The sequence below is a fragment of the Astatotilapia calliptera genome, chromosome 4 (genome assembly GCF_964374335.1).
Source record: "Astatotilapia calliptera chromosome 4, fAstCal68.1, whole genome shotgun sequence".
Taxonomy (NCBI): domain Eukaryota; kingdom Metazoa; phylum Chordata; class Actinopteri; order Cichliformes; family Cichlidae; genus Astatotilapia; species Astatotilapia calliptera.
The window spans coordinates 18,595,765-18,667,634 of NC_137425.1; the positions used below are offsets into that span (position 1 = coordinate 18,595,765).

Below are 71,870 nucleotides of genomic sequence, written 5' to 3' on the forward strand. Positions count from 1 at the left end.
TCAGGCTGATCCTGCCACAATTTGTTCCCCCTGTGTAAATCACGGACAAACAGTATCCCACATTGCTGATTTTTCGTTCACAAACACTTCTTATTATGAGGCATTACTCCTGAAACTTTGGAGGATTTAGCTCTTTATATAGTAAAGTTACAGGAGAATAAAAATAGTTATCAGCCAAAATGTTAATGGTTTATTAAAATAATCCCATCTGATACCCTGTGAGCAATAAATATATAATTTTCTGTTGTAACCCTCAAACTGAATGGTAATTTTTCACTTTTTCACAAAATGAAAACATCAGTACTTCCTGCGTGCTCCCAGCGCAAATTCTGTCGGGGATACCTACTTTGGCACGACGCCGGCTCGTAATCAGCGCCGTCAAGGGGGATTATTGGTTAATGGTCATCATGTGACTGATGCAAGCCAGGTCCTTTTATTTAGTAAAATGTGATTAATAGTAAAATATTATTGTGGAGGGGAACAGACAGGACTCCTCAAACACACACACATTAAAAAACAACATTTAAAAAGAAAAAAAAATTGCCTCAACAAAATGGCACTTTGGGCACCCACCAGGAAAGGGGCGGGTGCTCAAACCCCTCCCGTTTTGAAGAAAGACTGGGTTTGTGCTGCTGGATTATCTTTAGGTTGGTGTTTAAGTGGATCAGAAAGTGTGGAACAACCTTTAAGACTTCAGTGAGAGAATTTTGTTTTTAAAGCACAAAAAAACAACAAATGTTCAAGTTACATCAACCCAACAAAACCATTCTCTGGCATTAACATCAGCACAATAACTGTTTGCTGCGAGCTTCATGCCTCCAGTAGGTGTAAAGTGTGGGTGGCTCATTTTAGTCCACTAGTAATCTTAGCTGTAAGGGAAAACAGTTTGTGTGGAGAACAAAGGAGTGGTATCCTTTGTTCTATTGGTACTATATGAAGTATAAAGTAACCCCTGAATATCACCAGAAGTCCCCAAAATACTGACCATTTCCAGGTTTGCAAATTGCAAATCCAAACAATGCAAAATTGTTCATTATCACAAAATATACAAAGTGTAAAGTACAAAAACTATGCAGTACAAATCTGTGAAGCAGAACTGTCGGCTTGCACACTTTTCCTCAGTTCAAAACCGCTTATATACTGTGTTTAATACTGTATGAACTGCATAACGCTGTTTGATGGTCCCAGCCAGCATGAAAAGCATTAGCATCTCTTTAGGTCTGAACCTGGTGGCTTTCCTGGTGATTGTATTCTCCTACTCCAGTATGTTCTGCTCCATCTTTAAAACCGGCATCAATGCCACCGACTGGAGGAGCAGACTGCACAGAGATGTAGCTGTGGCCAGCAGGTTTTTCTTCATCGTGTTCTCTGATGCCCTCTGCTGGATTCCTATATTTTTGGTGAAAGTCCTCCCGCTGCTGGAGGTGGAGATACCTGGTAAGAAGTGAAACAGCTGCCTTATAGTATCTTAGAGGTTTTACATGGATTTTTAATATAGGTCACTGTGTTACTTTATAGAATAGTTTGCTGAAAAGCATCAGCAGTTATATTTCTCTAAATGTCAATCGCTTGTGAAATGTTTCCTTCCTCAGGATACCATCTCCTGCTGGGTTGTCATCTTCATCCTCCCCATCAACAGTGCCTTCAACCCCATCCTGTACACCTTGACCACCAGAGAGCAGGTGGAAGTTTTACTCTGTCACTGGCAGAGGAGACATACATTAAAGAAAGACGGCAAAAGCCTTACCTCGTCCAGATCTTTATGGAGACGTCACAGGGTCTGTGCTACCAGCCACCCGTTTACCTCCAGCAGGTGTCACTTATAAGCACAGAATCTCACTATGCCTGATGATGTATTTGTAGAGATACAGCATTTTGTAAGCTACTTTTTATTGTTTTACTCCATCTTTAAGAACAAAGTGTGCTTCAACAAGACTTTAACAGACGTTTGCTTGGAAATAATTAGCAGTCACTGTGCCGTCTCATCGCGCTCTGACATTTATAAAATGTGATGACAACCCCAAAAACAAACACCAACCACCCTCAGCAGATGACTGTCTCATCATACCGTTCAAGCTACGTGTTGACTTTATATTTGCAATGAAATTTGAAATGAAACCATTTCCATTTATTCACTTACGTTCCTCCTTCTTCATAAGGTGATACAGGTACATCCTGGAGAGTCATGTAGAGGCAGACATCCACCACTGTTCACATTCACACTCACATCCAGGGTAGAATCACCAAATATCCTAAAATCAATATATTTGGTCCCAGATAGTGGTTTTACAGCTTTTTTTCTACTGATAAAGACCTCCCCCCCCCCCTAATTTCCAGTGAAAACATAACTTTTCTTGGAAATTAACAAAAACCATCTTTTTTAATGTGGGCAATGACCTACCTAAGCTTTTTATGTAATTTTACACATTTATTTCTTACTATCGAAGCCCCAAAAGTCATTCTGTCAGATTTATTTTATTTATTAGCATTTCTTTATCACGTAGAAAGAGATGCACAATTTAAATTGCACTTCATAGTAATCTGTTATATAGGAGGGAATAAATGTGCAGTTAACTTCTTTAAACCGATAGAAAACGGAGTTTCAGTTAAGATGAAAGTGAGCTATATGTGGCCCATGATGTAAAATGTGTTTTTCATCCCTGCCTTAAAATTCCTTAAGTCAATCAAGAAAAGTGTTTAGATGACTCTTGTAAAATGCACACATAGATCCTAACCCATCACTGTGGTGAACTTTTTATGAAATTTAGAAGCTGTGGGACAAACACAGAGGGACTGGCAAATACCAGTGACACAATATTAATGAATCACATATTTTTATATACAGATAAGCTTTCCAATTAATCTCTCCCCACCTACTGGTTTCTTTGTCTTCTTGCCCTTTAATTCCTCCATCCCCATCACTTTTTGGGTGTTTATCAGCTTGTTTAACTGTCCTCATTATTCTTGCTTTCATGTCATATTCTTCCATTTACATGTACTGTATCTGCTTTGACTAGACTAATGTTGAAACTGAACCAATATGCTGCAGACTCTTTGTGCTATAGTCATGCTGAGAACTGCTCTGAACTCCTCATTTGACTGACTGCAACTGGATGAAAGCATTTTGTAATTAACTAACTGACCAATGAGGAGACTGAATTGTGACACTCAAGACGTTGCAGCTGGACTTTTGCAGCTTTCTTTCATGTTTTGATGACTCTGATTTTTTCTATACCAGTCCACCAATGTACCTTTAAACAGCTGCTTTAACTTAGTGACAATCATTAAAGGTGGAGGAGTTTACACACTGAGGACATGAAAAAGGAAAGCTGCACAGATAAATAAAAATGGTTGTTTAATGTTTGCATACATTTCTCATTAATATGCCAAGCAATGGAATCCCAACAAGGCCCTTTTTTCCTGTTATGCTGTTTTGATGTGCATATGTTTACGTTTAGTGTATAAAATTCGGCACGGATCCTCCCGGTGTGAGTTGTGTGCTTTTATCAAGAATCCCTATTACCTGAATACTGCAGCAGCTTTATTCCTGGGGTCACAAATCTTTACGTTTTGATGGTTTGCTGTAAAATACACACACACACACACACACACACACACACACACACACACACACACACACGCACACACACACACACACACACACACACACACACACACACACACACACACACACACACACATCAAAAAACAGCTCCTCAAAGCACAAATTATGACTCATATAACTTTTGCAGATCCAGGCTCACGTTAACAGTTTCTAACCGCATTCAAAAGTGTTTCTCTCTATCTGCAGTGACACCAAATTCTATTCCTTAATAGCGCCATATAAAAGACTTCTTATAACTACATTGGTTCTCACTATGGGTAATACAAATTGTCCTCCTTGCAGATTTTTTTTTGTATTAAAAAATATTAATAAAAAGTATACGTGTTTAATACAAAATATTATAAAAAATATTTAAAATAAATTGATTAGAAAAAAATTTGTAATCAATTTAAATGAAGAATGAAGTAATACATTTATTCAATTTAAAAGCATAATAAGTAATGTTTTTTGTGTCGTATGTTGAGGACTTTGTATTTTTTGTATTTCTAGCTTCATTTTTGTTTTAGATGTTTTAGGTTGTATGGTTGATAGTATAGCAAGATTACTTTTGTAAAAGACACTCTGTTATCAATGGGAGTTCTTGGTGAAAAAAAAAAGGGTAATAATAATCATGATCCAAAAATGAAGGTGTTTCACCTCCATATTACAGGGAGTGCAATATTATTAGGCAAATGAGTATTTTGTCCACATCATCCTCTTCATGCATGTTGTCCTACTCCAAGCTGTATAGGCTCGAAAGCCTACTACCAATTAAGCATATTAGGTGATGTGCATCTCTGTAATGAGAAGGGGTGTGGTCTAATGACATCAACACCCTATATCAGGTGTGCATAATTATTAGGCAACGTCCTTTCCTTTGGCAAAATGGGTCAAAAGAAGGACTTGACAGGCTCAGAAAAGTCAAAAATAGTGAGATATCTTGCAGAGGGATGCAGCAGTCTCAAAATTGCAAAGCTTCTGAAGCGTGATCATCGAACAATCAAGCGTTTCATTCAAAATGGTCAACAGGGTCGCAAGAAGCGTGTGGAAAAACCAAGGCGCAAAATAACTGCCCATGAACTGAGAAAAGTCAAGCGTGCAGCTGCCAAGATGCCACTTGCCACCAGTTTGGCCATATTTCAGAGCTGCAACATCACTGGAGTGCCCAAAAGCACAAGGTGTGCAATACTCAGAGACATGGCCAAGGTAAGAAAGGCTGAAAGACGACCACCACTGAACAAGACACACAAGCTGAAACGTCAAGACTGGGCCAAGAAATATCTCAAGACTGGTTTTTCTAAGGTTTTATGGACTGATGAAATGAGAGTGAGTCTTGATGGGCCAGATGGATGGGCCCGTGGCTGGATTGGTAAAGGGCAGAGAGCTCCAGTCCGACTCAGACGCCAGCAAGGTGGAGGTGGAGTACTGGTTTGGGCTGGTATCATCAAAGATGAGCTTGTGGGGCCTTTTCGGGTTGAGGATGGAGTCAAGCTCAACTCCCAGTCCTACTGCCAGTTTCTGGAAGACACCTTCTTCAAGCAGTGGTACAGGAAGAAGTCTGCATCCTTCAAGAAAAACATGATTTTCATGCAGGACAATGCTCCATCACACGCGTCCAAGTACTCCACAGCGTGGCTGGCAAGAAAGGGTATAAAAGAAGAAAAACTAATGACATGGCCTCCTTGTTCACCTGATCTGAACCCCATTGAGAACCTGTGGGCCATCATCAAATGTGAGATTTACAAGGAGGGAAAACAGTACACCTCTCTGAACAGTGTCTGGGAGGCTGTGGTTGCTGCTGCACGCAATGTTGATGGTGGACAGATCAAAACACTGACAGAATCCATGGATGGCAGGCTTTTGAGTGTCCTTGCAAAGAAAGGTGGCTATATTGGTCGCTGATTTGTTTTTGTTTTGTTTTTGAATATCAGAAATGTATATTTGTGAATGGGTATGGGTATATATTTGTTTTTTGTTAAGTTGCCTAATAATTATGCACAGTAATAGTCACCTGCACTCACAGATATCCCCCTAAAATAGCTAAAACTAAAAACAAACTAAAAACTACTTCCAAAAACATTCAGCTTTGATATTAATGAGTTTTTTGGGTTCATTGAGAACATGGTTGTTGTTCAATAATAAAATTATTCCTCAAAAATACAACTTGCCTAATAATTCTGCACTCCCTGTAAAATCACACTTCGTGCACAGCTCTCTCTCTGTACTTCAACAACAGTTTCCCGTCTAAAAATCTGTTTTCTTCATTATTCGCTTGCTTGTTACGCACAAGTCTACCGTTGTTTACAGCGCTGTCGGCCACTGGTTTTTTTCCCTTTTACTTACTTCCAAAAAGAAAACCTAATTTCTGCCGTTCAATAGGCTTCTGAACAAATTTAAACTTTTTAAAATTATGCAAAATGCAAAAAGCTTAACTGTGTCTCTAATAAAACCGCTGTAACTTCAGAGATGATGTTCATATGTTGATTAATGGTTTTCTTTCGTTTTTGATGTACTGCAGAATATCTTTTATAAAATCCCAGGCCAGGAAAACCTTCATGTTTTTCTGTGTTTTATCTTCAGCTACTTTGACACAAAGGCATCTGCTGTGATGCTCACACCTTTGATAAAGTCTTGCGAGTGTCAGCTTCCTTTTTATAGATACAAAAATATGTTAATGTACTGATCTGAATTATAATATTTCTGACTGTCTGACGCAAAATTTCCCAGATTCAAATCAAATTGAATCGAATCAAATCAAATTGAATCAAATCGTGGATCAAATCGATTCGAGACCTTGTGAAATCGATTCGAGAAATCAGTGACGATACCCAGCCCTAATTTAAATAACCTTTATCAGATTTGATGGTTTTGTTACAGACTTCTCAAAAAAGTGTTTTGCTTTTCTTTCACAAATGTGGGGATTCAATTGTGTTAAAATGTACAAAACAGTGATGTCATGTTCTGTGACGAGGACCCAGGCACAGAGAGACTTGATGCATTTAAGAATCTTATGATTTAATAAAGAAATTTGCAGACTTGCACAGAGATGGTAAAATTATGATGACTGATAACGGAGACGAAGACAACAGACGATGAGGACAGGGAGGAACAGGGGTTTAAATGCACCAAAGTGACAGTCAGAGAGAACTCGGGACAACATTTAAGGATGCAGGGACTGACAGAGACAGGTTTATCTTGCCTGGCTGGGCAGCTCTCTGGGTGCTCAGCACCCCCAAAGCTCTGATCCAAGAATCGCCCCTGAATTTCAGTACCGTCCCGGTGCTGGTAATTTTTCTTATACAGTTGAGGGCTTTTCTCTGTACCATTAGTTAATTCCAGAGGTCTTCAAGTTATTTTTTTTTTGCCCTTTAAGCAAACAGTATTATTAAAGTACTTCATGACTGGGCCAAGTGTCCTCTTTTTGGAAATCAAAATATGGTCATCCTAGTATAATATGAAAGCAGTATAGTTTTCTTACACAATTACATGTCTGTTCAAAGGTTGATAGATACAAGAGCAAAACACAAAAACTGAAAGCCAAGTCTACAAAGCAGGGTAAATGCTTTAGCCAAGGAAATGAGAATCAGCATGCAAAGAATTACTCTGACATTCTTGTTCAGACCCAAAAGTCATTTTAACACAACAATAAACAAGGTTCAGCAGGTCTGCAGTTTGTTAACGTAGTCCTCTCCAAAGTCGATCATCTGCTTCAGAGCAGCCAGTATCAGTGTGTCGATGTCATCATCTGTTTGGATCTCAGAGTGGTAGTTCTTGACAGGAAAGATGCAGTACAGTGGAATACCTGATTTCACACTCACTATCTCCATCTAAATTTCAACAGTTTAACATTTGTTAGCATTTATTTTACTTAAAATTTACTTGAATTAAACTGTTGGTAAAAAATAAATAAATATTCCAGCTAAATACTGAAAATTACCGCTAGAAAAGTACCTGTTCCTTCAACCAGGTGCTCTTATACACATTTCGTATATTTTTTTTGACTTCTGGACAGGCTTCATCAATTTTGGTGAGAATTGCCATTTGGGGAATTCCTGTCAATACACAGAATATTAAAGAATATCAGAGTTGGTGATGTTTGTCAGCTTATTTAATTCATTTTGGGTTTATCCTATAACCACGCTTGGCTCTTACCCATGTCCCTGGCTGCAAGTCTGACAGTCCTCATCTGTTTTATTATATCATCACTCATGAGTTTTATTTTGTTGGCATCGAGCACAGACACTAAAACATGAACTTTGTCATTTAGAGTGGGCTCCTTGTTGTACTTATGATCATGTTCGGATAATGAAGATTGAGGATTGAACTGGAAAACAATGAAGTTAATTAAACTAAACAAGTATACGCAAATGTTTCACACACACATATACACATATGTATGTATATACATATGTGTATGTATGTATATATATATATATATATCTATATACACACACGTGTTTTTGGAAATCTAACTTTTAAATACACCGTATGTGTTATTTAAAGGCATAATTAAATCGTGTCATTGGATACACCATCAAATAGTGTCTGCAAAAATGCCTTAAACTTCATGATACCGTGTAACCATCCTTCACGTGCCCATTCATGGCCAGTATGATGTCTTCCACCATAACTCCTGTGTCCTTCTCAAGGCCCATGATGTCAGTGAAGGCAAAAGGATAAAAAGTTCCTGGTCCTCCTTTTTGGATTTTGAAAGTTTCATACTGTAAAACAAAAGGTTTTAACGGTTCTGATAACAAGGTCACCTAATCACTGAAGACTACAAAGCTGGTTTCTGGTTTAGTATAAGGCTGATATCTGTGAGAACAACTATGGAGAAAAGTAAAGTGAAACTAAACTTCAGACAAAGATTCAAGAAGCAAAAAATAAAAAAACCCCATCTGTCACGCAAGAGCAGACCACATCCTAAGACCTCTAAGTGCTAATCTTTACTGTGCTGTAGTGGAAAAACAAGTGAGCTTGGTTCTACGTGCAGCTTTATAGCTGTTTAGTTTCAGTCCCCTAGTTTTGTTACAAATTGCATGACTTTTGTTTAACAAATTGCACAAAATACATGAGCTTGACTAAACCATACTAGGATTAAAACATACTTTTTTAGTGAAGCTCTTTCCAGAAATTCCATCTGCCAAAGCATTTGCGGCCATTCTGCCTTGTAAAAGAGCATCAACTGAGTTGATGAAGCTGGACTTGCCGGCACCAACGGGTCCATGAAGAAGAATTCTGAGGTGCTGGAGCTCAGAGTTATAAGGCTGGTAATTATTTATGCTCTGGAGATCACTGGTTTTGCCACTGTTCAAAGAAGAATATTTATGAAGTTAAAGTCAAGAAAGTGAAACTGATAGTGGTGCAGATACAGTGGTGAGACTATGCTATGAACACCAATGAGAATGGGAAATTCAGCTGACAGCAACCGATTTTTGCAAGTAGATGATTTAAGACGTTTACGTGGCAACAAAAGCACATTAAGAGTCAAATACTCACGTCCACCCCATTTTCCTCCATTCTTCACTTAAAGCTGAAAACATGCACAGAATTGACAAAAAAACTGAAAATACATTTTAAAGAAAGCAATGACTGATAATACGTAATTCTTTCTGATCTGTTTGACTTTATTGTGTTATGTATTATCTTACTCGGAGTGTTTACAGGTCGAGACTTTTGTCCTCCCATTGCTGTAAAACATTATAGCACAATAATACATCCATACATATGCATTGAAACATTTAGAACATAACACTCTTTGCCCAAAATCATTTGTGTCGTATTGTACTGTGTTGTGCTGCTCTACTCCCATGTTCTGGACCAGAAAACAGGGTTTGATCTTTCGTTTCACTCTATAATACTGAAGTCATTTTTGTACGAAGGTTTGAACTTTGAGAGCGTTTAAACAAGAGAGAAACGTGAAAATGTTGATGCCTGTCTGATAAAAGTGTATAAAGCATGGACTGAGGGATTTTACAGCCTTAAAACATCTATAATAATTGTAAAAAATAAAGTTCGCTACTTCGCGGATTTCACCTATCGTGGGTTATTATTAGAACGTAACACCTGCGATAAACGAGGGAACACTGTAATTTCATAAAATCATTACTCACCTACAAAGAAAGTCTAATATTGTTTTCTTTTGTCTTTAAAATTTCACTGGAAAATAGAAAATAGAAATAAAAGGTTGAGAGAGAAAGAAAGGAAGCAATTTTAGGTAGCACCACCAAATATAACTAAATAACAATAATAAATTACACTGTTGTGAAAAAATTACAAATACGACAGAGGTGCTCATCACTGTTATATGTTCAAGTGCATAGTGTGGAGCATGTCATAAGGCCTTGAGGCAATTAGATGTAAAACACAATATTTATGAATTTTTTAATTTGTAAATTGGTCATATTTGACCCGAATAGGACAGAATATTTGGTATACATATTCAGTAATGCGCATACATTCTTACATATATTTATTCTTATAATTCTCATATTCCTATTCTTATATTTTGCCTTGTTCTTGTGTTTCTTGTATTTTGCACACGTCTGTTGCTGTTGAAAAATGAAACATTTTTAGGTAGCACCACCAATTGTAACTGAATAACAATAATCAATTACATTGTTATGAAAAAAAATACAAATGTATAAAAAGGAATAGAAAGACTAGAAAGAAAATGTAACTTCATTGAAATGCAAAGAATAATGTCAAAGTTATTCTGAAAGTCATTACCTTCTCCTGTGTGGCTCTGGACTGTCTGACTGCAGTGGGGGCAGACAGAGCTCATTTATACTGTTCTTGCTACTTTCACCTTTCTTATCATAATTTTACTTTTACTTTCTTTTTTATTGATGTTGACTCAGTTTACTGTATACCACATTACTTGACTTCACATCACTGGAACTTTCACTACTTTTCACTTAAGATAAGATAACATGAGATGAGATGAGATAAGATAAGATTAGATTAGATTAGATTAGATTAGATTAGACTTTGATTCCACAACGCTGAAATTGCGTTACCCCAGCTCAGGTACAGATGGCAGATGATAAATACAAAAATACAAATAAAATACAAACAAATACAAAATAAGTAAGATAATAAACTATATACAACGGTAGCATACACAGAATGTGATTATTGATAGAGGGTTGTGGAAATATGCAAGACATAAATAAAAGTATTCTACCACTGCTATTACTATGTAAGTAATAGATGTCTACAAATATCTATAAGTATAGACATGTGCATGCACACAAGACGTCCATACTAAATATACATATGCATACATACACATACACATATATCTATACCTGCACACGTCCATACATATAAAAGGTGCATGTGCATGAAGTATCACCATGGATATGCAAGGGAGCGGTCTCTTCGCTGTAACTTCCTTTTGCACGTTTAGAAACCACAAGTTTCTGCTCTTCTGCTCTTTTGCACCTATAGAGCAACTTGAGAAGAGGTTGCGCCATGTATGGTGTGACAGGAGATGACACACACACAGACACACTTGCTCACATACGCTTGCCTTGTCACGTATTTAGCTGAACTGTGTGTAAGCCAGTGGTTTGGACGTGCTTGACAGGCTGTCATACGTGGTTTACCAACCTGTTCTCACTCCCGACGCATAAAATACTGACGATTTGTCACGTCCCTTAACTTCTCAACAGGGTGCTCGCCTGGTACCCTATCAACCCATCCGGGGAGCCGTCACGGTCCCAGCTCCAAACCCAGGCCCCGACTTGGTCTCGGAGACGGCTGGGGGACCCGTAACACATATTTGACGACAGTGTCGCCTTCTCCAACGCCTCATAGGCCTTGTTATGGACACACAGGTTGCTGAGGAAAGCTAACCACTCAGGTGGGGGCTGTGCGGCATGTTGGGAGCGGCTAGTTGTCTCCCATCATGTCTTGGGAGCACGTGTTGCCAGTTAAGATGTAAAACTGTGTATCTGCCAGAGGTGGGTCGAGTATTCAAAAATTGTACTCAAGTAAGAGTAGCATTACTGTAAAATATTATTACTCAAGTAAAAGTGAAAAGTAGTCATCAAAAAAGTCACTCAAGTAAGAGTAAAAAAGTAGTTGCTGAAAAGACTACTCAAGTAGTGAGTAACTAATGTCCAATTTTTTTTTTAAATAAATGCTATCAGACAAACAAAAATAAAAAAATATACACATTTTAGTATTTTCAAATAGAATATGTGTAAAAACATCAACAAAATAAGGCACAACAATTCTAATTTCAGTTTTTCACAACATAAAGCCTTTTTAACCAATATCTACAGTCAATAATATAAATATAAACAGTGCAAACCATTTCCAGTGACAAGATATGCTGTAAACTTTATATTCATTTTTGCTCCAAATGGCACAGCAGCCTTAGAAAAAACATTAGAACAAGGCAATTTCAACATATGTAAATACAAGGCAGCTCAGTTTACCATAAATTGTATGGGTGTGCGTCTATTTCTGCATATTTAGCAAAAATGTGCCATTTCTTCACTCAGTGAAGTGATGGTTAAGCTTCAGCAGCAGTTTGCTCTCAAGGTTCTTTCTGTGAAGCTGTAACTATTTACTGTTTAACTGTTTGTGCAAAACACATTGCTAGTATTAACTGAACTCCAAAAACAGAGCTACCCAAATCACTTAAATTACACAGTTGAAAGCACATGTTTATTGTTTGTGTATTTATACACAACTACTCATATATATTCAAATAATCAAAAAATAAAAAAAGTTCATTTTCCTTTTACTACCACACACCAAATCCGGTCCGTGGTACTTCCTGGCTTGTTCAGCCACTAGATAACAAAAGCTCAACACTGCCAATAGCATCCTGGAGCACTTCCGTTGTGTTTTGGAGTTTGTACATGTTTTTGTTAGGATGCCTGGGTCGTTGACCCAGGGTATTTGAGTTTCTTATATTATTTATACTTTCTAGTCTTTGGTTTCTTTGAGTTCTGTCTTATGGTTTATGTCTCTGTCTTCTTTAGTTGCTCTGTCTCCCCTATCACCTGTATCCCCTTGTCTAGTTCACGTCTCTGTGTATCCTTAGTTCCTATATCCCCGTGTTCAGTCAGTGTTTGTGTCTGCCCTGGTCCCACGTCTCTGTTCCCTCTGTGGTGCCTGCCTGGGAGTCTGTGTTATGTTTCCTGTTTTACTTTGAAAGTCCATGTCTGATGTTAATGTGTCTGGTTTTGCTTCCCCTTGTCTCGTTAGGCCTGATTTGCCCCAGCTGTGTTTCCCTCCTGTTACCCATTCCCTGATTGCTCCTTCTGTGTATTTAAGCCCTGTGTTTCTCTGTGTCCGTGTCGTGATCTACTGTTTACGTTGCTGTGTGTTTTGTCAATCCGCCAGTGTTAGTTTATTTTTGACCTTTTTCCCAGTTATGTTATGTTTGAGTTCAGCATTAAAGCTGTTTTGGTTTAAGTTCTGTCTCCGGAGTCTGCACCTTGGGTCCTATTCCTGCCTGCACACAGCCACACCTAACAGTTTTGGAGGTTTCACGTGCTTCTGTATTTGTACGTGCTTCTGTATTTGTACGTGCTTTGTCTCTAGGGGCCACTGTAAATATACTTTTATTTATTCACTCCAGATAAAATGTAATAAACAAATTATATAATACAAAAAAACAACTATTCACATTTCAACTTTTAACTATTTAAATTTTAAGCTTTTTCCTTTTAAGCAAATTTAAAGTGAAACAACACAAAACACTGCAAACCACAACACAATTAAATATAAATTAAAATATGAAAACAAAAAGAACATGCATATTCTCTGTCATATGGGCCTGCATGAATAAACTTTCTGAATCCTTTATCATCTGCAACTGATAATAGTTGTGGATGATTACTATACCTTTCTAATGTGACGTTGTTGTCCCTGGCTCTCTTTCTCTCTGCTCTGTTCCTGTGCTACTGCCAGTGTAACTACCGCCCCTCCCCCCGCTGCTCGCTCATGTGCGAAGTGAAGCCAAAATAAGTGTCATAGAGAGGGTGAGAGAGTAAAAAAAAAAATACATGGCTCCCAATAAGGAGTCGGCTCGCGTCGTTCACTTCAAAGATTCGGCTCTAAGAGCCGATTCGTTCGCGACCGACACATCACTAGTTGATAACTTTTTCATTAAGTTAAGACCTGATTTGTTTGAAATTCATAGCCGGTGCTCTGACACAGAGCCATCAACCTCCGAACGCAGAAAGAGCATAGAGTATCCAGAAAACACATATGCTGCGATAAATGCACTGCTCTAGTGTCCCCTCTCAGTGCCTTTCAGCGGCACGCAGCAGCAAACAGGTTGTCAGAGGCCGAGATGATGATTAAGTTTAACATTGTCTACAATATTGCCAAAGAGTGCCACTTTAAGCACTGTAAGCCCACGCACTTTTCCAGTAACTCACCTTTCTTGTAGAGCTGTGCTTTAAATACAGAACTTTGTGTTGATAAGATTGTTAGTTAATCGTTTACAAATAAATATTGTCTGTATGGACAGCAATTAAAAAAAAGTGAACATGTAAAACTTTTGTGCTGGTGCAGCTAAGAAAAAAAGCGCACCAGTGTAACCCTGGCAAAAAGTTAGTCTAGAGCCCTGGCATTTGTAACCCTTTTCTGGAAAATTTCTCTCCATAGTACTTTGCATGGTATGTCACTCATCTTTTATGTGTATGTAGAAACGTATATAGGCAGACCTATGTTTTTTATTTTACTAATGCACAGCTGGGGAATTACCCAGAATCTTATAATATATTTATTTACTTTTCACTATCTAAATAGTTGCACACAAATCACTTTGCACATTTTTTAAACCTCAGTTATTTTTAATCATATTATTTAGAAAACTTTCGAGACGACTTTTTCTCCATAAAACTGCCAACAATTTTACGCCGGTAGCATGATGTGACGTCATCACGTGATATGTCTGGTCAACAACTCAGCTGTTGGATAGTTGCTTCACGTACTATGAGAATTGTTGGAATTACAAGTTGTATTGGACGAAATAAAATGCCTGGATTTGTTTGTCTCCTTCCATGTTCAAGATAAACGTGTCATTATCGTGCAGTGTAACAATACGTCTACATTTCTAAATTCAATCAGCTACAGGAAAAAAACATTTTGTTGTTTACATTTAATGTGAAAAAATACAGTGTTGTGTGTCTATATAATATTGTTTGTGCTATATTTTCAAAAGATAAACAGTATCTTTCGCTACTTCTGGGTCTTCAAGGGCTGGAAACTGATCCTTGTGGTTTTGTTCTCATGGTGATTGAGGAATTTGGGAGCTTCGGGGGAGCATTTGAACGCAGCACGGGACAGGCGAGGAAAAAATAGGAAGAAATCCACGTAGCCTGTCTTGCATCGTAATAGTACATTCGTACGCTGTTCTCAATGTGTCCGTTTGATTAAAGAAAAGCTGTCTTTATTTAAGGAACACGGGCGTTCATAGTGGCGGGGTAAGGCGGAGAAAAAACTGGTCCTGTTAGTTGAAAGGAAGAGGACTAAAAATGGAGCTGGAAGACGGAGTTGTGTACCAGGACGACCCGGGGACATCAGCGATGATGTCTGAGCGGGTGTCGGGCCTGGCCAACTCAATTTACCGCGAGTTCGAGAGGCTTATCGGTAAATACGACGAGGACGTGGTGAAAGAGCTGATGCCGCTTGTGGTGGCCGTGCTGGAGAACCTGGACTCCGTGTTCGCGGAGAACCAGGAGCACGAAGTGGAGCTGGAGCTGCTGAAGGAGGACAACGAGCAGCTCATCACCCAGTACGAGCGGGAGAAAGCGCTGAGGAAACACGCAGAGGAGGTGAGCTGAATGGATCTAAGAGAGGGGGAAGGAAAATATCAACATTCAGCATCCTTTTTTTTTCTTAAAGGAGGGCAATGAAGCCTGCCTCAGGTGCTTTCTCCTCCCAGCATCCCTGAGCGATGAATTAACCTATACACGTGGCCTGGCAGCATCCATGGTGTTCAGTGGGGATGTAAACAAGGCAGAGTCATGCTAACGGCTCACTGAAATGGCCCTGTCTCCTTGTTGGCTCTGTTTTCTTGCGGGATGATCTGTCATATAACTGTGTCTATCTATGAAACAACGCATCAAAGCCACATCCCTGGCAAATGCACATATGATGTCCTATTGCATCAGATAGTGAAGTCAGAAACAGCAGGTGAAGTGACTCAGCGTTTTGGGCCATCACTGTAACTGTAAAATACATATATGACGTTTATAAAACACATCAGTGTGAAGAGGATGGAGCTTGTGGAATAACAGTGAGGCATAAAATGTCACAGAAAATCCCACCACGGCTTTAACCAAACTACTCTTAGTAATGTTTACATCACTAAACAGCATAATTTCCATCATTCATGCATGTGCAAAGCCAAACATCCTGCACAACAGTGTTACTTCTTTAAGCTCTTATCTTCATATGCAGAAAATACTGTGTGCACAGATAGATGACCACAGTTCAGATATCTAACACCTGGAAAATATCAGAAATATACATTTATATTTACTTAAAGGAGATTTCCAGTAATTTAGCTATAAACATACTTTTGGGTAAGTTTGGGTAATTTGTAAGAGACAAAAAATAAAGTCTAAATTGACATTACAGTCCTTCCGAACTTAAAAGTTTTTATTTAGAGCTGGAAAACACCTGCAACCTACATTTCCTGTAATGCTCTCGGATCTCATTATTTACAACAGACTCTCACAGCTGGGGAATGTTCACATCTTCCAAAGCGGTCAGGTTATAACACTGTTGTTGTGCAATAATTACTTACTTTGTAGGCCCATGCCTATGAAGACACAGCTTCTAAAGTTTAGGATGTGATATCTGAGTGGGTGCACATTGGCAGCAAAAGTGGAGCCCTGGATTTCGTGTTTCTGGCAGGGTTTGTGTGTTTGTGTGTGGTCAATCTGCCCTGAGCCCTCAATATGAAGGGTGAAGCGATGTGACTCGGACCTTCTGTCACAGCTGGCCTCTGTGGCTCAGGGGCAGTGGAAAAGCAGCCCGGTATGCTGTGGAACCTCCATCCAGTGGGTGATGCTGCACCTTGGTCACAGCAGCCACAAACACTCGTATACACAGTGACAATACTGCTGTATCCTGCATTGTTTTGCAGTATAATGTGTTTTAAATAGACACAGAAACAATAAGCCGGTTTCCTGGGTAGGACTCTTTATCTAAAGCCCCGAGGAGGAGTGAGCAGGGGTACGCTGAGCCTCCTGGGAAGGCACAGTGTTACTTCCAGGTCATGTGATCCTTTGTGAGAAGAGGGGAACATCCTTCAGCTTTCATTTCTGCTTTTCTTTTGTTTTTGTCTTGGGTTTCAGTGTCAACAGACTGCCCTCCTTCCCACCCATTTTATCAGACCGATGAAGGGTGTGACATTTCTGTTTTTGGAAGTCGTTTTTAATGACACCTTTTACCCGCTCCTTCATTGTTTCATAACAGGTAAAAAAGGATAGCAGCACATTCCTGTCTGCTGTGATGTGTTTGCGAGCCTGTTTCCACTAAACTCGGATTTAAATTGAAGATAATCTTGAAAAATGAAGCAGAATAAAGCAGACGGCTGTGAGAATATCTTTAACTTTAATTACATCTAAGGCAGCAGTTCAGCCCATTAAAACTTATTTGCATCATCTTTAAATTTCTTGGGTGTGTCTGATCTGCACTGTTGATGTTGTTTGCTGCGGGAATACTTTCTATCATATCTTCACAAACAGGAAGCTGGTGTTTTAATTGTCTCACACATAGTTACTGCTTTATCTTAGGTCCAGCGTGACTGATTATTTCTATTATTCCTTATTAGTTACTAGCTAATTTCCTTCTGCCATCCCTGGGCAGTATTAACTAAACTAATTTTATTGGTTGTTTCTGGAGTTCTGGTGTTGATGTAATGTAAAGACTGGACAATAATACAGAGTAAACCCTGACAATGAAATTAATGCCTTTTGAGCAAGCACTTGGCGACAGTGGGAAGGAAAAACTTCCTTTATACAGGAATAATCCTGGAAGAAACAGGCCTTCTATGGTACTACTGTACTGCTAATATGGAAGACTGAGAATGTCAGCAAATGTTCATGCTTGAAACTTTTCATGATTCCTCATATTTCTACCACTTTCTTTTACTTTTATTTTATTTTAATTTACTAGTAGATTTCCAGTTTAAGATCCATAGTAATTACCTTAAATTTCACTTCTATGTAATTCATACCTTCAAAAACACAGTAGCGACTCCCTTAAAACCACGGCAAGCAGGCTGCTACTGATGAAAAAGAGTGTCATTTGGGTCGATCACTGAGTATAAGCTAAATTATGTCTTTGCAAGGAAGTTTCCTGCATCTGCTTGTACATCAAAGTAGGGTAAGATTCCTGTGCCCACAGGAAGGAAGAGAGCCACGTCAGGGCCTTGGCTTGCTAAGCTGGACAGGATGTGGACGTTGATACACACACATAAACAAAAGTGCATTTTCAGAGGCCGGCCTATAAGGAAACTGGGAGGAAGCGGCACTGCAGATCAGACTCAAGACACATTTGATAATCTGTCACAGTCGTAGGACCATTAATACTTTTAGGGATCCAGAGATATGTCCTTCATTTTCAGAAGCCACAGTTATATTTGTACGCGTCACATCAGTTTTCCTAAATGTTAATACTGTAAAACAGCGGTCCCCAACCTTTTTTGCGCCACAGACCGGTTTATGCCCGACAATATTTTCACGGACCGGCCTTTAAGGTGTCGCGGATAAATACAACAAAATAAAACAAGTACCGGTACCGAAAAAAAGAAGATTTATTCATAACACACGTGAAAAGACCAAGGAAAACCGAGTAAACGATAAAAACGACAACAAAATAACGCTGAAAACCGATAAAAACCCTGAAAACCATACATTTCACACCTGAGCCTCAACTCTCGCGGCCCGGTACCAAACGACTCACGGACCGGTACCGGTCCGAGGCGGTTGGGGACCGCTGCTGTAAAACAACTAAATTGTATTTATAATAGAGTTTTTATTCTAAATACAGTGACCAAATTACTATTTCAAACATGCATTTTGCAGTGGGGCAGAATTCCTCATTTGGTTTCATTACTGTCATGTAAAAATAGAACGCCCAAATTTAGGAACGGCGTCTTTTTTTTTCGTATTGCAAAACAAGCATCAAACAAGATCAGACTGCTGACAAACCAGCTTTGTTATGTTTTGCATTAAGTGTCAGTGAGTCCAACAAAACTGTGTTTGTGTGTGTGTGTAGAAGTTCATCGAATTTGAAGACACTCATGAGCAGGAGAAGAAGGACCTGCAGAGCCATGTGGACCGGATGGAGTCCCACTCCCGCCAACTGGAGCTCAAAATCAAGAACTATGCAGACCAGAGTGAGCAAAAACACACATTCATGCACATGCGCTTATATTATTGTGTACGTGCTTTCAAAAAAAACTTCCATGTCTGTCAGCATCCATGCACTGAGATGAAATCTCATCGCTATTATAAATAATTCTGTCTGTTTCAGTTCCTGCAGTTAGTCTATTTTTCACTCCCTTACTATCTCCTTCCTCTCATGGCTTGATATGTATGCACACATTAACTATGCAGACTCTCACGCTCTCTTTCTTCATCTTTGCGGGGGTAACAGTAATGGGATTAAAGGATTTCTGTTATTCCCATCCTCCTAATGCGGCAGTACATTACCCGCCCATCTTATGGGTGGATTAAGAGGTAGAGGGGAAGCGATTGGTTCATACATTCTGTCTTGTCAGAAAAAAAGAGGGGATTCACACAATGACTGGTCCAGTATCTGGTGACTAAGTAGCTGGCTGGTTAAAGCAAATCATTCATTCACACAAAGCTGCGAGTGGGAAGAAAACAGGAATTTCTTTCCGAATCTGACTTACAGCAGAAGCTTTAACAAGGCAAACATAAGTATCCCAGTGGCTGGTTTGATGTGGAAAATCAAAAGTGAATTATTTATCGGTTATTGCTTTGTTGTGATTGCTGTTTGAGAGAATGATTCCTGCTCAGTAGGTTCAGCTAATTTGCTGCCACTCCCAGTAAATGGTAAATCATTCATTCATTGAGGTGCTTTAAATCCGAGTCCACTGAGTTAAACGGCCGCAGTTGCAGCAAGAAGTTAGGCAACAGCAGTATAGCTTAGATAATGTTAGTGCTTTAGTTTCACTGGCCTGACACGGAAAAGATCAATAATTAAGAGATTGGAGCTGAGTTTGGGGAATTCAGATTTAATTGATTAATAAAGCATCCAGCAGAGTAACAGCCTGATGAGGAAGTTTTAAACAAGTCATGCTTTATACTTAAAAAAAGATTTTTAACTTTCAGTCAACATGAAGCAATATTTTGAATAAAAGCAGCTGAAACAAATAAAATCAAAGGTTTACCTATTCAAATAATTCAACATTAATATGGAATCACTAAGAAGAATGTGCTTGGTATAAACTGAATGTTTACCAATCAAGCAAATTTAATCAGACCAGATTTGTTAAATTTAACCTTTTAAATTGTTCATATGTAACAAAATTAAGTTAGTTAAAATGAGCATTTCGGCCAAAACGTTTTTTGAGTGTAGAGTTTCACAGTGGATGATGCTGTTTGCTTTTTGACATGTAAACTGTTCATTTGGTATGCATTTCAGGATTTTAGGCTAAATGACTCATAAATCCAGTCAGGCTTATGGCCTTACATTCAGCTTCTTCTCCACCCAGTGATTACTTTATAAAACAACACACACACACACACACACACACACACACACACACACACACACACACACACACACACACACACACACACACACACACACACACACACACACACACACTCATCAAGGATTGCGAGAAGCTTCAGCTGTCCCCCTGCACAGCTTTTCTTTCTTCATTTTATTACTGGGATCTAGGAATGTGATGACTCATGACTGCAGAATAAAATTGCTCGATAGTGTCAAAGTACACACTGGCAAGGCATCATCGCACAACACACAGAAGCTTTAGCTGTTGTAATTGATAGTATCCGATAGCTTTAAACCCGTCTGTTGCAGCAGCTCGCTGCGTGGCTTAGGCTAAACCTGATGTGCTAATAAGGGATTAGATGTTTTTGTCACTTCGTAAGGCGCCCAGTGCTGAAAACTATTTGGGTGCGATTACCCCCCCACCCCCAGCCCCCCTATACTGCATAGCAGAGAAAAACTGCACGCCTTTTTACGTACGACTGTCATACACATGCAAAAACCTAATGATCACGGAGAAGAATTACAGTAATGTGACAGTGAGGTTCTGAAGTATTTAACAAGTGATTTAAAGTCTATAAGCTGGTTGTAAAGTAGCTGAGACTGATGAGGGCCTTCCTTTGTTTCAGTTGGCAGGTTAGAAGAACGAGAGCTGGACCTGAAGAAGGAATACAACTCCCTCCATCAGCGGCACACAGAGGTAGGTTAGAGAGAAAGGGAGGAGCGGAGCGTAACTCTGAACAGTGGTCATGACTAACTAGCTCCCTTTTGGGTGTTTTTGCTTTGAATTCTGCAGATGATCCATAATTACATGGAGCACGTGGAGAGGATCAAAATGCAACAGATCAGCGAGACCTCCGAGTCGAGCGCAGTCGGCCGAGTCAGGTGAGAGCGCATAAGTTTGTTTGCCAAGCCACTTTCATATCACACGTCATCGACAGGCAGCGTTTGTGGTCTGTTCTCCAATAAAAAGGGACGTTTTATAATTTTTTTTTAATCTCCCAAGGAGAGAGCGACCTCTTTCTTTGGGAATCTTCCCATCATCTGGCGGAGCGTCTCTGCTCATCCCAGATCCTCAGGCCAGAGCAGAGACACTGGGCACAGAGAGCTGGAGGTTCACTGACTCATCGCAGCCTCGCTCCAACACAAGTCTCAAGGTGGGTGTGTGGGTCGTACCCACCTTGTGATCTATCCTTAGAGAATAAACCTGTGTCTGGTTCAGGCCACGTTATGTCAGCCAGAAAACCGATGTGTAGAAGACACATTCATGCCTCGTCTATGAAGTCTGGATGTAAAAGGCCAACATATCTAATTTCTGCTTCTTAAAGCATCTTTTCCATAAATAAGCTGAAGGCTGTCGTCCAGGTCATGTTAAATAAAAGAAAAGCAAGTGAAATGAAAAATCTTAAATAATGACATCACTTGATTCAAATTGAAAATTAATAATTGATTATTTAATTAGTGCTTTTGCTGTATTATTAAAAAACACTGGCATTATGGAGAATGATATGATCGCTCTAATTGGATTTCCTGTTTGTGGTGGTTTTGCCAGAGGTCGAAAATAGAAGATAGAATAGGGTTTTTAAGCTTCGAGTCCATTTATAAATAGAGAGCCTTTGATAAGGCTCGGGTGTGCTTATGTGTTTTTTATGCAGGCATCTAACAAGGCGCCCTCTGTTTCTAGACTCTTCTTTAGCCATTGATGAATATGCAGACTTCCCCTGGTGTAGCAATCAGAGGAGATCATTAAATGTGTCACATGAATATTTATAAACGTTTTCTGCAGGTACAAATAACACATTTTTATGTGTTATTTTATTCAGTATTTACAGTTCATTTAATTCGTGTTTTAAGTGGGGAAACAAAAATATATTTTTTATATATATCCACAATATAATGGTGTTGATGCTCCTTAAAGTCACTTGGGTACTTGATGGGCATGTCAGCGGTGTTTGTATCTGTGGCAGTCAGAACCTGCAGGGTGACAATGTTATTACATTGCACTGCTGCGTTTTTGTTAAAACTGGGACACCAGCTCTGCGGCACAGTGCATTCTGGGAATGATGCCGCTGTATGGCGTGCAGCCAGTCACTGAGAGAGGGAGGAAAAAAGAGGCTGGCTGGATTGTGATGGGGCCTTATGTAATCAGAGCTACAGGGCGGTTATTGTTAAGCCACCGCCTTTTGAACATGGGTGTCTTTGATATGCAAACATGGCGTCAGAGTTCAGGAGCGATGTCATGTTTATTTATGGGAGCGCGAGGTGCTGCAGAGGTGAGCGAAAAGCAAACGACAGGTTAATGACCTGCATGTGCTGGCCATGATCTAGTTTCCACATTAGTCATTTAAGTAAAACCATTTCATCTTAGCTCTGAAACTGGCATAATTATGTTTCTGCGTCATTGCATTTTACTTCATTCAAGGGGAGCGCTTAAATAAACAAAAGAATTAAAATGATTCATATGTAATATTACTGTAATGTAATATGTAAGTGCTGAAATTATAAAATACAAAAACTGAAAAAAATTGAATCAATATAAATATATTTGTGTACTTTTCATAACTAAACAATTGTTTTACTATTACTATTTCTGACTTCCTGCACAAATAGTTTTAGCTTTGCAACATGTCATTAGTCAAAACCTATTTTGATTCTATACAGAAAGTACAGTGGCTCTGAGAGGTCAAATGCACTGCACTTCAAGAACTCTAACACTGAAAATGACAAAAGCACACATAACACAACGGAAGAACAAAAGCTCACAAAAGTGACAAGCTAACAGTTAGCGGTTAATAGTGAACATGTATCTGCAGCATTATAAGAATCACACAATTACGTTATTGTGTCCCCAGAAACACTTCAGTTTTGTTTCATTTAACTTCTGTTGTGTTTTTTGTCCTTCTGCAACATTTTTTCTATTGGACGATATTTGCTTAAGTGCATTTGACCTCTCAGGGCCACCGTAGGAAAGAGATTTACAAAACAATAAACGCTGATTTGACTTGACTAAAGACTCATCTGTTGCTTGTTGATGATCTATAAACTATAATCACACATGCACTCACACACACATGCTTATTTGTATGTATGAACTGTCCCATTCACTTCACAGACATGCACACTATGAGGTGTTTGCATTTCTGTTGAACTGCTTCTGCACTTGTGAGCTGCATTCTTACTCTTCCCCCTCCCCCAAGCAGTTGGACTATGGTGACCCCCCAAAGGAAAGGGAGGGTAAGAGTGCGCAGGACTCTACTTGGGGGAATTCACTGGCAGATGACTGCAAGGTAGTTGGATGAGTGGCGGCTGGTACGAGCAGCAGCGCTCCTGCACTGGCCGTGCGCAGCACAGTTTATGTTTGCGTGTGTGTGGGCTTCTGTAGTTTGCTCCACTATGCTGTTTCATCTTTTCAAACACGTTGCTTTGTGCATTTGTAGACTCTCACGTCACAGACCAGCTGTGCTATATGCAACCATGTCTGAAGGCCTCATTGGGATCTTTCAAAATAAAAGTGCACATATGGAGCTGGTTAATTATTAATGTGCAAAAGTCAATAGCAGCTTGGTTGCATCTGGCCTCCAGTTTGTTTTTGATTTTGGGTAAAATGCATGAGTTGTATATATTTGACTTTATTTTTGCTGTATTTATGTAGCTCTTCAAACATTACTAATCACTCATTTTACATTAGCGTACATTTCATCTGTCACTTACTGCTGTAGTTATGTATTATTAGTTTTTGGATTTTCGTGGGATTTGTGTAGTTTACTAGAGTTTAGTAAACTAGCAGTAGCTCCTGTTGTTGTCCTTACTTATGTTCAGTAAATGTTGTTTGAAGCCTTCTGCAGTCTGTGTCGTGTTTTTTGGACGTTGTGTTTGCGTGCCACTTTCTGTGTTGCTCATATTGTCTCTTTGCATCCAGCCAGAAAGCTCTCCTCAGTCCATTCGCAACGTTTAGTGTTTCCAGTATATTTCATTTATATGTGATTATCTGTGTTTTGTTGTGCTCCAATTTCACTAATATAATCTCATATAGGATAGTGTGTCAGATCTTTGTGGTGTAAGTGTGATTTTTTTCTTTCACCTTATAAGAAGTTGGTAAAAAAAAAAGCTCGATAGTTGAGGATTTTTACTTTGTGAAAAGTGCCCTCTACATAATGTAAGAGCGGAGAGAAATTGGACTCTTGCTGCTTCTGTTTCTGTGTCAGCTCTATCTTTGGTTTATTTTCTATTTTGGTACAGCTTCAGTTAAGGCATCGCTTTGTTGTTGTAAATGAATCACTTTTCATTACAGGATGAGCTATCAGACTTCACCGGCTCCAAGTCGGCCACACCGATGTCAACCACTGCCTCGGACATGGAGAGGGAAGATGGGAACAGTAAGAGCACAGAGGTGCAAGCTGCTCCAGGGACCAGAAGCATATCAGTAGGTAGGGTCACATATTCTAATACTCTTATGTTCAGGTTTACAAAACAACACCACAAAAACATTATGATGTTTACTTGCATATCCTTCCTTCTGATCTATATCATCTATGCTTGTGTGCTTTGCAGGTCAGCCTGAAAATGAAGACAGCTCAGATGTGAAGGACATCATTGAGTCCACCCCTGAGCTGGACATGGATCTCATTGGGTACAGACCCTGCAGGTAATACAAAGAGGACCTTTTGGGGGTGTTTTTCTTTTTTAAATGAAAGATCCATCAGGCAAAAAACACGACCTCCTATTGTTCTTTCTTTTGTCAGCACTCCTACTAAAGGCATTGAAAACATGGCATTTGACCGCAATACAGACTCCCTGTTTGAGGAGCTGTCCTCTGCAGGCACCGGGCTCATCGGGGACGTGGACGAAGGAGCTGATCTTTTAGGTGAGTGAAAACTTTACAAAAAAGTGACTGAAAAAACGTGGATTGGTTAGTCTGAGAGTATTATGTAGAAAAGGTCACATAAAAGCTACATTTTTGATGTTTTTCAGATGTTTGACAGATATACTATGTAAAGGTGTACATTTCAATGTCAGATATGTAAAGAAAAAATACTGAAATCTTAAAAGCCAGAGGTGAAATACATGCTGAATGATTCTGTAAGAAGCCTGAATACTTCTTTATAATCACTGCTTATTTTCTTTCTAGAAGGTCTTAAAGGTGATCTGCTGAATTCCCACTTTGATACTTTACTAGCAGATGTTGTTCTACTTTCTTTAAATTCATTGTAACTTCAACACCAGCTGTTTTCTGCGACGCTACACCGCTTGCTTTGGTCCAGCTGTTGTACAAAGTGTTAGCCATCTACCCATGTTAACATCACCTCTCTCTCTCCCGTGTCTCATTCTCTGGCTTTTGTCCATAATCCAAGTGGAGTACTCTGGTGTGTATGACCTCCAACCTTTCCTTAGCTAAACATTTTTCTGTAAAGTTCCTTTGACCTTTACCCATTACTCATTCTTTCCACATCCACCATTGTTAAAGGTTCTTCTTCATTGCGTCTTATATTAGGGTACATTAATATATTTTCGTCTGCCTACTACTTCAAAAAGATTTTGGTGCATGAATGATGGAGTGTAGTGCTTCCTTTTTTGGCCTAATTGATCTTTATACAGCTTTTATTTTTTTCATTAATTTTTTTGCTCTTGTACTTTTCTTCTCTTGAGTGCCGAAAATGTCAAATGTATGTTATCTTTAGAGATTTTACAGCATCTCTTCCTTTTTGCTTGTGGAGTCAGCAGCTACACATTCAGCTCTGGCTCCTTCATCATTTTGGTCATTTCACTGTCTCAAACTATATCCGCATTTCTCTCTCTCTCTTCCCTACTCTTTTTCCGCCTGGCTTGGATTGCATGGTATTCTCAGACCTTAGTTTGATTGGTAAGACCTCACCCACTCTTTCCATTCTTCTCATGTCTGTCATGTGACATGTTGTGCTGTGGGTTTGTGCGTTGCGGTAGTTTCATGTGCTGTGAGACCTACAGTAACAAATATCTCACTAGGAGATATTTCATGTCCAACGTCATGCCTGGTTGGATTTATTCTTAGTGTGAATAGTGTACTTCTTTATATGTAGTGTTAAAGTAGTGACAAATCCAGTTTGTGTTCAATTCAGATTTGTTAGGTGATAAAATTATAATGTTGTTCTTTAATTCTGTTCAGGAATGGGCCGGGAAGTTGAAAATCTAATTATGGAGAATTCACAACTGCTTGAGACCAAGTAAGTAGAATTTAATATCCACTTCTTCATCCTTTGTAGGGCTGTAATGACTCTCTCTAAATTTGGTTTGTTTTAGTTTTTTAAATGTTTTTGTTTTATTGTTGGAGATCATTAAGAGGAAAAAAGCAATGTTGAAAATATTGCACTCACAAACATCCATTGATTAGTATCTAATACTGTCGTTTAACATATTGATGTATTCTCATAACGTAGAATTAAGCCTTAAAAAATACATAGGAGTGAGTGCCACATTTTAGTGGTCACCATGTTCCCCCCACCATCTTGAATACAATGGTGGAAATGGACTTCTCTCTTCTGCCTAATCGCTGAGTTGTGTATGTTGCTAGAGACCAGCCACAAACAAAGAAAAAGGTGAAGGAGAACTCTTAGATGTTCGAGTGCCATGGAGTCAGATTTTTAATTCATGTCTGCACATTCACACGAAAGGTACAAAGAGTCCTTTCGTGTGAATTTGTACACGAAAGGTACAAAGAGTCAGGGCAGCACGGTGGCACGGTGGTTAGCACTGTTGCCGCACAGCAAGAAGGTCCTGAGTTCAATTCCAACATCAGGCCGGGGTCTTTCTGTGTGGAGTTTGCATGTTCTCCCCGTGTTTGCGTGGGTTCCCTCCGGGTACTCCGGCTTCCTCCCACCGTCCAAAGACATGCAGCTTGTGGGGATAGGTTAATTGGATAATACAAATTGTCACTAGGTGTGAATGTGCAAATGAATGTGAGTGCGAATGGTTGTTTGTCCCTGTGTGTTAGCCTTGCGACAGACTGGCGACCTGTCCAGGGTGTACCCCGCCTCTCGCCCTATGACAGCTGGGATAGGCTCCAGCACCCCCCACGACCCTGAAAAGGATAAGCGGAAGTGAATGGATGGATGGATGGATGGTACAAAGAGTCATGAACTGAAGTCAGAGCCCTAACACATGAAAATGTGCATGCCTGTTTAATTATTACTGTCAGCAGATTAGACTCTCTCTTCTCTAGAAGAGCAGCAGCTGTTTATAAGCTATCATTATGTCAGATAATATTAGGCTTAATAAACACTTCCTTTGATAAACAGTCTGATGACATTTTCACATTGTATGAGAGTTTACTCGCTAGGTGTCCGAGTTCAACAATGTGAGATCTTGTTTAAGGAATGTTTCACTAACAGCTGCTAACAGATTTTAACAGCTGCTAACAGAGGCTAACAGCTGCTAACAGAGGCTAACAGCAGAGCTTACTGACAGAAAAGTGAAGGAAATTTAGCTAACAAGGTAACAGTGGACAGCCTACCCAAAATAGCAAAAAGGTCCCAGAGTCACTTTGCTATCAGAGTACACTGACGATAGATTAACAGTGGCAAGAGTTTTTGAGGTGACTCAGGCATAACAGCATAGAATACCTAGAATAGAAGTATTTACCAACACATATCCACTTTTGAATTTCCTAATTTATTGGTAAGTGTTGATCAAATTCAAATATATTAAAAGAAATAATGACTATTAAAGAGGATTTTTTTTCTTACACAAACAGTAGTAGAAACACGCTGGCAGGCCACGGCTATTATGGCATACAGCCTAGATTTAATGTTTTTGATCTCTCTTGGCTGACTAAAACATGTCTGCCCTACAGTAGCTGTCCTAGCTAGGATTATGCACTTCAATTGGGATAATTAAAAAAACAGAATTCAGTTGACTGCAACCCACTGACATCTATGGGGTGAAATTTTACACACTGTACCTTTAAAAACTGTTTTTTGGTTTTTGGATCACTGTGTCCTGATTGGACATGCAGCACTATATTACTGACTTTTGAAATTCATGATTTCAGTGTAAGTTTTAGAATCACTGAATCCTTTGTTTAAGCTGCCTTTTGTCTTGAAAACAGAGATTAAAAAACAAACGTACTAAAATGTCCTTCCAGGAACGCCTTGAATGTGGTGAATAAAGACTTGATTCAGAAAGTCGACGAACTGACAAGTGAGAAGGAGATGTTGGAGGGAGATCTGGAGGCTTTGCTGCAGGCAAAATCCAAGCTGGAGGAAAAGAACAAAGAGCTGGAGGAGGAACTCAAAAAGTAAGAGCTATGAGAGGAATCTGTGATGTTTAGTTTCTGTCTTTAGTCACAAGGACGATGAAGCACGCTGCTGCAGGTAATTCACTGTCGGTCGCAAAGTATAAATCCTCGCTGACACACTTTACTACTGTGCTATTGGAGCTAAGTAGCAGGAGTCTCTGCTTGGCGAGTGCCTAATGGTATCTCTCCAAATAGAAACTCTGGCTACGCCCATTTCCTATAGACATTTGTGTAAAAACTTATATTTTCCAGAGTACGCCTGGAGATGGAGGAAGCAAAACATAAAGCTAACGAAGAAGAAGAGGTGAGTCCTGTATCCTGTGTCTGTTGTGTGGCTCATTTATGTGGTAGAATTCATGCATTTCTGTGTGGTCATGTTTGGGTTTAATTGTGTGCCGGTACAGAGTGATTTACCTACGGCTCAGAAGAAGCGTTTCACCAGAGTGGAGATGGCCCGAGTGCTGATGGAGAGGAACCAGTACAAAGAGCGACTTATGGAGCTGCAGGAAGCTGTGCGGTGGACTGAGATGATCAGGTGATGAAGCAATGAGTGGTGGACGGATGGAGCAAAGTGCATTTGATGTTTTGTTAGGGTTATAACTTTGTGTTATACATCTAAAAAAAACATATATCAACATATCCGGACACATAAACTAAAGATTGTTAAAGATTGTCGTCTTCTCTTCTTTAGGGCTTCAAGGGAAAATCCAACTATCTCAGAAAAAAAGAAATCCAGCATCTGGCAGTTGTGAGTCTTTTTGGATTTACTGCATTATTTACTGTTTGTCTTTTAGTTTTGATAGGGCTGCCACGTTGCCTTCCAAGTTGAATCCTGACTTTTTTTGTCATTCAAATATTCAAATACATCTTTTTTCTTATCTTTTCCGGGATGTGCCATTGAATTGGCAGCATTAGGTAAAGATGATTTGACAGACCTCCCCACTAAACCTCTCTCCTACCCTACCCCCGTTTAACACAGAAGTGCTCCTCCATTCTGAAAGGATCCAACTTTGATGTGTCTTTATCCATAATCTTTGCTCTCAGTGCAGTGCATCAGTTGTTGTTATGACAAACTGCTCAGATGTTACTCTCCTTTTGCCCCCGGGCTTTCCTGTCTCCTGCCTGCTGTGTGCCTTTTGATGTTTTCCTTACTCTGTCTGCTCATAGCGAGCAAAGGGAAACTACATATACGAGTATATGTACATGTTGTGTTGCTTATGTCTACCACGTCAGACTGCACATGCAAGTCGGTAGATTTGATTTCTATTATTGCGGAATTTTAATATCTAAATTGCCGTCCTTAGCCTTGGTAAGCTCACCTCTGTAGCTTTTTAACATATTCTCAAAAATCAGAAAGAAAAATCAAAAAGCAGTACGATATCGTTCTGCAGTAATAAAACAGGCTTTAAGCATGTATCAAACTTTGTCTTATATATTGTACAAATTCACACTCACTGGTCACTTTATTAGGTATACCCTACTAGTATCGATTTGGACCACTTTTTGCCTTCAGATCCAACAAGATTGTGTCAATGCTTCAGCAGCCTGAAGCATTGATACAAGGCAGGATGGCTTTGTGCTTTCATGGTGTTTAGCCAAATTGTGACCCTACTATCTAAATATAGCAGCACAGCTCGAGACATCAGACCAGGCAACTTTTTTCCATTATTTCATTGTCCAGTTTTGTTGAGCCTTTCCTGTTTTTCACTGACAGAGGTGGTACCCGATGTGGTTTCTGCTGCTGCTGTTCTTGCCTATCTGCTTCAAGGTTGAACATCTTGTGCATTCACAGATGCTCTTCTGCATACCTCGGTTATAATGAGTTGTTATTTGAGTTCACCATAGAAATGGTTGTTGGGAAAATTTCAGTAGATCAGCAGTTTCTCAAATACTCAGACCAACTTGTGTAACACCAACAACCACAACAGCCACATTCACAGTCACTTGAATTACTTTCTTCTGCATCCTGATGCTCAGTTTGAAGTTCAGCGGGTCATCTTGACCACATCTACATGCCTAAATGCACTGACCTGCTGCGATGTGATTGGCTGATTAGATGGTTTTGTTTACAAGCAGTTGAACAGACATGCCTTATAAAGTAGCTGGTGAGTGTATAGTAGTTAAAGTTTTAGTTAGATATAATAGGGGAGTGCTTAGCTCTACTTTGACTCCCAGCATGCTTTATGTCACTGTACAGTAAATGTTGGTGGTAGTTCCTTGATTGTCTGGTTTGTTGGTGACACCCCTGCCTTGCTCTTTCCCTGCGCTCCTGTCGGCTCTGTTTCCCTCTTGGCTTTCTGTAACTTCGCCACGTGCAGCTTCAGCAGACTGTTTAGCTCCTCCTCCAGTGCCCCTGCCGTAAAGTTTGAATCCCAGTCCAATACGAAGTACAGCACTCCGGGCAGCACGGTGAAGAGGAGCAGCACTTTCTCCCAGTTCCCCACGGAGAAGTCCAAGACATTTGACTTCCTCAATGAAGAGTAAGTAATGAGGACGTGTGACTTTGAGTTCTGTGGATTTTACCAAGTTGGAAATTCATTAATGCACCTGTCTATAAAATGTATTATCAGCTGATGGCTTTGTGTCTCTCGTGGTTCTCCCTTTAGTAAGGAACAGTGCAGTTCTCCATCACGTAAAGAGCAGAAGAGAAGCCAGTACAGACAGGTCAAGGCTCACGTGCAGAAGGAGGACGGACGAGTCACTGCGCATGGCTGGAGCCTGCCCAGCAAATACAAGGTGGGAAATGAAAAAATTGCTTTGCATTAGGTCAGAGATGCGATCGGCACTTTTTATTTTGCTTTGTTCGCTTTAGAAGAAGAAATCGTTTATTTTAAATGGCCAGCATATCCTGTGCAGCATAATAAGGTGTATCCTTTGTCTGTTCCAGCCCTGTGTTCATGTTCACCTGAGAAAATTTAAAAGTAGTGGTTTTAAAAGTCTTAAAATAAACTTTATTTACAATATTTAAGTTTTGACTGTTCTACCATCACAGGTAGCAAACGGTGGACAAGTGGAAAACAAAATGAACTTACCTGTGCCGGTTTACTTGAGACCTCTGGACCAAAAAGATGCTTCTATGAAGGTGCTTAAATGAATGAATAGACAACTCTAAGCATACATGCAGGATATTGTTGTTATATTTTAACATTTTGATGTTTCTAACAAGCTCTTTCTGTCCCACAGCTGTGGTGCGCTGCCGGGGTCAACCTGTCCGGGGGTCGGGCATTTTCCTCATCAGAGCTTTCTAAGCAGACAAAGGGTTCTCAGAGCAGCTTGGATCAGCTGGAGCAGGAGAGTAAGGTGAGTAGTTTAAGGAAGGAAGAAGCTCTTTGGAGGCAGTTGTGACTTCTGATAGTTCTTTATGTTTTATACTTTGAGTCGATTCGCTAATGTGTTACGTTGCTGTAAGGATCGGGAAAAAGGGGAGAAAGAGAAGGAGCTGATTGTTCAGGATGAGATGTCCAGTCGTGTGTGGGTGTGCACTAGCACCCACTCCTCCACCAAGGTTATGGTTCTGGATGCCACTCAGCCCTCTGACCTGCTCGACAGCTTCTACGCCTGCAACACTCACATTGTCTGCATCGCCAGTGTGCCAGGTAGGTCCAGTGGTCACGCTTTGTGTTTGTTGGGGTAAAAATTATTTTTCTTACTGGGTCATTTGTGGTGTTTTGTCAGGTGTGTTGGAAACTGATTATCCAGCAGGTGAAGCTGTACCCCAAGACCTGGAGTCCAGCCAAGGGGATGCGGCGTCACTGGCTGGCAGCGTGGCCAGTGTAGGCTCAGCAGGCAGCGATAGCGCCTCTGCAGCCGAGGGCACCACTGCCATTCCCCAGACAGCTAGTGCAGGTGTTGCCGACCAGCCAGCTGAGCACAGCGCCACCTCAGCCTCTGGTAGTTCTCTACTAAAAAAAATGTTTAGATAGAGTACAGTATGTGTGGTTTGACAGCTGTGCTGTGCTGTGATCCACAGCTCCCACTGTTGAGTTGTCCAGAGAGACCAGTCCAGCAGAAGATGGGGTTCCCACAGCGGAAGAGGCAACAGAAGCAACGGAGGCTAATGCTGGCGTGGGCGAAGAAGGAGAGGAAGATCAGGGGGCTGACCAAAACCAGCCAGGAATCTACACGGAGCACGTGTTCACCGACCCACTCGGGGTGGAACCCACTGACTCCTTAGTTGCTGAATCACAGAGGTGAGAGTGAATATTGGTAGATGCTTTAGTCAATTCTTAAGATTTTTAAGGCATATATGACAACTGCAAATTTAAAATCTTGAAATGTATGAACCCTAGAAGAATTATGTCCAGACATTAATTTACACACCTTAAAAATAAAACAGCCTAAACTTGCTGTTGCAAAATAAAAGCACTGGTATTTTTAGCTTACAGAGGAAACCATAAGAGCAGCTGTGGAAACTCGGCTGCACGTGTTTACTCCATGTTTTCTTAATGAAGGACTGTTTTCCATTATCCAGGGGATCCAGACAGGATGGGGTGACTTCTCTGGCAGAAGACTCGGACCCATCAGAGACTGAGGTCCTGAGGATGAGCAGTGCACTTCCCACCATGTGGCTCGGTGCTCAGAATGGGTGGTAAGTGAGGCAGCAGCCACTAGAGGGAGCTATTAGTTCAGGGGAAAAAGGAGGAGAAAATTTGATGAGGTTGTAACTTCATGGAGAAAATTTGCTTTTGGTTATCATGCTGATTTTGGTGTTTATTTATTTATCAGCGGCTGTGTTTTTGTCATAGTGTTTAATCATTCGGATACATTTTCATGTCTTTATTTAGTTGATAATCACGAGTTTTCCTCTGCTCGACTTTCCTGTCTTTAGTCTGTACGTCCACTCGTCTGTGGCTCGGTGGAGGAAATGTCTTCATGCCATCAAACTGAAAGACTCGATCCTCAGCATAGTGTGAGTAAAAAGTTGGTTGTGTTTTTATTTAAGGACTTGCACACACACAACAAATGAACATTTAAAAATAGACTAATAAACATACTTTTAAAAGTGTCTTCATAACCTGTTGCAGGCATGTTAAAGGGAGGGTCCTGGTAGCACTGGCTGATGGGACATTAGCAATTTTCCACAGAGGCATTGGTAAGTCTGTAACTTAGACTGCTTGCAGTCGGTCTCCGACAGCAAAAAGTCCGGTTCATCAGCAGCCAACCAGTGGTTTTTGCTAGTCACAGGGTGGTTGCCGTCTTATTTTCACTGTAGTGTGACTGAGCCACGACTAATTTTATGCCACAAATTGCCAAAGTCTTCTTGTTTCTTCCAAGCAGACGGACAGTGGGATCTAACCAACTACCATCTGCTGGATCTGGGCCGGCCCCACCACTCTATCCGCTGTATGACCGTAGTCCACGATAACGTTTGGTGCGGCTACAGAAACAAGATCTACGTCATCCAGCCAAAGGCCATGAGGATAGAGGTACAGCTGTCATTGAAAGTTAATAAACCATATGTTGTGCAAGTTATTTTTCTGTTCCAGTCAACTTCAACCAATTAAACCTTATTGTTGTCATGGGAACATCCCAATTTACTTCTAACATTACGCAATTGCAATCTATCGCGCCCTTGCAGAAATCCTTTGACGCTCATCCTCGGAAGGAGAGCCAGGTACGGCAGCTGGCCTGGGTTGGAGACGGCATCTGGGTGTCCATCCGACTGGATTCAACTCTACGCTTGTTTCACGCCCACACCTACCAGCACCTCCAGGATGTGGACATTGAGCCCTATGTCAGCAAGATGCTGGGTATACAAACTGTTTGTTGCCTAGCAGTTAATCAGCACTTTTGTAAATCATCTCAACAGACTTCTGGTTTTATGCTCACTCATTTATAGGAAATAATCCCTAGATAGAGTTGATGTATGAACGCTAAGGCAACATACATGTAGAATTCAGCGCTTACTTTCTGTACACACACGTAGTAGAGTGATATTTTGAACAGTTTAGGAGGTCGCAACGTTTCTTCTTCAGATCTTGGATCGAACATCTTCTGTGTGTGTTGCAGGTACAGGTAAATTGGGTTTCTCATTTGTGAGAATCACCGCTCTTGTCGTATCCTGCAACCGACTGTGGGTGGGTACAGGAAATGGCGTAATCATCTCTATCCCGCTCTCTGAAGGTACAGCACAATCTCATCAGCTGCCTGCTTAAATGTCCACTTTTGTTTCATAAAGCAATGCATCATCAAAATGTTCTTTTAGCAGTGTTTATTCACTGAACTCAACTCATTACTGCATTAGGAATAAATACATACTGTTAGCTTTTATGCTCTATTTGCATTGCAGAACATTAGTTTCATCATTTTAAAGTGTCCAAGTCTTTATGATTTAAATATTCTGTGGGAAAACTGAGATGTTGTGAGGTTAAACTGTTTATTTTTGAGTATTCCTGAGTACAAATATATTCATATTTGGCATATGGTTGAATTGAAGCATGCTATTAGTTACTTAAACGCGCGGCGTGTTCTTAATATCAAATCCCTCACTGCTACCTCCACCGTCTCCTTTTATTCTTCTTTCATATTTCAACTCATCTCCCAGATGGCCATTCTGATGCCTCAGGGACCGTCATTGTGTAGCATCACCTTCTCTCTTAAAATCCATAAATCCTCAGTCTCTTCTCGCTGCGTATCTGTGCTGTAAAAGACAGTGGCATTGCCATGGATACAAGTCTCACATAGCTTACATAGTGCAGTTTGATGGGTTTATGCTTCAAAGCTGGGCTCTCAGTAGATATTGGGGAGTGCTGCTCTCTTTAAATATTAAAACTTTTCCAAGGGTGTACCTGCGTTTCCTGTCACCATCTTCTTTCTTTTATATCAGTGTCTGTGTGAAGGCTGTACAGTTCTCTGTGTTTTTATAATCAGGGTCTGTTCTTATGTCTGCTTTAACCTCTAACTTTAGGTTTTACTTAGAGGTCAGAGAATAAAGCGTTCTTCCAGAATTTAGCAGACAGGCTCCTCTGCGCTCTGACTCACTTGATCTACATACAGTTCGACTGCCTGTGTCACAGACTGGTTTCAGACCAGGCCATAACTGCGATAACTGGTTTTTGCAGATAATCCTAGCTTCTTTCTTTTTGCTCCCTGTATGCTCAGACCTTATTTTATTATTTTGATTATCACCTTTAAAGCACATCTGGGTCTGGCCCCACGCTACATAGCAGAAATATGAGCCCTTTGACCTTGGAATAACTGGTGTGAGGATTTATTTAAATCCCTTCTTAAATACACTTCTGCCGACTTCCTTTCTGTGATATTGTATCTACATAGTTTTTCTGGTATTAATTGTTGTAACTACTTTTATCTTTTGGTAGTTTGTCTTGCATTTTTGTTTTTTTGATTGGCGTTTTACCTGTTTCCTAACTTCACCTGTTTTTGTTTGACCTCGTTTGTTTTTCCGTTTTCATTTACCTTCCAACTTTCCTGCTTTCGTTTATCCATGAAAGCACTTTTTTCAAAGAAGCACATAAAGTGGGCAGATGACACTTTACTGTATTCTTCAGCTAACAGAACAACAGGAACAGTGCCAAATCGCCCGGGCAGTGCTGTACGGGTCTATGGTGATGACAGCTCTGTGACAGACTGTGCAATGCCAGGCAGCTTTGTGCCATACTGCTCCATGGCTCACGCCCAACTATGTTTCCACGGACACCGGGATGCTGTCAAGTTTTTTGTGACAGTGCCAGGTAAGAGACAAGTGCAGAGAATCTGTGGGAACATGTTAGGTAATGTTAGCCATTATCAAAGGAAAATTAGCAGCCATGTTGAAGTTGATGTGAAGTTTTCTATGATTGTAAAGAGAATATGAGTGTGAGTGTTTGTTGAACTAAAGAGCACAGTTGAATCAGTGATATGAATTGTACGATCTAGTTTGTCATAGATTAAATAAACAAACCATTAAATGAGAACGTAATCGGTAGCTAAAGTAACAAGAGAATGAAAGAGTCCCTAAAACACTATCTTTTGTTCTCAGTTTCTTCATACTTTAAATTAACTGTCACAGGTCAGGCGATGCCACCTCCAGGTGGTGCAGATTCAGGCTCTGATGACCCTGCATCTGAATCCTCTGACACAGCAACTTCTGAGACCAAAACCTACCTGGTCATCAGTGGAGGGGAAGGCTACATTGACTTCAGGATGGGTGGGTGTAACACAATCCATGTACAAGTGTATATTTATACACAGCAGAGGTTTTTATTCTGAAAAGAAACAGCTGTTTACTAGACTTTTTGGAGTAAAAGGCTTGAATGTGTCCCTTCTGGTATGATGTTTGCTTTAGGCCTTAATCACACAGGCTTAAAGACTGGTTGGCAAACCTCTGGCAACCTCAAGTCCCCAGGAAAAATGTATGATCTCTGTTAGGCAAGTGGTTGCTGGAGGTTGAAGGCTGTCGCCATGTGAAATTGATCTCAAAGCGGGTGCTGAATAAAAAATTTCTTTATGATTGCGATGGTCGCTAGCAGATTGCAGCAGTTACTTAAAGTGCTAAAGCATTAAAACAAAAAGTTTTACGTTTTGAAAAGACAAGTAAACAATAAATTACACTAATCCAGACATGAAGAAAAAATGGCATGAATAATCATTTTCCAATTTAGAACTCAACAATATTTCTGGAGTGATTTAAGAAAGAGTGAACCAGAGATTCAAAATGAGCATGAGCATTTGTGTAAGATTTATATCTTAGAAATAAGTTGTGCTTAAAAAACATATACAGCCAAATGTCATCTGCATAGCAGTAAGAAGAAATGCTCAGGAAGTTCTCAAAATGTGTTAAACACAAAGCAAATATTACAGAAACATTAAGGGCCCCAAAACAGAACCTTGTGGTACACCGTGAGCAAGAGAAGTGGAAGAGAACCTGACAGACATGATGAGAATCACTTCTTTTTATTCTGTAGAAACTGTGATGCAAATTAAAAATGGACAACGTTTCCCTTTGAAGTCAAAATTATGCCAGGCTGCTTAAACCAACACAATTAAAAAGTTCCAAATGTCTCCGGTTCTGGTTTGTGTTGTACTTTTTACAGTTTCACTGCCACTTGGTGAGTAGTTTGTGGACAACTCAGGAAACATGGAAACTACTGGCAACCATGGTGATCTTTTAGCAATGAAACCAATGGCAATGAGATTTTCACTACAGCAGCATACAGCTCTTTGTAAACAATTTCACACTAGCAACTTCAAGTAACCTCTAACAGCCAGTCAGCAACTGTTTCTTTCATCCAGCAACCCCCTTTACCCTCGGGTCCCTGACCACTTTCTAGACCTGTACAAATGTGGCTTTTGCAATTGATTCCACAACTACATCCAGCAACCTTACTCATCATCTTCTCCACAGGTGATGAAGTAGGCGAGTTGGATGGTTTATCCGAATCGACAGCCAGCCTGCAGTCGGCGCCTGCCAAGAACGAGCGGAGTCACCTCATCGTCTGGCAGGTCACGACTTCTCACGATTGAAAAACTTCATAGACTCTTGTGTTTATGCCAGGGGTGCCCACCAACCCCTGCATGCCATTCTGGAAGTTTTTAATTTGTTCTTAATACCTGAGTAGTTTACTACTTTGTAAAGAAATCAAAAAGAAAACAAACAAAGAAAAAAACCCAATTATTTTTAGTCCATGTTTTGTAAATTTTATTGTTTATGAATCTGAAATAGGTAAAATGAAGTATATGTTAACTTTAAGAATACGTCCAGGCGTTCCCTTCTGCATGTTGAAGAAGCTGGTGCACACACAGGGGAAAGGCTACCTTTTAGCACATCGTGTGGGATGGGCAGTATGATCAGGTAATTGTCTGTTGCTTTGTATCTCAAACGTTAAAAAGGCTTTCGTTGTAAACAAAAAAAAGGCACTTACCTGAAGTTGAAGTCATCTAAATAAAGAGCAGGCAGTTTTGAGTTAAACTGAAGTATATTTTATAGTAATCAGACTATAGCACTACATGTGTTAACCAGCACCGACGTCTTTCCTGTGTTGAACATTTTAAGACCTGAGCATCAAAAACCTGCAAGTTATAAACGTATAAAAAGGTATCGAATTTCTTGTCACCGGCGATATCAGGCTGATTACTCGACTGTATTGTTTGTTTGGTATTAGAGACATAGCTTGCAGCAAGTGGTGCACATTAAACACACTGTTGCATATTTAAATGTGCTTTTATGCAGGAAAAGCTGTAGGCTACAACATTGTTTGGGAGTTCGAATGTCCCACCAGTTGCAACAGGCTGATGTTTTGTTCTATGAATCATGTCTAAGCACTTTGGGTACTTCAAGGTTTCCTGTGGTTAGAAGAACTAGTTTACTGTAGGTTAGCAGTAGCCTGCATGAAGAAACCCCTCGTGCCGTAGGTGAGGAAAATCTTCCTGTGCCGCCAGCTCAGTGCTTCCTGTTTGCTTCAGCTCGTCGGCACTTTAAATTGTTAGATGTTAGTCGCTTTGGAGGAAAACTGCTGTGTCCTGTTTGTATGAAGGGAACAAAATGTACAAATATTTTTTAGGAAGATGGTCCCAGTAACCAAAGGATGTACGAAGAAGTATCTCAAAACTATTTCATTTGTAACTCAAATATTTGGGAGCGCGTGCGCGCATATATTCAGGATTTAAGCTCAAATGATGCAAATTTAACTAACAGCAACATTTCTGTGTGGCACCTTGAATCGGACGGCACTAAAGAGAGACTCTCCTGATTCCTTCATCATTCCATGTTTCATTGTTACACACACAGATTTCAGGCCTATAAGGCACATTTTCTTTATTCTTTTGTTGTTATTTTGGGCATTGTGTGTGTTTTGTATCCATTTGTGAGACACTTTGATTAAGAGATGAGTATTTTCATGATTTGACTGTAACCTGACAGCAGGATGCCAACATTAAGAAGATGTTGTAATTTGTTTTTATATGTGAAGCCTTGGTCTTCAGTCCATTTCAAAACAGTAACTTTATATTGTGTTTTTGCCATTCCAGTATTTATTTCCTTTGCTATCGAGCCTATCTTGGTTCAGAATGTAACTTTCTACACGGGCAGAGTATCATAGGCGGCTATTGTGAACAGAATAGTCTAACGAGTTTACATGATTGTTAATAATGGTTAAATAAAATGGATTAATGTCATTATGTTGGAAATTTTTCACAAACCATGAGATCAAATTGTGCAGAGAAAAACTTTCATTCATGTACTAAGCTATGCATGTTTTTTTTAGAGAACACTGCTATATTATCGGCTAAATCTCAGTTTATTGCCACCGTTTTGGGTGGGGTGGATGTCAGTGTATGTATGTGCGTGTTTTGTGTTTAGAGTACACATGTACACTTAGGAGTGTCTGCCAGTGTGTGTTTGATTTTCCAAGTGTGTGGTGTGTGTCTGCTTAGTGTATGTTCATCCTTAAAAACAAAACCCAGAGGCTGGTCCCATTTATTTCTCTGGGCGCCATAAATGGTGGTCAATGTTTGCTAAAACAGTATCATAGCCTTATTTTTAACAATCTATTAAACTCAGTTTCATGGATAATGTGCTGGTATTGGTGTCTGTGTTTTTCCCCAGTGGGAGGCATGGTGAAGGCATAGACTGTTTATAAAAAACCAACATGATGTGACCTGTTGGTTACTGAGGTCCACTGTAAAAACCTCAAGCTGAGTAATTTCACTGTTTCTGTGATGAAACCAGATGTGTGAGGAGCACATGTGTCTGACAGAGAAACCAAAGAACACTGTACACTCATGAGAGGAGTGATTTTCAATCACAAAATCAGCCTTCCTTAAAAACCCCCACATTTTTCAGTCTGATGGGAGCTTTGCGCTCATTGGCAACTTCATGGGTCTAATCAACCAATCACGTTGCAGGAACACATTACAGGATGTTCTGACGTTTAAACTCAGCATAAGAATGATGTTACGGCCCGTCTAGGCGAAACCAGACCACAACATAAAGGGTGATCCATCCCCGTCCAACCCCGAGCAGCACGTCACACAATGAATACTTTGTGACAGTAAATACAACTTACCTAGTCAAAAGAACTAAACCAAACAACAATTACTTCCCTCCCTACCTAACAAAAACAGGAGAAAACTAATCAAACAAAAAGGCGGTCCACGCCTACATGCTCCTACATTAAACCAACATAGTGAAACAGTGAACACACGGTCGGGGTTGGGCCGAGGATGAATTAACTGGCAGTCCCTGGAGGTGTCTTCTTATGCGCTGCCTCCCGGTCGTTAGCCAATCGGTAGGATCCATCCACCCTGGATGCACCAATCATGGAGGAGCACCTGCACACTCAAATTTACATATTATAATTACGACAACAGTCGTAACAATGAGGCAGAAAGGTGATTTAATTCATTTTAAACAAAACATAGTTGTTGGTGGTAGACAGGTTGGTCTGATCGTTTCAGAAACTGTTAATCCGCTTGGGCTTGGCCTCACAACCATCTCTAGAGTTTATAGAGAATGTGCAAAATAGAGATTTCTGGCGAGCTGTGGTTCTTTTGACAAAAATGCCTTGTTGATATCAGAGGAGAATGGCCAGAATGCTTCAAATAACAAGAGTAATTCAAGTAACCACTCATTACAACCAATGTATGCAGAAGAGCATCTTTGAAAGGAAAAAAAGAGGAACCTTGAAGCAGATGGTCTACAGTAGCAGGAGACCAGACCAGCTGTTGTCAGCAGAGCTGGAAACTGAGGCTACAACTTACAGGGAATCATCAAAAATGGACAACAGAAGATGGAAAAAATGTTGCCTGGTCATATGAGTCTCGATTTCTGCTGCATCATTCAGATGGCAATTTCAGAAATCTTTGTAAAGCACATGAAAGCATGGATTAATTTTGTGTCCCCGTGATTCAGGCTGCTGGCGTAATGGTGCGGGCAATATTTTCCTGTTCTCTTTTTTATCAGCTGAGCATCTTTTGAATGTCACTGCCTGACTGTGTCAGACCCTTATGATTTCTGGATGCTTCCGGTTGGATAATGCGTAATCGCAAAGCATTATCCTGAACATAGCAATGAGTTTACTATTCAGTACTCAAATGGTCTCCACAGTCCAATCCAGTAAAGAAACTTTGGGATGTGGCGGCCCATTCCATGATCCTATCATGTCAATATGAACCAGAATCACAGCAATGTTTCCAGCGCCTAGTTGAATCTATTCGACAGACAATGCAGTTCTGAAGGTAAAAAAAAAAAGGGGTCCAACCCAGTACAAGCAAAGTGCCTGATTTGACCTCCTAATAAAGTGAATGTACACAACAAAAAGAAGTTGATTTTGTATTTGGTAAGATTTGATATTAGCAATAAAGCTCATAAAAGTATGAGCAAAGTGACTTTTAGACTTGCTCCAACAGGCAGTTGGCAGTTGGTAAAAGAGAAACTGCTTGTGTGTTTAAGGCACGTCTGAATTTGCTAATGCTTACGGGTAAAGTACCACACCCGCACAGTCCTGATGAAGCATACCAGTTTAACAGAAATAAATCAGCCAATTAATGAGTATTACCTTTAGGTGTTTTTGTGGTTTGTTTTAGGGTTGGAAAATTTGACAGCAGCATTTAAAAACAAACAAACTGTTTAACACTGTGATTTGAACAGACCTCAGATGTAAATCTTTCACCGTTGTTTTCCCCTTTCTGTCCTTTACTAATATCCTTTTATGCCCTCTGCAGAAATGAATAAGCAAAAGTCACCCCATGACTAAAGAAACACATCATTGAGGTCAACATCTGTGTAGAATGAAAGATAATCAGGTTTTTTCAGTTATATTTGACCTTTTAACACAACTGAAATGTAAATCTTTGAAATCTATGACTTCTGCTGCCACCAGATGGTGCTGTATGTTTAATTCTAAAACGGACTGATGCATCACCTCAGTTTAACATTAATCGTAATGTCATTTGAAAACATGGCACCCTCTTTAAACGGCACCATGGTGCAGCTCCATGATTGTTATGATGGGTGGACTTGTGCGAGCATGCTAACACATCCAGGTTAGGCACACAGGTTAGGTTAACCGGCACACAGGTGTGACCACAAGTCTCTTTGCATCCCTTCACTGACCTTTCCAAAAATGTACTTTGCGTCAGATGAGCACACACCACCTCAATAATAAGCTGAGAAAGACCATGCTCGAACCTTCCACCAGCCTTCCTGTGGTTCATGTAAATGTTGCATGTGATTTTATGGTCATACATATCAACTAGCATAATGAAAAACAAACAAACCGTGAGCTCAATTGTTCTCTTACCCGGCCAGTAGGGGGCCTTGGTGTTCACATCTCCTGTAAGATGCAGCATCACCACATAACAACTTCCATGAAATTACATCACAACATAAAGCCCACCTCCCACCTCCGTCTTTCCCATCCTCCCTCCTTTTTTCCACCCCCCTTCTCCTTGTAAGCCATGCGGGGGCTGGCATCGAGGGCCGCGCGTACATACAAAGAGGTTTCTGACGTCAGTGGGTTGCAGCCCAGACAGGGGATTCTGAGGATGTAACACGCCAGGCTGCTGCTGCTGCATTACAGCTGAGATGCTGATTTTTACCAACTTTGTGGTAAAAAAAAAAATCAAAATACCGTGTACACAATTTCAGGATTGCAAAACAGACTCATGATTTAATATCCGAGTAATTTATGCATCAAAACATGAAAATACACAAAGCAATTTCATCATTGTTATCAACAATTGAAATGTTCAGACCGAGCAGCGGTGCAGGAACAGCCTGCAGGTAAAAGCTTTGCTAAAAATGTGAGGCACTTAAGGGATTTCAATCCTGTTTGGGGATTTTCCTTCACTTAGCAGGGATGAAAGTGAGATGTCGGTTGTTGTGGTCTCTGGGCTCATTGTTTATGGTGTAGCTCGGGTAGAACACAGATTACAGTAAAGTGAACCCAGCGCCCCTCGGTATGCTAAAACAGGGACCGACTGATATGTAACATCTCCATCTGCCTGCTCTGCTTCATGAAAATCAATCCTTGAGTTGAGTCAAGGTTGAATCTTTTGAAGTGCTTTGTTTGCAGTTAGTTACAGGGATGAGTAACACTATACAGTGAAGATATCTGCAGGGGTTCACACATGGAAAAGTACTCATCATTTCTTTATAATAACTACAAATTGTACATTGAATAATGAAACAACTATAGCATTTTAATCATGATCCATATGAGTTAATGTTGTTCTTGTCAAGTCTGCAAGTGGGGGCTAAACAACTGAGCAGTGATGGCAGTGAACGTATATGTCTGTAAGTGTTGAAATTATGATTAAGTAAGAATAATTGCTTCATGATTTCATGCTTTTATCTGCAGTCCTGCAGACCTGACTGAGAAATCATGAATATTATTAACAGCTCATGAATCATGATGACTGAAAAAAAGTCATTTATGTGTGGTGTCTGGCCATATTATTTAAAGGTCTTGTATTCTGAAGAAACGGAATTCTTTTCAAACAGTAATTAAATCCCTAGAATGAAAACATTTCTCTAACCGAGCGCATCAACAGTTATGGCGGCTGGTCTTCCTGTTTAAATCAGAATACAAAAGCTGCATTAATTAGATGAAAACTATTATGTTATAATACCTGACAAGAGAAACAAAACAAGAATACATAATTTTCATTCATAGGACAGTAAAACATGAAATAACCTGATAAAATTCATTACAAATACAATAAACACGCAAGGAAAACCTGCAGCCATCATCCCCTTATGTCTGCAAGGTCATTCAGCCTTCAGCTACACCGGCCAGCCTAAAAGCTCTGGCTTGCTCGAAATGTCTCAGGTCTAACTGTCTAAATGCCTAAATACCTCTTCCTTGTCCTGACTGAGAGGAACAAAAGGACTTCCTGTTTCCTGTCCAGGCATTTGTAGTTTTTGTCCCCCTTCAGCTGTTGTCTACTACAACCAGGCAAGATGCTCAAAACATGTCACGTCATTAATTCTTAAAAAAACAACTAATTTTCTACCAGTACATTTTCCATTTGTTTTGTTTGTTTGTTTGTTGGTTTGTTTTTTTAAATGCATTTCCCTAAATGGTATATGGCAAAAAACCAAACCAATCTGTGGTTTAACAGTTAAGGGAAAAATATGCAAAAAACATAAAAACAAGCAAAAGTTGTTTTTTTTTCTTTAAATGTATGGCCAAAAATCAGAGCAATTCTCTGCTAGTGTTGGTGGGGGAGGCTGGATGAAAACAAATTCAGGAAATGAGAAGTCAAGAAAACAGAGGAGCCAAAAGGATGGGGAGGGCGTCAACAAAGAGAGGCGAGAGGAGAGGCTCGGCTGCATCTGCTACTACTAGTTTGTAAACAAGGAGGGAAGTGTGTATCTCGTGCATGAGCATGCGCAGCATCCATCTTGAATCTCTCTGTGAATACTATTTTTTATCATAAAACCAATTTCCGGGGGCATCCACATTAGTGTTTTTTTTCTTTTGTAGTCTCCTAATTTACCATGAATCACTTCTGGTCTTTTTCAGCAGATGCCCGAAATGCAAAAGCCTTCATTTGTTTTGTGTCACAGAATTTCTCTTAGTAACACCAACCCGATACACGTGCCTCTAACACATACTGCTGCAGACCTGCAAGCGTGTTTTTCTCTGAGCTTCAGGTTCACAGGCGATGCTCTGCTGCTTGTGCTGGGCATCACAAATTCATATTACCATGCCGTCGGAAAAAGCTTTTTAATCGAGGCCTCAACAATAAAAAAACGGTAACATAAAGAGGGAGCATGACCTTGAATAAAACTCCTCAGAAATGACTGAAGAAAAAAAGAAATCTAGTCTTAAAAGATTTAAATGTTTTATGTACTGTATATTTTGTGGATGCCGCTAAGGTCGCAGTGCTCTAAACTATTCACCTGACTGATGTGTTGTGGACATAAAGCACAGGAGCGTGGTGTGCTCCTACGTCTGTGATTTAAAAGCCTCCTTTGGTTGCAGTGAGAATGCCCTTGGCCTCCCATTGAAGTGTGCAGTATTTTTACTGTGATGGGCTAAGCATTTTCTAATCCAATACTGCACAGCATGACTGCTTCCTGAGAGTGTTCACGGCATGAAGGAGCCTGCAGGTGAGACTTCATCACAGCTGAAGCTGTTTAGCTTAAAAATAAAAGCAGACGGTTGATATGGTGGCTGTGGTGTGTGTTGCTGCATGTATGCCTATTTATAGCAAATGACTACAGTGCTTAGGGGACTGAACCGGGGTTGAAAGCTGTGGCAGGGCTTAGTGTGACACTAAAAATGAGACAGAGGTTATATATGGGTGCAAATAGGATCCTCGTCCCAGTTTTTCTTTTTTTTTCTCCTCCTTCCATTTTATATTTAGGAAGTGTATGCAAGTGTGAAGTTTAGCCCTGTGAAATTCTTCCAGAATCTACCAACTCTTTCGCCTCATTCCTCCATTCCTGAATATTCTGAACAGCTGGAATCAGACAATCCACTGATCATGCGCAAGAATGTTGTTGTAATTTGGGCTTTTTACTGAGTTCTCTAAACTGTTCTTTTTCCGGAGTGGAATGATTGTGTCTAATAAATCATTAAAGACTTTTAAAAACACAATAATTTTCAGCCCAGTTCATGGCAGGCTTGAGCCTTGGTGGTTCCTGGGTTGTTCTTGAACATCCTAACTAATTTCTTCAAATCTGAGGGGAACAGTTTAGCTCTTCTTCCAGACCTTAGAAACGTTGTGCTACATGACAATATCTTGCACTTAGGTACAGTTGTTTTAAGTGATGATCTTGGGCTCTGCCGTTGTTATGAAACGGCTCAAAGAGACCCTCCCAACTCGTGTAAATCTACAATTCTCCTTCTTAGATCTTGAGTTTCCTGGACTTCCCCGTTGTACTGAGTATTGCTTAATCCAGGCAGTGCTGTCAAATAAATTCCCTTTTATGCTGGTCGAAATCAGTCATACCAGTCATGATCACTAACGGGAAGTTAATACGTCTTGGCTTTGTCAAGTTAAAAGACAATGTAAAATTTTCGGCATCACTGTTTTTGTTAAACTATTAAGCATTAAACACCACTTATTAACTGACTTAAGTAAGTGTATCGCTACATTTGAGTCTGTATGTATATTTTTTAAACCCTGCGTTGATTAGAGAAAATCGATGCCCATAAGAGTGGATGGTGGTGAAGTTAAGATGGATGAAAAGAAGAAAACTAGCAGAGAATAAGAATCGCCTGTCCAGTGTTTGTGGAAGGCAGTCACTGCACCGAAAGAGAACTTTAAATTATTGACCACTTTTGACAATGTTGAATCATGTGTTGTGTGTGTATGAATATATATATATGCTGCCTGTTTAATCATTAAAACTCTGCTGTGTGTGTGCAGATGCGTGTGCTTTTGAAAATGTGTTTGTGTGGGTCCGTGAGGGGCAGCACCAGCAAGCCTCCCTGCAGCCTGAGTGACATCACTGCCCAGCAGAGCATGACAGGCGCCAAAGCCACAAGCAAGCAGGGATATGTGGAGAATATTATCCACCTTCCTGCTCCTTTATTTATCCTCTCCACCCAGAGGGTCTGGTTACTCTTTCATAAGTGACGTAGACATACTGCTGTTATCACTTCCCATTGTTCACCCCATCCTTTTTGCGCTGTTTGGCTTTTGCATGCAGGCAGCGACTGGAAGAGTTTGTTATCATGAGTCACTCTTTTTTTAGTTTTGAATTGTGTGATTCATGAGGCCAGTAGTGGGTTTCTCTCGAGAGAGGCACTTAAGGCTTTAAGGCAACTGTACACTTTCTGACATCCACTTCTGTGCGTCAGCGTTTTATCTTTTGTAATCATGCATGTAAAAGAGACCAGAGTGACTGCAGCCAGTGAGAAAAGGTCTTAGCAGATAAGGCTGCCTGCACCACACTTTACAAATGTTATATATCTTGAAACACAATAATTAAAGATGATTAGCATACATTTCTTTTCCGACAAGAAGAAGTTGAGTAGAAATTGGGATCAATCAGTCGATGGGAACTAGGCCCATTTTATGCACTTCAGTCAACTAAAAGCAACCAGCCTTCAACATGTTACACACCTGTATAAAATTCAGACAGACAAGAGAGAAAGTGTGTTTATGCTTCAGTGAATGACAAACACAATCTGCCCACAATACATCTGTATACACCAATAAGGAATAATGTTATCTCCATTTTGCTGCCAAACCAGCCCCAATCAATCGAGGCATCGACTCCACCAAAGCCCTGAAGCTGAGCTGTGGTATCTGGCACCAAGAAGACAGCAACACATCCTCTGAGGTGTGAGGTGAGGCCTCCATGAATCAGCCACATCCCACAGATGCTCAGTTAAATTGAGATCTGGGGGGTTTTGAGGCCAAGTCAGCAGCTCAAAGTCGTTGTTCTGCTCCTCAAACCATTCCTGAACCATTTTTGCTTTGTGGCAGAGCACATCATCCTGCTGAAAGAGTCCACAGCCATGAGGGAGTACCGTTTCAATAAAAGAGTGTACATGGTGGTCTGCAGCAATGCTTAGGTAGGTGCTACATGTCAACAACCACATGAATGTCAGGACCCAAGGTCTCACAGTAGAACTTTGCCTGAAGCATCACACTGCCTCTGCCAGCCTGCCTTCTTCCCATAGTGCATCCTGGTGCCAGGTGTTCCCCAGGCAAGTGATGCAGATGCACTCGGCCAGCCACGTGATGTAAAAGAAAACATGGTTCAGCAGACCAGGCCAACTTCTTCCATTGCTCCATGATCCAGTTCTGATGCTTAATGCCCATGTTTGGAGCTTTTAGAAGTAGACAGGAGTTAGCATGAGCCCCCTGACCATGCGGATATGGATACACAACAAACTGTGGTGCACTGTGTATTCTGACATCTTTCCATCAGAACCAGCAGGAAAATCTGCAACAATTTGAGCTGTGGTAGCTCATCTGTCGGAGTGGACCACTCCTCCCTGTTACATCCCACCCACTAACAGGTGCTGCAGTGAAGAGATAATCAGTATTATTCAGTCCATCTGTCAGTGGTCATAATGTTATTCCTGATTAGTGTTTAAAAGAGGGAATTTGCTACGGTGATGTCACCCATTTGAATGTGTGGTCCCGTCGTGAAGACTCATAGTCATCATTTTGTCTGTCGCTATCTTGATGTTTTGAAACTGGAGATGAAAAATGATGAACCTGACTATCTAATAAAGGAAATCATGAACACATCAGGAAAGTGTTTACTGAAAGGGTTATGAGTCTGTTATATATTATTTTAGGTAATCGTTAACACTTTTGTTATTTATTTATTATCTGGGGATATTTAGTTAGCACTCTGCACTTTGGTAAAAAAATAAAAATAAATTGCACATTAAGAAGCAAATGTTTGCATATGAGAAACCTCTTATGTCATGTCTCGTGTCATTTTTCTCTTTCTCTTGTGTCCTCTCCAGGGTGTAAACGTCGACATACATCAAAATATGTAAAAAACAGTATTTGGCACCAGGATGACCAATGGACCAGACTGTAGTGCATAATCTGAAGCTTTGTTTTTGTATCTTGTGAGAATTCAGCTGATTTCACAAGATTTACCTTTTGCCTTCAGTTTATTTTGGTCAGTTCATCTCTCTTCTCATCTCTGAATTGTCTTTCCTCCTTTCCATCTCCTCTGCCTCTCCATGTGCAGTCCTCCTTGACACCCCATAGAGCGGTCCCACTGGTGCGCTTCATCCTAGTTTATGATTTCATCTGTGCTGTTTCTGATGTGGCCCCACAGGGTTTGAGCTGTTCTGATTTCCTGCAGGGTCTGGCTATGTCAAACTCAAATGAAGACCCCCAGAGAGAGGTTCGGGGTAATACTGCTCTTTCATCATCAAAAGCAGCAAAAAGCTGGCTTCTTTATGTGTGCAATGTGTGACAGAGGTACTGTATATACATGCTGTGCCTGTTGTCTGCATATCAGTGTGTGTGTATGTGATTGGCACTGTGGCATTAAGTGGCCTGCTGAGCTTACAGGTCTTGTTTGAAGTCATACAGGCAGATGATTGATACTGATTAGTCTAAATCTCACTGAGGTGCTATGCACTACATTTCTGCTTAATGCACTTGATTTGATATTCATTTGATATTCTCCTAAAGAGGATGCCAGTGACTATTGTAGACAAAATTATTGTAGAAATTTGTGGCAGGGTTAGTCAATTTTGCTTTTATGTAGAGACAGAACAACATAAAGTAGGCGGGATGGTGCATGGATCCATCCATCCATCCATCCATCCATCCATCCATCCATCCATCCATCCATCCATCCATCCATCCATCCATCCACACATTTTCTTCTGCCTATCTGAGGCCAGGTGCAGGGCCAACTACCACAGTTGGTATATATGTTATTGTTACTTGACTCTAGATATCGTTTGTAATTTTGAAGGACCATGTCTTCACCATGTCTTTGGACTGTGGACTGTGATCCAGAGAGAACCCACAGAGGACATGCAGAACATCAGAACATGTGCAATCATGTGTCATAATAGTGTGAAGCATGATGTGTGTGTTTGTTACAATTTTTGTGGGAAACGTATTCAAAGGGAAGCCATTTTTTAATTTCCAGTTGCTAATGGCTTCAAAAAAAAAGGTCCTTTTATTCGACTCAGCTTGCCCACTCACAAAGATAGAGATGTGCAGTATCCTCCAATACAGTATGTTTGTTATTTAACTTATTATTGGGGACAGATACAGTTCTACAATATGACACCAATTTATAGGTCACAAGCAAACATTTTTAAAATGGCATCCTGCTTACTGAATATAATGAGCCGTCGTCATTTAGCAGCAGCACTGATGCGGTTCATTACACAGCAATATCAATTAGTTTACAGCTCAGAGAACGTGTGAGTGTGCAGCACCTCTATGAATATATATTACACAAACTCACTCGAGTGCTTTATATGCCCCACACACGTGTCATTGGACCGCATGAGAAATCAAGTTTGAAAGCTGGCCTGGGTTCTTTCATAATAATCGCCTCATGAGTCACAGTTTCGAGGTAGCTCATTAAAATGCAAATGTGTCAATTCATAAGTGCGACTTGTTTTACGTTTAAAATGGAAATGTTTACGCAAACCGCTGAGCTGCTGTGCTCATGCAGACTGAAGCTGATATGTGCTGTTGATTCTGCGTTAAAGAACCATCCTCTGCTTTTACCCTTTCAGCGGTGTGTTTGCTCGCTCATAAGGGCCTGTGATATTGTTTCAGTAAAGGAGCTTACAGTCAGTCATCTTGTGTTTAGTCTTCAGTAAACAAATTATGCCCAGGACCATTTTTCCATGTCCAGAGGTAAAGCCGAACTTGGAGACTGATATTTCCAGGTTAGCTGTCACTCTGGTGACAAAGAAACGTCGAGACATGAAACTATAACCTCTGGAAAAACTGTGCAACTTATGCAAACACATAAAAATGCAATTTGTTACCAGGGGATATTTTTGTGTACTTTGCAAGATGAGGAGGATATTTAGATGTAGTCATTGTGGCAGGTATGATGTTGGAAACTGTTTTCTTTCTCTCTTAACTTGCTGTTTTCTTGCCAAGACTTGAAAACATAGCACTGACTTAAGTAGTAGTAGAACAGCATAATAAAATAAATGGTAATATAAAAAAAAATATTATGGGCAGTAGTAGCTGGATGGCAGGAAACAAAAACTGGCACTTCTGAAGCTTTTCCTGAAGGCTTACGGACAATACTTCCTGTATCATCTCTGCTAGTCAGCATTATCTTTGGGATCGCTGAAAAACATCGTTATACGGTCTGTGGTTCAGGTGTCCTGAGACTTTATGGAAAAGAAAGTGAGCTTGAACAAATCATAGGCTTGATTAAACACAATAAGACCCTAAGTGCCAAATAATAGTTTATTTAAATAAATACAATTAAATTAAATGTATTTAGAGTAATCAAAAGCATGCCGGTATATCATGGACTGCATATCATGATATCTGCAGTACTGTGCAACAGTCTCGAGCCACACCTCATTTTTTTAATACTTTGCTTCCAAGAAGTCAGAGTTTCTGGTAATTTAAAAAGAAAAAAAAAAGTCTTAAGCAATAGTTCTCCAGGCTTTCTGAAGATCTTTCAAAGTTTGTCTTTGAACACTGCTACACTGGCTACTTTTTCACTTTTTCAGAGCAGTTGTTTTTAAACCACTGGACACTGAGCTACAGATCATTCAAGCACGAAAAAGGCACCTAACTCGACACATGAACCAGTGTTGTGTCTACACATAATAGACAGCTTAGCACAGAACCACTTTTAAATGGTTTCTTTAGGCATTTTGTTACTTGCAGCAAAAACATTTAACAATTTGTTGCAGTTTCTTTAGCTGAATCTATGAAAAATGCCAAAGATAACACAGTTTGAAAGTCATAAAGTACTGTAGTATTTTTACTGTTTTAAAGTAGTAGTTTTGGACAACAATGTGATTGCCAAAGAGCTCATTTGCATGTGCCAGAATCTGTGTAGTACCTATGGAGCCAGCCGCTTCGAGTAGCCGTTCAAGGAACTTCATGTTTCAGTCTCGATTGTTGCCTTTTGATGCATTTGCATAAACGCCACACATACACGAGCAAATGTTTTGCTTTTGTGCACCATGATGTGATTACGGAGCAGCTTTGGGTACAGTGGCAGTCCTGTGGTGAGACAGAGCCATAAATCTCTGACAGGGACACAGAGACAGATGGAAGCACAGAGAGAGTCTACAATTCATTTACTGTAAGAACACCACATGTCTTTGGTGCAGGGATGATTTGTTATTTTCACTTAGCCGTTTGTGTGGCAGAAGGTAGGCCGTTTATTCAGTAGGCGAGTGAGAAGACAAACTACGCCACCTGAGCAACTGCAAAAATATGTTTTTTTATTGTTCAAGAGTGTTTGAACTGTTCCCTGATTAAAGGGGTGTGTGATTTAAAGTGACTTACTGAAGTAATTCAGCCAAAGTAAGCTGGATCTTGGGTTCATATGGGAAACAGAAAAAAATATAATTGGGCTGTGGCTTGTGAATGGTGTCTGGCTACACTAAAGACCGTATCTGCTGATTCTGTCACCTAAGCTCAGATACTGTAACCACAGTCACACAGCAAACAAATGAACGACCTATTATTTTTACACAGATTATGGTGTTACGTTAGGTCACACACTCTTCAATATACCTTTGCTTTTACTTTAAGCTTTACATCAAAACACTATGACTATAAATTACAGGGAGTTTGATTCGAGCATTGGGATTTGCTTCAGTTTGAAGGATGAAAGAGAAGCATGTAGGATCCTGCCTGAAGTGAGCACTTAAATTGTTTACACTCTACTCTTTATTTATCCCACTGTTAATATGTAATTGTAACAGAGGAGTACTTTAACACAATTCAGTACACTATCTATACACGATCAATGTTGGGTCCGTTACTAAAACAAAGTACATATTACACATTACCTGTTACTTTTCTTAAAGTAGGAGTACATTACATAATTACTCAATGGAGAAAGGAGTTTGTTACAGTACTTTCTCTTTATTCTTATTAAATGGCCTGAAAAGCATTATCTCGTTATCACCAAGATATACCAAGCTGTGATGGTTGCAGTTACAGCCACACAGTGGTAACATCCACTAAATATTAGTTTAGAGACTTATACATAACACTGCATTCACATTTTCATTCTTTAAATATAGTATTTAATTTGCAGGATAATAACTAGTTTTAGTTTAGAATTCATTTACATACTCGCATAACACTATATTCTAAAATAAGTGCGCACATTTTAGTTTACACTGTTATGTATGATTTAATCTCTTTGTTTTCTGAGTTACCTCTTAATTGCCCCTTGGGGTTAAATTAAGTCTTTCTGATTCTGATTCTGATTGATTGAGGGGGCCAAGAGGTGGGAAAGGGGCGGGGCAAGCCTAGATGGAGAACTGCAAATTGGCTTATTTAATAACTCTGGAGCATGGGAGGAGATTGGAATTTGTTATGTTAGTTTCAGTCAGGTTTTGTGTGTTTTACCCCCTTTTGTGTTTTTGTGGACTGATCAGCCACATTTTAAGTTTCCTCTTTGTCTCATTTAGGGAGGTCCGTTTGTTTGAGTTACCAGTACTGTTTGTTGTCAACTTTGAGTAGAATTGTGTTACTTTGACCTCTTTTATGGCCGCAGGATTTAGATTTTTTTTGTATTATTTAATCAACTTTGCTTTGGGGTTAAATTAAAAAAAAACTTTTTTGGACTTTAACCTAGGCGTGACTGGTCAATCACACAAGCAAAGATGAAAACCACGACAAAGAGAGTGTAAAGCCATCACCACAGTCACTACTTCAGAAACATGAGCATGTATAATTGGAGGCTGCCAGGCTGACTACTCATCAGTTTTTTTGTTGTCTGTTGTCTCCAACAGTCACAGTCTGACTTGAACTGATTACGCTCACTCTCAGACAGATGGGCGAAGGTTTGCACATAACTGCAGTCTAATGTATAAATGCAGACAGATTTCCAGCATATTGCAATCAATCTGAGTCAGTCTGCACTGATGAGCATAACCTATTCCTAACAATAGGGGCTCTCTTTGCAATGGGGGACTTGACTCAACTCACTGCCAACTGGCTGGATTGTGGGCTCTGTATAAAAGCAAGTTTGCGAGCACCTACAGGGTGTCATCCTGCTGTCCAGCAACAACTACACCACTATTTGTAGCACTTTAAGCATTTAAAGTGAATTCTTGTTTAATGTGAAGTTCCATGTATGTAGATGTAGATTGCATGTATAAAGATGGAAACAGTTTGGGGATTTTCACTGAGTTAGCACAGGTAATCGCTGTAATATCACAAACACCTTGAATGTAGTTGCTGGCTTGACTTCATTTAATTGAAAACTGATAGCAGACTGACTCTGTCTTATTGCTGTTTTATGGCTATCATGACTGCAACTGGCCACAGACTTCACTTCATCTCTCTGCATGTCTTTTTGTCTTATTTCATCCCTTCATCACCAACCGGTCATGGCAGACACCCGCCCCTCCCTGAGCCATGTTCTAATAGAGGTTTCTTCCTGCTAAAAGGGAGTTTTTCCATCCCGCTGTCACAAATTGACTTCTCATAGTGGGTCTTGACTGCTGAGGTTCTCTCTGTCTTATTATTGTATAGGGCCTTTACTTTAGAAAATAATGTTGTGATTTGGAGCTCTCTGAATAAAATTGAATTGAAATCTTTGAAGCAACCATATCCAAGGCAATGAGACTGCAAGTTAATTGTACATCACAACAATTTTTCTCATGCCGTGGTGTCCAATGCTTAGTGAGAAATAATTAATTTACTTAACTAAACAAAGCTAAACTCACCAGGTAATGACTATAATTTTATTGTTGTGGCAACAGTGGAGACATCAACTCTCAGCCTCCAACCTGAGCAGGGCCTCCCCGTGTGAAGTTTGTGTGTTAATATTGTTAATATTGACATCATGGAAAAAATCCTAAGTAAGTCTACTTTTGTAGTTCTGTTTGTTTGCTCAACACTGCAGAGTCATCAGAGCCGATCATAAAATCAAATGAAATCTGGGTTAAAATCTTCCAAAACCGTTAAAAAACCTGTGTGCAATTGCGCACCACGACCCTAAAATTATTTAATAGTCCCACCGTGCATTTAGCTAAACGTCACTGATGACTCCCTGTGTTTCTGTTTTTATGAGCACGCTGAGAAAGCAGTTGAAAATGTGTTCCCATGACAACCTCCATCCAGCGTTAGAAACATGAAGTGTCTGGGAATATCCGAATGTGTGTGAAAGAGCAGAAACTGACACATGACGTGGGTGAAGCAATCTCAAAAGGAGAACAGAGAACACTAGACATAAATACAAAGCACGCATTTGTAACAGCAACCTCTTTCCACCCTGAACATGACGCAAACTAAGCACAGCTCAACCTTTTTTTGAACAGCCCCAAGAGGGCACCTTCAGTTCATTTTCTCATGTGAATGGAAAATGCTGCTTTTCCATTTAGGAAAGCATGCTTACAAAACAACACATTTGCACTCCATGCTTGTCACGTATTCACAGTGTGCGTCTCCTCATGTATTAACCAAGAGGTTTGCATAACGTATCAAATATCTCTTCAGTATCATTTCATATTAGTATGAACAAAAACCTAAAATAATAAAATAATCTTTGTTAAGAGGGTGTAGTGAAAGGCTCGACCACAGATAACGGCAGAGTGATTGTGCCTGCAGTATCGTGATGTTTGTTTGAGATCAAACACTGATATACACTACCTGGCCACTTTTTTAGGTACACCTTGCAAATAGCAGTTTGGACCCTCTTTTGCTTTCAGAGCTGCCTTAATTCTTTGTAGTATAGGTGCTACAAACGTTCAGAGATTTTGGTCCAATTGATGTGACAGGATCCCACAATGGTGGACGTAAACACCCAAAGGTGCTCTATTGGGTTGAGATCTGGTGACTGTGGAGGCCATTTGAGCACAGTGAAATGTCATGTTCAAGAAACCAGTTTGAGATAATTCCAGGTTTGGAACATGATGTGTTATCATGGACGCAGAGGATGGGTAAACAGTAGTTATAAAGACATGGTCAGCAACAATACTCAGGTAGGCTGTGGTGTTTCAACAATGCTCAGCTGGCACTAAGGCGTCTCAGAGTGTGCCAAACTAATGCCCCCCACATTATTACATGACCAGCAGCAGCCTGAACTGCTGATCGAAGCCAGGATGAATCCATGCTTTCGTGTTGTTTACACTAAATTCTAACCCTACCACCCGAATGCCACAGCAGAAACCGATACTCATCAAACCAGACAACATTTTTCCAATCTTATAATATGCAGTTTTGGTGAGCCCGTGTGAATTGTAGCCTCCGTTTGCTGTTCTTAGCCAACAGGAGTGCCACCTGCTTTCTGGTAACTTTGCGGTTATTTGAGTTACTTTTGCCTTCTTATCAAAGCAGTATGGACAATCTCCTCTGTCCTGTGATATTAACAACACATTTTCGCACAAAGAACTGGTGCTCACTGGATATTTTCGTTTTTTTCTGGCTTTTTTTCAGGCTATTCTACAAACCCTAGAGATGGTTGTGTGGGAAAATCCCCGCAGACAATCACTTTTTGAAATATTCAGGCCAGTCTGGCATCAACAATGAATGCCAGATTAAAAGTCACTTAAATCCTACTTCTTCCCCATTCTGATGCTTGGTTTGAGCTTCAGAAAATTGCCTTGACCATATCTTCTTCCTTAAATGCACTGAGTTGCTGCCATATGATTTGCTGATTAGATATTTGTTTTAATGTGCAATTGCATGGGTGTGCCTAATAAAATGGCTGGGAGTTTCTGTATTCCACTGGGCTTTCCCACACACTGAAAAATGATCCTAACTAAAATGATACCTTATGTATTACAGTGTGAAAGCCTATGGGCCTGGCACACACTGAGGAAAAGTAAATATACCCAACTACTAGCATAACAGTTTGCCTCGCTAAGATAATAATCTTGGGTTCCAGCAGTTATGAAAACAGTCACAAAGTAGGTCATGGTTTATGATAATGCCTCTTCTTGCGTAAAAGTTCATGTTGTGACATGTTTCTGGCACCTGTCAGCTTACAGCCTGAAGTAGCTGCTCAGTGAAACCCCACACCTCCCACCTGTATCTTTTTCTTCACATTTCCCTTCTTACAATTGCTGGGTGTTATTTGAATCCTTTTCTCCACTTTTCCCTCCACCTTATCTTTTACCTTCCCCACTCAGACTCCTCTTGTCCGTCCCTCTTCTTATCTTATACAGAGGAGCAGAATCTATTTTCCATATCTGTTGTTTTAATGTTCATTGACATTCAGTTTGTTGCCCCAAAACAACTCAAAAGTATCGTGGCTGCTTTTCTCCTTCTCCCCCCAATTTTTATAACCAACCCCTGCAAGACTGAACACATCTTCAAACTTGCAATTTTCAGATACAATCTGGTCGAAACTCCCATTTACAAACCGCCCCTCTAGGGATGTGAACCCGTATTTCATACATGTCAAACTAAATTGATTTCTGCTCCCTCCTTCTCCTCGTGCGTCTATCTCTGTCTCGCTCAGACACATATGAAATACAGCCGGATGGACCGCGAGGATTGGCCTTTACCAGACGTTATACACACAAGACATACAGCACAGGAGAGGTGAATTAAATTTAGTAATGTGTCTGCCAAGGTTGAGCTGCAGTGAGGGGAACATGGCTGTCTGACCTCTCGGACGTGAACATCAGTCTCTTTCGTGACAGCGTGAGGTGGACGGTAGTATATCTTAGCCAAAGGGGAGGCCAGCATTTCAGAGTGTAAAATCCCCATCTTTGTAAAATACGTTGGTGTTTATGAAGGTGAAGGGTGCATTTAATAGGACTGTGAGGAACAGATTCATGCAAGGACTGGTTGGGAGGCAGTGTTGGGGATGTGCCTGTTTCAGCTTCATGTTAAGCAGTGTGAAAACTTTATAATGAAGACTAAGGCAGAGTTAAATGATGTTCGACTGCACCATATCAACATGCTCACAACATTTCCGATCAATATAGCGGACTTGTTTGGTTCCCTTTACCATATGTTTGGTGTTACCATGGCGACGTAACCGTGGATGGCACCTCCCGTGTTCACTGACACTGAGGTTTGAGCGATTGCTCTTTTCTCCAGTGTCAATTTGGCAGCTTAGGTGAGAAAATCCCAGTGTTTGTGAAAGTTATGTGGGCAACACTCCCGACTCCAAGAGGCATTTTCCTCCCTTTGGGAATCAAAATAAGCCTCCTAATACCAAACCAGTCACTTCAGTTGTTCTTGAATCTTTTGTTTTTCCTTTGCACAGTGCTTTCACCATCTTGTTGAATTACCTGCATCTAATTTTCAAAGCCAATATCATTACCAATCGAGAGGTGAGGCGTGACCTTTACATAAGCCAGCCTCTTTCTGTGTTTGTTTTCGATTGGGTCTGTTTCTAGATAGTTTTCCACAGGGTCATTAAGTCACAGTGCTTGTCCTCACAGAGCTGCGAGCTTTATCACTATCTGGTTGTGTAAACTTTCGCCGTGGAGCATAGATTTCTTATAGGCCAAGCTACAAAGAACTTAGTTGAACTACAATCACTATTGTTTGATTTGATCGTGGAAGAAACCCTGAAATAAGCAAATCTTACCAGAGAGGTCACTTGTCCCTAGTTTGACCCAGCTGTGTTAAAATGTTTGCGTTTAGGTCTTTAAAGGTTAAATGGCCTTCATCGCTGTGGTTATAATAATAAACACTGTGTTTGATAGAAACAATGCAGGTCATCAGCTGGAAAAAACACAAAAACAATATCTCTTTGTATTACCTTCAATTTTTTGTTGTTGACTTATCCAACAGCCCGCATCTTCCCCAGTATTTATAATACTACTTGGTGTTACATAATTTCCTCTTTTTCATCTCCATTGTCTTTTGATCCTTTGCACATTTGACAGAAAGAGATAAAATGATGCGTTAAAATATACAAGAGGTTTGCTTAGTCACTAAAGAAGAACTATTTAAATCTCTTTTATCCCTCTATCTCAGCCCGTCTCAGTCTGTAAGCTCGCATACTCCCACATTCCAGTTGTCATCCCTCCCTGCCTCTGTTGCAGCATTTTTCATTCTGAGCTGTTTAAAAACACTCTAGATTTAGACCGCCTTAATTAATTCCCAAGGTAGAAGATTGTATTCAACTGTTCAGACTCAGATGTTGTAAAGAAACTGGGGGGGTAAAAACAATGAAAGTGTCCGCAGCATCCATGTCTTTTCATGCCTTATTTTGTTTCCCCACTTTTCTCCACAGTGGCTCCCTTCCCTATTTCGACCTATTTGTCAACCAATCAGCAATCGACTGACAGATAGGTCATCAACCTCTAGTGAAGAGCAGTTTGTATTTTGGAAGACTGCACAGGAGCATGTCCTGGAACATTACATATATGTGAATTATTTGTGTATGATAAGCAAGCACAGTATTGTACTTTAAACAACGCTCTCAGAGCAAGCAAAACTTCTGGCCTGCAGTGGCCCGCCACTGAAACTCACACTTAAACTAAAGCAACAATTCAATTTGAATTAAATTACACTATATTTATATAGTGTCCAAAGCCACTTTGTACAGTAATACAGCAAACATCCCACCAATCAAACTACCCTGTATGAGCAAGCACTTGGTGAGAGTGGGAAGGAAAAAATCAGTTTTGACAGGAAGAAAGCTCCAGCACAACCAGGCTCAGGCAAGGGCAGCCATCTGCTGAGACTGTTTGGGGGTGATGGGAGAGAGAAAAGACACTGTGAAAAAGAACCAGAGATTAATAATAACTAATGATTAAGTAAAACGATTTAATAAAATGATTAACGATTAAATAAACTAATGATTAAAGAAGAAGAAGAAACATGCTACAGTAGAGCTATGCAAGCTAAACCCACAAGGCTAATATTAGTTGATGATATAGTTAGTATTGCTAGTCACTAGCTAGAGTGCTAGTTACTGCTACACACACCGACTCCCACACAAACCTATCTAACACAAGTGTGTTAAGTAGATTTGCAGTACAGCATGTGTGACCAGTCACATCCTTGAGGAGAGCGGCTGAGGAGGCAGAGAGCTTTAGAGGGTAGCTTTGTTGGGGTATGAATAGCAAGGCTAATCACCATAGGCCATGGGAACCAGCTAGCTGTGGGGCTAAGTAAATAGTGGATTGCAGCTCGGTGTCACAGCCAAAGAGCTGCTCTGCCGGGCAAGGCTGTGACCCACAGAGGGAAGGGATTGAGGTCAGCTCGAGGCTTTCGGCTGCCAAAGCTAGCTCAAGCTTATGCAAGGGGAATATACAAGGGGAATAAGGAGGCTGCAAGGTACTTCATTGCACGTACAAAGCAGATGTGTGCAGGAAAGGGAGGGAGGAGCGAGAGATAAAGATTCACCTTTTGTGAGATAGTGTAGCTTTATATAATGACTCAACAGCGGCCTAAACCCCGCTGACCCACGGCTTTAACATCGATTGGATTAGTATCAACACCAGCAACAACAACAGGGCTCTGCTGTAATTTTTTGTGCATATATTAGTAACAGATATGCAGTGGTTTGGATATGCCAGGTAATAATAAGCGTATTCTGCACTCAGCGAGGTCACATTGTCTTTCACAGCTTATTTGTCAGAATTTGCAAGTAGGCATTTCTCCTAAAGGGGAACATTTGTTTTGCCTCTTTTAGCTACAAATCATATTAACATTACCACAGCTCCTTTGTTTTATTCACAATGCACACCACAGCAGATGTATTATATTTTTTTCTCTATGTATTTGTCAGTACGATTAGTCGTACCACATTTTTGTCCTGCCAATTTGCATTGAAATGGTCGCTGTTTAGTTAAAAACTGACACAAGGTGTGATTCACAGCGAATAATATGTCTTATTTAAAGTACCCAGCGGTCCTCAGGTCCTTCAAGATCATAGAAACCTGACAACACGTGCCCTTCAATGATTACCTCAGAGCTCGAAAAACATGCGGGCTCTAATTGAATCCTATCATTCTGCGCCTCATACGAGGGCACCACATCTCAACCCTTCTGCCCAGTCACTGTCCATAAATTTTTCATTCTTTATTGACTCAGGCTGTCGATATTTCTGATACGTAAAGGGAGCTGTTAAAATTCATGAAGGGTACGCGGGTCGCAGCGAGCATAAAATCCACGCACAAAAACTCTAGAGAAATTCTTTCAAATCAAATGCAAAACATGATTTGTTTGCAGCATCGCAAGATCGGCTCTGATTAAGTTTATCAATTTATATCCAGTGAATTTTGTAAAAGCATTAACAAGGAGCACCTCTGGGCAAAAATCAATCTGCTTCTTCATGTGAAGCAGTGCTGTGAGGATATGAGGAGTGACCTGAATTAAAATGACATAAAGTGGAAGAGGAGCAGAATAAAACAGGAGAGGAGAAAAATAAGCAGCATTACAAGCTTATTTCTTACAAATGATTACAGAGCATGTTCCCCTCTGCTGCAGAGGTCGAACATATTTGCTAATGTAGTAACAGCTCTCTTGCTAATTTATGAGGGCAGCGTTTCTGTTTTTGGGCTGTATAGTCGACAGTGTGACCTGTGAATGTGCCGGGTCGTGACACTTTGGTGAGAGGTAACACCAAAGCTATTGCCTGTTAGCTAGTGACTAACTTAGCTCTATGCTTGCTCAGATTAACAGATCAACAGCAGAGAGAGTGGCGGCTGCAGATGCATCATGTTTTCATTTCTCTGAGCGTATCACTCTCCTTTTCCTCTTTCAAACCCCCCTCCTCTGTTTTTAGATCATTTTCACCATTTTTTTTATTATCATTTAGCTTTTTCCCCCTCCCAATGTGTTCTCTGTTGTCATCTTCCCACACTCTAGTGTTTCTTTTACTCTCTCTGTCAGCACCTTTCCATTCCTTATACCCTAAACAGCTAAACAGTTTGCCTGGAGATTTGGAGAAAGGTGTCTTTTTGCACTCTTTCCCTCTTTTTCACAGCTATGCTTACTGTAAGGGACATCTTTTCAGTCATCGTGGGCAGCAGTTCTGAATGATGACGAGAAACTAAGCAAGACTACGAGGATCATTTTATCAGCAAGGAGCAGATTTGTAAAAATGCCACGCGAGCCTGAAAGAAAAATGCTGCAAATGTAAGGCAGCGAAGTCATAACCATCCATCTGAAAAAAGAAAAAAAATTACCATGCACATTTGACATTTTCAGCAAAATAACTGCACATTAATCACCATAAAGAACAATTTCCTTATTTTCTCTGCTGTGGACGGTCTGCAGTTGTGTGCGGTGTTGACAGGGTAAACATGCAGGGGAAGGCTGGTCACCGCATCCGTAAATGTCATGACCAGGTTGCTCTGCCAGTGCTAAGTTTTTCTGCTTGCAGCTAAATTCATGCCACAAATAGCCAAGAGGAAATATAAAGGTGCAGAGGAATGTTGGGGGGGGGGGGGGGGGCATGACTTCTTTTTAACAGCCTGTAAGTAGGTTACCTCACTAGTTTGGAAAATGCACAAATATCTGTGCACTGTTGAAACTCAGAAGCATAAATGTTGCTATTGTTTATGTTTGAACAGAAAGAGAAACAGAGCCGCTGTATTTATGGATTCCCACACAGGCGCTATTTAAGGATTCATAGTCTAATGCTGTTCATAGCATGTTTTTGTATTCGGGCTGAGCACTATGCAAACATTAGCAAAATGGATTACAATTTGACTGGCCTTACTGGGCAAACATCTCGACCTTACTCTCTATTGACTTAATGGCTTTCTTATGTTTATAAAAACCCACAGCTAGAGGTTCAATTACTGCTTTGAAAGGAGGCACAAGTGATGACAGCCTGTTTTTTCCAGGTCCTAATACACAATGAGGTACAGTACTGTGCAATAGTCATGATATACCTCTTAATTTTAAGGCTTTACTCACAAATTTTGCAGCAATTTATTAAAATGTGCAAAAATACACTAAAATGCAACATATAAGGCAAAAACAGAGCCTCTAAGATGCTCGATATTTTGTATTGGCACCTATTCTTCAGCACAGTCTGAACACTCATAGGCAAGCTGTCTTCTTATATCTGTGAGGAGTCTTTGGGAATAGTTCTCCAGGCTGCTTGAAGGACATTCAAAGCTCTTCTTTGGGTCATGGCTGCCTTTTGTTCTGTTCTCTGTCAACATGATCCTTCTATAATGTTAAGGTTCGGGCTCTGGGGAGGCCAATCCATGTCTGACAGTGAGCCACTGTGTGTTTTTCTATCCAGGAGTTCTTTTACTGCACCGTGTGTTAGAAATCTTTTGGCACTTTCTCCTCCACTTGTTCAGTTTATTCAAATTTCTAAGGACATCATGCCAAGATGTGCCAAGTTATCAGGGAATAGGTCTTTAGGAATCAGCTTATTGGTTCGAACATACCATTACCATACTGTGGCATTTACCTGGCATAAACCTGGAAGGCTGCTAGTAACAACAAAGACACAATTTTAAATTGGTTCTTTGCTAAGCTTTTTGTTATCTGTAGACCCAGCACTGGCTCATCCCTCAGTGCATTTTTTTAATCCTTGAATGATTCATAGGTCAGTGTTAATGACAACAGTGAGGTACAAGGACTGGATTTAAAATGAACAAAAAAGTAGGGACTATCCAAATAAATAGATTTCTTTCTTTCTAGATTTCTCTCCCTATAACTGGAGAAATTGTGATATCCTACAGCACAACGTTTCATTCAGCAACCCTTATACGTGCCTTGTGCGTCCACTGTAGTGGTAATTTTCTTGACACACACACACAAAAAGGAGTCATATATTACAGAGTTTATAGTAAACGGAGGGAACCTGCATGAAACAGAATGTAATCACGCTCACTCTGATCAGCGTACAGTCACTTTGGCCTAGCTTCTTAGTCTTCTTCCTTTCTGTTTTACAGCACACCATAACTCTCGCCCCTACACCTTGCACCCTGTGGCATCAGCTCAGAGCGTGCTTTATGATGGCCTCTGGGGAGACTGAAAGATGCCTTAATATTTTGAAGGTCACCCTGTTGGCTCTGTGCTGCTGCGAAACCGGCATCGGACTCAACCTAAATTAGTGTACTGCAGCCTCAAACTTCGCAGCTCAAGAGAGGAGGAAAAAAACAAACACAATAAAAAGACCCTGTCATGAAGAGGGTGTGTAGAAATGGATTGTGTTTGACTGAGCAGCATTTTTTTATATTCATCAGCTATGTACTGTGGGATTTATGCCATCCCTGTCTAAAAGTGCCCTTGCCCTGTTCTTTATGGCACTGATATGAATCAGAGTTCCCATGCTCAGCTGAGGTGCAGAGAGCATAGTGAGCGCCCAATCATTCTGCCTTCACTGTGGGTTGTTGTTGGAGCTCTGTCACGAGTGAACATAAAGTAAATTTTCAGATGTTGTACGCTTAGGTTTGTAAAGTGTATTTCTATGTTCCAAGGATGTTCTCTAATATATGACAGTGCTGCAAATAACACAAAATAGGAGAAACAGGAGTATAAAAGGGCGTCTTCTCTGATACAAAAAAATCATGTAAATTACATTAATGTGATATGTTAACACCTTCCCGCATGTGGATCGTCTAGATTTAGAAAGATCAAGATTTCTCGATGTTTCTCTCTAATATTTACTTTTTTGCTCAGACTGTAATAAGCCAAGCAGTTAGTGCAAACAAGTTCAAGCAAAGCGCCGAAAAAAAACCCTGTCAGTTTCCACAGAGACATTTTTATAACACATTAGACTTTATAGTGAATAAATATGCTTAAATAATTTCCTCCCAGCAAGACCTGCATGAGAGAGTTTCTTAAATATATAAATTATATCTGATATCTAATGAAATCTGTTATAACACGTTGAACTAATTAGCAGTTAGCTGTGTCTTTGCAATGCATCCATCAAGTTTTGGCTAAATGTGGTGGTATTTATACCTCATAGTCGTAGATTCGAACTGGGCACTGTGGCTGCACTACAAACTACATTCACCCATACCTTCTTGAAGCACTTTTTGCACTCTGCCGAGCTGCATGTCAGATCAGTGGTGGGCTCTTTGTAGCAGGTTAACTGATAACTTACCACTTTACAGATGGTTACCTATGGTTCCACAAAACAAAGATCCTGGAGGATCTCAAACACTATTATTGTAATACTTTTGCCATTTATATCAAGTCTGTGACGTCGGTGTGATAAAATTATGTGACAGTGACTTTGTGTTAACAGACATGGAAGACAGTCATCCAGTCACCGAAATAACCTTGAAAGGCACTTTACAAATGATTATATACAAATGTGCATAAAATGACAATTAGAAAACACCACAGAATTAGTGAATGCATTGTATAATTAAAAGGTCAACCAAAATAAAACCAAATAAAAACGTAGGTTTAAAAACATGCATTTTAATGCAAGAATCAATATTGCAAATGTGGTGCAGGAGAGAGTTTCAAAGATCAGGGGCCACTCAGCTGAAATCTCTGAAACCTTCAGTGGTTGGGTGAGCAGGCAGTATAATGGGATTAATAGAGCAGCAGGATCTGAGAATACAGAAAGGAGTGATGATGTGCAGAAGATCAGAGAGAGTAGTAGAGGTAGGAAACAGTGCAGATTCACTTGCTCCCCATCAAGTTGGGATAAACAGGTTAAACAGGTCGATTTGAGTTTTTGGTCTTCAGTAAAACAAGCCCCCACCCTGCTTTTTGACCCCACAGACCTCTGAGATGTAAAAAATCATATCTCAGTACTACCCATTATGAGCTATAATGCCTATAAGAGCTAACACGAACTGTTAACAAACCTGTTACTTGGAGTGACAACAGAAAGATTTTTCAACAGTTTTTACACAAAGCTACTGTTGGCCTAAAACTAATAGAGAATGTCTTCATTTGTGTCAACTATGAGTTCTTCATGTGAAAGAACGGCTCATCAAGGAAGGCCACCACCTCTGTAACCTCCAGTTCAATGGCTTTAAATCTTCTGACCACTGATATCTTTATCTGTTAAACCTGTTTTCTCTTGGCTGATTTGCGACCTCACAGATGATGTCAGACTCCTGCGTGGCCTTTATAAAAACGTCACCAGTTCCGATAACATCTTTTATAAATAAATCTTCACAGACTTTGTCGTCTACCTTTGCACTAGTTTTTAAAAGCCATAAACGAACTCTGGACTCATTGCATAACCAAAGTGCAGTTTAGTCACGTTACAGGAAGCCGGGGAACCTTTGGATTCTTAAACAGCATCGATACTTGTAACATTTTTTGTTTGTTGTGAAGACAAAATGCAATAAATACATTAAAACTTGCAATGTGCACATGTGCAATGTGTGCATAAAGATGAGCGGAAAATTGATTAATCAGTGCACATCTATCTATAAAAGCAACCTTTTTATCATTAGCTATAAACCTGTGAGTTTTTGGTTTTCCATTTTTGTGATGCTATAACTTTGACAAAGTCTTTCCAATGACTGACTACTTTCCAAAGTTCCTGCTTCCTGGGGCCCGTTCTTCGTACCTCGCTAAGTAAGTTAGCTGGATTTGATTGTTGACGATTTCGCGTGATCCTGGATCGTTCGGTTCCCTGAAGCTCATCCGGGACTTGCTGCCATAGCAACAGAGCCGTAAGCGTAAACCTGCTCGGGAGCAGGTTTACTTTATGTAAACAGGATTAGATCGCGGCCACGCAGGTATGTCCGCTTCATTTATACGAAAGCAACAGCGATATTCCACCACTGTTTCACCATAAATAAATAACATCAATGTAACTAAAGACAATGCAGCACTTGATCCTGTTATTGATTTCACACAGATACATACAGGTCATTTCCTAAAAAAAGGGAAATGTACTATTAACATTCTATTACATGTATGTGATTATTACAGATGTAATTCATATTTCAGAGTAGTAATTGTAAATTACTTCGTGTAATCAAGATGGGAGACCACGGCTATAAAAGCGAAGGTGGATTTGGGAAGTCTGTCGCAGCCATGTCCGGTCCGTATACGCGAGCAGCCCATTGCGGAAGGTGCAAGATTGATAAGGAGAGTTCTCAGAATTCAGCGTATATTGCGGGACAGACAGGATCCTTTAGCTCAGCGCGACAGTGTGCTCATAGAGAGATATCGATATTCCCGTGAGGGTATTATTTACTTAACCAACTTGTTGACGAGGGGGTGCAGGACCACCATCTGTCTTTTTTGCTCTGCCCTTTTCTTGGTTGCTGTTATGAACAAACAAACAGATTATTTCAGGGTCTCTTTTCAAGAGACTAAAAGCAATATAAGTGATAAATATTACCATTCTGTAGAATATTCTTATATTTCACTTTTACTTGTTCCCATGTTCTAGCGGGTCCTGTTGTGGCTCTAATGTGAAAGGGGATATAATATAACATAATATAATATAATGTAATATAATATTGGATATTATAGTGTGATATGATAAATCTACCCTACCGCCTACTGGTGTTGGCCAGAGGGGCCGATGGCGCGATATGGCAGCCTGGCTTCTGTCAGTCTGCCCCAGGGCAGCTGTGGCTACAACTGTAGCTGCCTCCACCAGTGTGTGAATGTGAGAGTGAATGAATAGTGGTATTGTCATGCGCTTTGGGTGCCTTGAAAAGCGCTATATCAATCCACTCCATTATTATTGTTATTATTAAATTACTTACGAGTTTAATTTGTCAGCAACTTTCTGCCAGCCCTCTCTCCTTGCTTTTGCAGCCTTTGCAGTGTTCCCTTGCGTTCTGATTGAACTCTGAAACTCCTGAAATCCCTCACTCAGGAGTTCTTGCTCTGCTGCCGAAAAATACCGAGCGCTCTCCTTCGACATTTTCGCCGACCAATCAGAGGGTTGCCGATCAATGTTTCTACTATCGATGCGTAGCCCCTTTTACGACACCCAGTGATCTCACATTACTTCATCCAGCTGTACTAATCGTCAACAGCAGGTGTGTTCGGGGAACCGGAATAGCAAGCTCAGAGTTAGCGCGATGATTTGGTCTTGGATGTGTCATTTGATCTTGGATGTAGTAAGCGACGTACGAAGAACGGGCCCCAGGACTCCACTTTGCAATAACGAAACACGCAGACGCACAAAGCAACAGAAAAATCAGTGCTGTAAGTTCATTTTCCATTAGTCATAATGGTTTAGCTATTATGATAATAATATTATTCAGCCAAAATCTTTTTAGAATATTACACATTTGACTAATGTATAAAAAGAACCGCGGTTCATCGCCAGAAATAGACACAAATCCTTTCGGGGTTGAGTCAGCAAGAGTATCTGGTATCAAAAATCTGTCCAATCAAACATGCCGAGCGACCTACAATAGCAAACCCTTGTTAACAAGCGAGCAGCCGACAGTAGCCGGAAGTTTTTCTTTCTTTCTTTCTTTCTTTCTTTTTCTTCAAGATAACCTATTACTAAAACATTTGCAGTGTTTTAGTGTTTCTTGTGGCCTTACCAGGCTCAGTGGGAGTAATAGTCGTGGCGTTCCTGTTAAGACTGTTTCCACCTTATCACTGGGAAATTGTGCTGAGGTAAACATTACTAAAGATGTTACAAAACTACGCAAACAAACCAAAAAAACAAAACACTTAGCTCCCGCTGACCAGTGTTGGTCAAGTTACTTGAAAAAAGTAATCAGTAACTAATTACTGATTACTTCCCCCCAAAAGTAATCCCGTTACTTTACTGATTACTTATTTTCGAAAGTAATTAATTACTTAGTTACTTTTTAAAAACACGATTTACAACCTGAATAGGTGATAAAGTGATAGATCTGTCAGCCCAATTCTACTTTTTCTGCATAATCCATCATACAAAATGTAATCAAATGGAAAAGTCTCTTTTTTTTAAACTTGTTTTATCAGTTTTAATCGTTTAACTTTATGCATCAAGCAAACATTAAATTATATGCAACATTCTCTGACTGGAAGAAATTTATTTAACATTTAAACCTAATTTCTGCACATTCCAGCACATAAAATAAAATATTCTTTTGTGTTTACACTCGGTCTTTCAAATAGATGCAAGTAAAACGTGGCAGAAAATAAATAATGTCAAAGACTAGCAGTCCTGTTGCTCTATTTTCACCTGTAAAGCAGGAGTTGGGTAGGCGGAGGTTTACCCTGGTGCAGGTGTGCCGCAGCGGTCAGTTGAAGAATCCGCGAGTTTCTCTGTGAATTTCCCATTACGTCGTTGCACACTCTGAGCTTGTTTAGGGGTTTTTTTCGGTGTAAAAAGAAGTTTTCTTCACACGCAGTGAGCAGCGGACGCTAATGTTTTTGTCACTTTTTATGGAATCAAACTCAAAGTAAGGTCAGTACTTCCACGCTTTAAACGCTGCACGCTCATACTCTCTCCCGCACTCGATATATGATCCATTGTTGAGCTGCACACAGCTGTTGTCATGAACGTCGCACTCGCTTACGTCACTGTCATGAGACATTCTCGCAAAAAAATCACGGTTTTAGTAACGCAGTAACACAGCGTTCCTACGGAAAAGTAACAGTAATCTAATTACCGTTTTTGCAATAGTAATCCCTTACTTTACTCGTTACTTGAAAAAAGTAATCAGATTACAGTAACGCGCCCATCTCTGCCGCTGACCCAGGGCATGTGGTCCTGACACAAATCAATCACAACAAATGTCTGCCTCTTACTTAGCCTGGGTTTGCCAGAGGTCTCTTCCTGTTGAAAGGGAGTTCTTCTTTCCCACTCTTGCCAAGTGCTTCTCCTAGAGCATAATGTCATCATCGGGGTTTCCTGTCTAACTTTGGAAGCTCTTCGCCCTGCAGTATAATGCACTTTGGGTTGGCTGCTGTGAAATAAATAAAACTGACAATTGAAACTGAAGTCCCTTGTGCCTTTATAAATAGCTGAGGCATCTCACAGTAACCTAGTGAATAAGTGATGATGCTGTCTGGCAGAGGAGAGGCTGAATATGCCAGTCTGTGGCTTGAAGTCTTGAGGAACTTCAGAGCATGGATTTGTGAAACTTTGAAATGTATGAGCCACTGAATAGAAGCTTATTTTTCTTCTTTCTTCAAATGGCCAACTAGCCTCTTCCCTCTGCACTCTGTGCCAACACTGAGACCCACACAAACCTGCAGTAAACCTCATTCAATATGCAAGCAGAAAAAAGTCTTCTTGTGGCACAAATGTGGCTAATTGGTCCTCTTACAGTCCATTAAAGGATGTGAATTCTGTATCCTTTTAATGTGTGACACGTCTATGTACTTTATAAAACAGTGAAGGGCAAGAAAACACCATGGTGAGCCGTTCCTGCACAAATCACTTGTGCAAATCATATTAATGGAGACATTAAACTGTCAAGTTGTGTGTGTGATCTGAAAGACAGGCAGGAAGCTTCTCATTTCTGTTCTGCCTATTAGTGATACACACATGCGTGCACAAACTCTGTCAACATCCAGTGAGTGGATAGAGCAAACATCTGCCAGTGCAGGTTGCTCCATTAAATCGGACTTACTTCAACCTTACGTGCTGCCTCACTCATTCAAACAGCAAATATCAATTATGCTGCGTGAGTCTGAGAACACATAAAGCACGCATTGATCGCATGTTTTGCATTTAGTCGTTAAACAGCACAGTCCAAACATACAGGTGAAGGCCTCGTGAGAATGAAAAGCCGCTTTCTTAGATTGACTCATAAAGAATAACAGATGACCACGACTTCAGAGGTGATTTTTTAAATCCGAGTCAATGAGAAAAGCCACAGCTAATGAAAATGTTGGCAGACTACATGCTTCAAAATGTTCTTTTCACATTTCTCCAGCATGCAGGAAACACGAGTTGGAATGGTCTACAGTGCAGTGCAAAACAAGAGTTAATAAATGCTGGATTTTATCGTGCAGCGCTCTGGCTTTCTGTTAATCTAAAGCCGATAAAAGATACTCAGCTGCCTTCATCGCTGACCTTACTGTTTACTCTTCCCGCTCCTATTTTTCCGACCGCTTTATCCATCCATCTGTCCCTCAGTGTTTCCTCGGCTTGAGAATGAGAGCAGATGGAAAGGGAGCGCTTTGCCGAATGCCAGGTGGTCAGTGATAGAGGGAGTTTGGGAAGGAGGGATGGATAGAGAGCGAGAGTGGAGAGGCCAAAGTGCACTCCTTGTGTAGCAGTCATCTCTGACCTGTGATCAGACAGTGGCGACTCTTTCTGTCCTGGAAAAATCACCTTTTGCTAAGCTTTTTGTTTTTCTGCTTCTTTTTACAATCTCACACAGATACCTTTAAAAGAATGAATACGATTGACTCTTGTCTTGTTATATGAAGCAACAGGGTGTACCACGATGAATAAAAGATCATAAGGATGCTACAGATTATGCTGACTACTTTATCTCGCTGTTGTCCAAAGATCACATGCATTATTATCACTTTAAAGCGTGATTAAGTATTGTTTTGTGTAGACGCCTACCTTTGACTTTCACAGCAATGAAACTTTTCCACTGCCTCCACGTCCTCTCCGTGCTCCTCCCTCGCACCTCCCCCTCTTCTCTCTCTTTCTCTCTCTCTCTCTTTTTTTGTAATCAGCTGTAATCACTGAAAGGACTTCAAATAACATTTGCACCATTTTAACCCCAGTTGCACAACATCTCCTCCAGCTTACAGTTGTTGCAAATTAACCCAGTATACTTTAACTCAGTGGTTAGACTGAGCTGACCTCTTTGTGCCTGGAAAAAGAAGGTCACGTTCCCGGTCATCTATTTACCCTGCTGTCACGTAGCGAGGTGAGAAAAGGCC

General features: G+C 40.3%; 2 protein-coding genes and 1 long non-coding RNA gene across 11 annotated transcripts; 2 read left to right on the plus strand and 1 right to left on the minus strand.

Annotated features, from left to right (window-relative positions):
* The first annotated feature begins 314 nt into the window (after positions 1-314).
* Positions 315-1,933, plus strand: LOC145428472 (uncharacterized). The gene is made up of 2 exons (XR_013908764.1): positions 315-1,437; positions 1,593-1,933. It is a non-coding gene; the product is annotated as an uncharacterized LOC145428472 (long non-coding RNA).
* Positions 1,934-6,598: 4,665 nt separating this feature from the next.
* ifi44b (interferon induced protein 44b) lies at positions 6,599-10,363 on the minus strand. 2 transcript variants are annotated; one of them, XM_080300922.1, is made up of 9 exons: positions 10,334-10,363; positions 9,718-9,763; positions 9,256-9,294; positions 9,104-9,137; positions 8,713-8,911; positions 8,179-8,325; positions 7,757-7,928; positions 7,556-7,656; positions 6,599-7,431 (listed from the first exon to the last, which is right to left on the minus strand). In XM_080300922.1, the coding sequence occupies exons 3-9, from the start codon at positions 9,290-9,292 to the stop codon at positions 7,261-7,263; spliced, it is 861 nt and encodes a 286-aa protein (XP_080157048.1). In that variant the 5' UTR covers positions 9,293-9,294; positions 9,718-9,763; positions 10,334-10,363; the 3' UTR covers positions 6,599-7,260. The 2 variants fall into 2 exon arrangements, with proteins under 2 accessions (XP_080157048.1, XP_026019489.1); XM_026163704.2 differs by lacking the exon at positions 10,334-10,363 and having other exon boundaries at positions 9,718-9,780.
* Positions 10,364-14,905: 4,542 nt separating this feature from the next.
* spag9a (sperm associated antigen 9a) lies at positions 14,906-40,131 on the plus strand. Of its 8 annotated transcripts, none has more exons than XM_026165247.2 (31): positions 14,906-15,411; positions 18,869-18,989; positions 20,983-21,053; positions 21,150-21,238; positions 21,360-21,510; positions 23,554-23,640; positions 24,645-24,780; positions 24,905-24,998; positions 25,096-25,217; positions 25,705-25,716; positions 26,496-26,553; positions 28,470-28,622; positions 28,875-28,926; positions 29,027-29,157; positions 29,314-29,370; positions 30,941-31,102; positions 31,229-31,358; positions 31,615-31,704; positions 31,806-31,922; positions 32,032-32,218; positions 32,298-32,513; positions 32,593-32,812; positions 33,094-33,210; positions 33,451-33,531; positions 33,647-33,714; positions 33,897-34,048; positions 34,201-34,372; positions 34,632-34,745; positions 36,131-36,313; positions 36,631-36,768; positions 37,966-40,131. In XM_026165247.2, the coding sequence occupies exons 1-31, from the start codon at positions 15,112-15,114 to the stop codon at positions 38,082-38,084; spliced, it is 3,900 nt and encodes a 1,299-aa protein (XP_026021032.1). In that variant the 5' UTR covers positions 14,906-15,111; the 3' UTR covers positions 38,085-40,131. The 8 variants fall into 8 exon arrangements, with proteins under 8 accessions (XP_026021032.1, XP_026021030.1, XP_026021033.1 ...); XM_026165245.2 differs by lacking the exon at positions 25,705-25,716 and adding an exon at positions 26,199-26,213; XM_026165246.2 differs by lacking the exon at positions 25,705-25,716 and adding an exon at positions 26,199-26,213 and having other exon boundaries at positions 14,907-15,411; positions 33,900-34,048.
* Positions 40,132-71,870: the final 31,739 nt, after the last annotated feature.

What these genes read in the sequence shown, in the direction of transcription:
- ifi44b (XM_080300922.1), bottom strand. Translation starts at nt 9,292, where the DNA reads ATGGGAGGACAAAAGTCTCGACCTGTAAACACTCCGA. An exon ending in TGGAGGAAAATGGGGTGGAC is followed by an intron (nt 8,912 to 9,103) that starts GTGAGTATTTGA and finishes TTCTTTGAACAG; the next exon opens with TGGCAAAACCAGTGATCTCC. An exon ending in ACGTGAAGGATGGTTACACG is followed by an intron (nt 7,929 to 8,178) that starts GTATCATGAAGT and finishes ATTGTTTTCCAG; the next exon opens with TTCAATCCTCAATCTTCATT.
- spag9a (XM_026165245.2), top strand. Translation starts at nt 15,112, where the DNA reads ATGGAGCTGGAAGACGGAGTTGTGTACCAGGACGACCCGGGGACATCA. An exon ending in CAGCGCCACCTCAGCCTCTG is followed by an intron (nt 32,514 to 32,592) that starts GTAGTTCTCTAC and finishes TGTGATCCACAG; the next exon opens with CTCCCACTGTTGAGTTGTCC. An exon ending in CAAAGGCCATGAGGATAGAG is followed by an intron (nt 34,049 to 34,200) that starts GTACAGCTGTCA and finishes GCGCCCTTGCAG; the next exon opens with AAATCCTTTGACGCTCATCC.